This window comes from Schistocerca gregaria, chromosome 1 (genome assembly GCF_023897955.1).
Source record: "Schistocerca gregaria isolate iqSchGreg1 chromosome 1, iqSchGreg1.2, whole genome shotgun sequence".
Lineage (NCBI taxonomy): Eukaryota > Metazoa > Arthropoda > Insecta > Orthoptera > Acrididae > Schistocerca > Schistocerca gregaria.
The window spans coordinates 661815395-661885305 of record NC_064920.1 but is presented as its reverse complement, the minus strand read 5'-3'; the positions used below and the strand labels follow the sequence as shown (position 1 = coordinate 661885305).

The 69911-nt window shown below is 40.0% G+C and overlaps 2 protein-coding genes across 3 annotated transcripts; one reads left to right on the top strand and one right to left on the bottom strand.

The window, feature by feature from the left end:
* Nucleotides 1-13524: 13524 nt before the first annotated feature.
* On the bottom strand, nt 13525-14491 carry LOC126267615 (uncharacterized). The gene is made up of 2 exons (XM_049972949.1): nt 14003-14491; nt 13525-13926 (listed from the first exon to the last, which is right to left on the bottom strand). The coding sequence occupies exons 1-2, from the start codon at nt 14489-14491 to the stop codon at nt 13525-13527; spliced, it is 891 nt and encodes a 296-aa protein (XP_049828906.1).
* A 32850-nt stretch (nt 14492-47341) lies between these two features.
* Nucleotides 47342-69564, top strand: LOC126300741 (uncharacterized). 2 transcript variants are annotated; one of them, XM_049991681.1, is made up of 3 exons: nt 47342-47428; nt 68714-68967; nt 69065-69564. In XM_049991681.1, the coding sequence occupies exons 2-3, from the start codon at nt 68939-68941 to the stop codon at nt 69360-69362; spliced, it is 327 nt and encodes a 108-aa protein (XP_049847638.1). In that variant the 5' UTR covers nt 47342-47428; nt 68714-68938; the 3' UTR covers nt 69363-69564. The 2 variants fall into 2 exon arrangements, with proteins under 2 accessions (XP_049847638.1, XP_049847639.1); XM_049991682.1 differs by lacking the exon at nt 47342-47428 and adding an exon at nt 60494-60576.
* The last annotated feature ends 347 nt before the right edge of the window (nt 69565-69911 follow it).

The following is a 69911-nucleotide window of genomic DNA, read 5'->3' as shown; positions in this document are numbered from 1 at the left end:
GCACTTCACTTGGTAAAAACTGAAAATGGACTGACGATTCTGTTTTGTTTTTATAAATGTGTGGGCTCCATCTTATAGTGCGTTTAAAATAAGTTGCGGCTTTTGACAGTTCAGTACAGAGCCAATGGAGGGAAGGATAGCTGTCAGCTTGTGTTGGGTGCGTCAGCAGGTGACCATGGTCTAATTCCAGGCCTTCTTGGCGTGGAAAATTGCAGGCTCGCTTGACTGTGTGAGCAGTAAGTCACACAAGACGGCCGATCTGCGATCTTTCTCAAACAAATTTAAAGAAGCTTTTCTGTAATATATTTTGATTGTCATTCATCTTATGGTCAGCTTCATAATGAAAACCCTATCATTTCATTAATGGTTATAGTTATTATGATATTTCAATAGTAGGTATACTGCTGCAAGAAATCATTAGTTTGCAGTGAGAAATAGGTGTTGCTATGAATTTGTGTTTCGTGTGTGTTAGGTTGCATGATGCAGCATATTAAGTGTAGACAATATGGGATTATTCTTTAAACTTAGAAGGGTCGCTACCTGTGTACAATCTCGAGAAAATGTAATGTATGTAAGTATCACATAAATGGTCTGAGATATCAAAACAAGTTTTTGGCAAATGATAGTGTATAAGAATGAAAATATTTTGCTGTATGTTTAATATGCGAAACTTCATGTCTACCATAATGAAATAATGTAATTATTGAGGGCCATAGATAGCTGATGAAATGAGAACTGCTGTGGGTTGTGCAACAATGTAAGTAAAGAAGTTACAAATTTATTTTTTATACTGAAAATGGGCTGTTTCATTAACTATCGACCTGACTTGCACTCAGTTGATAGTTTCATAATAAATTATTTCTGGAGTCTGTCACAATTTCAACTGCATTATAAAGTTGGTAAGATGAATATTTCAAAACTCTGCTGTGTTTTGACAAAAGAAGCACATTTTAACAATGCATCAAAAGAAGTTACGTATTCCTCAAAACTTGTCATAGTCACTCATGAATCAATGTCTCCTCAACTACCTTCTTGGTATAGGTGACAACTCAAGACCAGTCCTGTCGTGCAACATTTGCGGTATCTTCTTTTGTCAGCATATCAGTTATTGTAACTTCTTGTTGCATTTTTCCACATTACTTTTCACTTAGGCCCATATACTCTGTCAGATGTAAATGAGTTTGATATGGAGGAAGCTTCATTTAACTAGTCCCTTGACAGCTAACCAGTTTGTCGACTTGGTACCATGAAATTTTGGCTTATACAGCGCTAAAACTTCCGTTGACGTATCTTTTTACATGGTAGATTCAACTTCATTTCATGGAACATTTCTTTGAACCCAGAACAAAACATTCGCTTTTCTCCACTGCATTTTTGGAAATTTATACAACACAGCAGTGTGGTATGGCATTTTCTCCATTACTATCGTCAAAATCTGAGAACTGTTTTGCAGCACAATGTTATCTTATGAGCTGGTGAACAGTAGACCTGGACGACACTACTACTGCAAAACTATGTTTCAGCACAATTTGTTAGTGCAGGTTGCCTACACTCAGGTTGCTAACTTGATTGACAGGTCCTTAACCTATTGTTCTGCTAAGAGGATTATAACACACTGGAGATAATCCACCCTTTTGATTGACAGGTCTTTAAGTGATTGTCTGGTTAAGTCGTTTTCCATGTCACCTCCTCCTCCTCCTCCTGCTCCTCCCCCATCCCACTCCTCCCAACCCACCCTGGGAAATACCCTTGCCAGTACAAGCACACTTTTGTTATCAATTTGATAGACTAATTAATTAAAAAAAAACCTAGTCTTTGAGAAACATCCAAGCTCAACCCCTCCCCTCCTTCAGCTGGAAATTATCGGTAAAAAGACTCAGTTGATTGAACATTTGGAGGAAAATTTGTTGCAGTGAATGGAATATTGTTTAAACAATTTCGACAATATAGTGTATATATTTATTTAAAGAATTTGGTGGGAAATCGATGCAGTGTATGGAATATTATTTAAACAATTTAGACAATGTGAGGAATATTGTTTATTTAAACAATTTATGGAAAACAAGGCCATGTATGTAATATAGTCTACTTATTTACGTAAAGAATTTGGGGGGAAATTGATTGCAGTGTATGGAACACTGCTTAAATAATTTAGACAATGTGTGGAATACTGTTTAGTTAAACAAGTTATGGAATAGGTGACATATGGAATATTTAAACAATTGTGTTCTTTTCTCATTCCAGTCGTGCAAGGAATACTCTCATGAAACACCTTTCACATGTAAATACACTGTTAAAAATGTTTCTATTACTAAGCACGCACTGTCCACCATCCCGCATCCAGTGCTGGTCTGTGCTACCAGCGCAGGCTGCTGGGAGTCAGTGTGCACGGGCGGCTCCGCAAAGCAATGTGTTCATCAGTGGCCACGCCATGAGCTAGTGTCCAAGAGGTGCTCACTTGGGTCCCATGACTGACAGACTGGATGTCATGCTAAGCACCCTAGAAATTCCTATCGAAACATGTGCGCGCTCTCTCTATCTCTCTCTCTCTCTATCTCTCTCTCTCTCTCTCTCTCTCTCTCTCTCTCTCTCTCTCTCTCTCTGTCTCTCTCATACTGTACTCATACTGTAGCATGCCACTGCTGAGCCTGCATGTCCCACATGATCAGACGAAACCACAAATAATGCAGCATTTACCCTGTAAACCACTGTAGAATACTGATGCACACACGAACTCCTTTCAAGGCAAAATGTAAAGTATAGTCCATTTAAAATTCGTTGCGACTTTTGACGCTCGACATACCAGAGTGAGATGTGATACCATTGCCCAGATAATATCAATGGCAAGCGAGCTTTCCGTACCATGCCATCACCAACTCAGCTAGTAAAGTGCCCTTGTGCCTGATCATGAGTAAACAGTACCAAATAGCATAACGCATTAGAAGCGTCAACGCCCGTCAGATACCGTTGTAAAGTCGTATTTTTTGTCAATGAAATGTTCTGTAATCATCAAGTATTGTGAAATAATGTCTCGTGTTTTCATTGAATTAATAACAACAGCACAGTACACCTGAACTGTAATAGGGCAGTCTATGTTTCAGCGGAATTTGTTAGTGTGGGTTGCCTACATTCGTGGGGCAAACCTATTGTGCTATCTGGATTGACAGGTCCTTAACCTATCGTTCTGCTAAGAGTATTATGACCCCCTGGGGATAATCCATCCTTTTGATTGACATGTCCTTAACCTATTGTTCAGTTACTTGGTTTTCCATATATCCTCCCCCACTCCATCCTCCTCCCCACTAGCCCTTCTTCTCTTCCTTTTCCTACTCTCCACCCATCTGGGATCTCCCCTCGCTGTTACAAGGATTTCTTTGATATCAATTTGGGTGATTAATTAAATAAATCTATCAATCAATTAACATCTCCCCCTCTGGAAAACCCCCAGCCCTACCCCTCCCTTCCTCCACCTGACTATTGGTGGGAAAAAGACTTAATTGATTGGCCATTTGGAGGAAACTCGGTTGCACTGTATGGAATATTATTTAAACAATTTTGACAATGTATGGAATATTGTTTATTTAAACAATTTATGGGATATGAGACGGTTTATGGGATATAGTTTATTTGTTTATGTAAAGAATTTGGCAGCAAATCGATTGCAGTGTATGGAATATTGTTCAAATAATTTAGACAATGTGTTTAATATTGTTTATTTAAACAATTTACAGAGTAGAAAGTGACACATGGAATTTTAACAAATGCTATGCATTGTCATTCTGATTGCACAGGGGATATGTCATGAAGCACCTATCACACGCAATTACACTGTTAAAAATCTTTCGATCACGAAGCATGCACCGTCTGCCATCCTGCACCCAGTACCAGCCCATGCCATCTGTGCAGGCTGTCCAAAGTCTGAGCAGAAGTCAGAGAGCACTAATCTAACACCTTCTGCATCCTGTGTAGAGAAAGGTTAAGCTGAATAAATCGGACAGGTCCGCGTCTTGACCATTCGGTGGAAATGGGAACATGTTGCCGAAGCTCCTCCAACAACGTATGATGTGTAAGGTCATTGCCAAACGAAGCTTTCTCCTTCAACACGAGGTAGTAGTAGAAAAGAGAATTCTGGAACTGGAAGAATTACGGGGATTTTGCTACTGCATTGCAACGCGTCTCCAAACTACATATAGGTACTGCAGTCGAAAAGAGATCTGCCTCCCTCAGGGTGCATTCAAGTCTGGCACCCAAACACTCTGTCCATCATCGTTGTTTTGTACCACCCAACAGTGCGGGTGTGAGTATCTCTCTCCCAGTTTGCGCGGACAGTCAGTGAACGGCGCGCTTCATGATCGCGGGTTTGTGTGATTATTAGCATCTTTTTCGTTTTCCCCAGATATGTTCAATGGAAATCTTATGCTGGAGGAGGGTGTTTATGTTCTCAAACATCAGTGTGTACAAGACCTCAGATATATTTAGCACTACGATCCATCAGTGATGAAAATTTCATTAATTGTTTTGCATAATGTTTGCGTGTGATATTTAAACACTGAAAATACGTTTTACTATGTGGAAGGATCATCATAAGGTGGAAGTGAGTGTTTTAAGTGATCTATTCGACTCCTGCAAATTGTTAAACAATTAATTTGACAGGGTAGTGCAATGGATTATTTCACTCTGTTTTTTATGTCAAACCTGCATCAGTTTACCCTTTGTCTCCAGCATTAGCCAATTTGAATACAGTACAGGGTGTCCCACTCAAACCTCCATGATTTCAAGGACCCAGGAGAGAAAAACCACAGTAGATGGGACAGTGAAAACTGCATCACATTGTAGAGCATCCCAAAGAATTGATATTCCCGCGTGAGAAGTGCCAAGTACCATCGCCAGAGTGCAGCATGGTCGCATAAAGTGAAAATGGCGACTTCGCAGCAGTGTGCACAAGCAGTAGTATGGTTTGCAGAAACAAAATCGCTGATTACTGTGCAAAGAAATTATCGTTTGTGTATGAGTGTGATCCACTTGATGTGAAAACAATTAAGGAATGGTATGAGAAGTTTCTGACAGCAGAAAGTGTTCTGAAACATTCTGGTGGTGCACATTACGGAGTTTCAGAAAAGACAGTAGAGGACATCCGAAAAACGTGCCTCAGAAGCCCACGTAAGCCAATTCTTAAGCATTTAGGCAACTTGATGTACCTCGATCAACATTGCAGCATGTAGTTCACCAGCGTTTTCGTATGTGTGCTTACAAAATGCAAATTCTGCAACATCTGACGCCAAACGACAAACCACACTAACAACAATTTGCTGCAGATGTGCTGCAGCATATTGATATGGATGCTAGCTTCCTGTAAAGATGTTTATTCGCAGATGAGGCAATCTCCCATCTATCAGGAAGGGTTAATAGCATAATGTTCGGATTTGGGGTTCGCAAAATCCGCACGTTGTCACTGTACATGTTCCTGATAGCCCTAAACTAAAAGTCTAGTGCGGGCTCATGCTCGACAGGATTCTTGGACCGTTCTTCTTTGTTGAACAAACAGTGAATGGGTCAGTGTATCTGGACATGTTGCAGCAGTTTGTGTACCCTTAGGCACAAGACTTGCAACCCAACATCATTTTTCAACAAGATGAAGCTTCGCCACATTGATGAACAGCTGTTCGCAAGTTCCTGGATAGGAAATTTGCCAACCGTTGGATCAGACGCGGAGGACCCATTGCCTGGCCACCAAATTCACGCGACATTACGCCACTTGATTTCTTCATGTGGGGATTCGTGATGGGCCGTATATATGCGACGAAAGTGGACGATATTATTGTATTGCGACATCGTATTACTAATGCAATTGCAACAATAACAAAGGAAATGATATAAAGAACTTGGCAATAAATTCAGTATGGACTCGATATTCTTCGTGCTACAAATGGTACACATGTATAGGTGTATTGATGATAAATAAATAAATTCTTTGAGATGCTCTACAATAAGCAGTTTTCATTGTCATATCTACTGTGATTTTTTTATTGGGTCTTTGAAATCAGGGAAGTTTGAGTGGGACACCGTGCATTCTGAGTAGAGATAAAAACATCCATCTTCTTGTTTGAAGAATTTGGTTTACACAGACAAGACAGGAGTGGCCTCTTGAGAGCGACAGAGACAGGAAGCGAGTCTGGAATTTGCCGATCAACAGAATGCCGCCACTTGATGCTTTGTTTGGGGACGGCCAGATCAAAGGAGGCTGATACCTCGTCCATGGTCGATGGTATCTAGTAATATGATATGTAATTAGGACACTGGGCTGTTTTGACCCTTGTGGTGGGACCCTGATGATAGACACAATGTGGGAGACCACAAATGGTGGCTACTATATCGCACTTCATTACATTCTCTGGTGATTACAGTTATTATGGCATGGGGAGGTGTATTGAGAATACTAAAAGCGAAATTACCACTCAATATTCGCTAAAATTGGTTTATGTCACGCAATTTAGAAAATTTTTGTTCAGTGTTGGTCGCCATAGATCTTATCCAGGAGGACGCTAAGAGTAAATGTGGCAATGGCAAAACGTAACCAATGTGTTCCAGTGAACCCAGAAAATAATCAAAGGTGGTAAGATGCACTTCGTGGTAACAGCGACGCCAGCTTCTTCTGTACACCAAAACAGTGAACATGACACCCACAGTCCTTCACATTTTCCAAGGCAACAAAGGAGTAACAAAGTTAGGTTCGATCTGAGCTATAACTTAATCATGATGACCATCCTCAGAGCAACTGGCAAACTAAACTACAAACGAGTAGCAGCAAAATCTTACTAATCATCCATCACCCAACATTAATTACACAAACCCAAACATTAGATGGAATTGTAACTTCAGATTACCTCCTGGTTGGCAACAACAAAAACAACAACAACAACAACAAAATTGTGCCGCACGTATTGTATAGGTGAGGGAGCAAAATTCCTCCACTACTACAGGTGCACCAAACTAAAAGCGACCGCATTACGCTCCCCCATACAGGTCATGGGATGGAGTGGGAGTTCTAGCTTAAGCAGATAAATATGTTAAGATATAATAAAGGTGTTGACGTACGAGATGACCTCTGCTACGATCTTGAGTCATGCAAGGAACAGAGAGAAGAGATCGTTCAAGCAACTGCAAACGCAATAGTAGGTGCAATACCCAATATATTGACATTGGATCAATGGTGAATGTCTTAGTGTGCAATTTTTTCAAAAGCGTAATTGAGACGATTAATGTGCCTACCTTCCTGATAAAAAATGTGAGATTTCTGGTGCTACTCGTGATAAATCACAATGTATAAAAATACAGGCACACATTAAGGTAAATTTCTGAAGAGGAGCCACAGAGAGCACATTTCTTATTGCATAAGTTTGTCTGTAAATTTTGTACTTGAGATGGATTTCTTGTGAGAAACAGGTTCAAGAATTCATCTATCTAATGCAATATGTTATTTGGTGATTGATGGCGTTGGAACTGTAGATTTTGCCACTAAAGATTCAAATATTAAGGATCCAGGTGCCATATAGTGATAGTATCCCAACTCGTTCCCCGCAAGAGAACATCTCACACCAATCTGCCGTCCTCTTGGCTATGTTTTCCGAGAAAACGTTAATTGTGAGAATGTCTTAATGACATACAGCACCCTGAACTAGCCAGCTCTTTATTATCTTTGATAAGCGAGGAATTATTAAAGGTTGTCAACAGAACATGGAAGTAGCACCTTTCAAAACATAGCGTCATTCAACGTACTCCACCCTGCAGGGAAAGAGAGAAGCAATAAAACAAGAAACCAATAGAATATTGCATGTAGGACTTGCAGAAGCGTCTCTGTCACTGTATAACAGCATACTTGGTGCCAATAGCTGCAGGAAATGTACGTTTAGTGCTCAATGCTAGAGCCTCAAACAAAATAATGGCCCCACTTAGGACTATGCCTCAGGTGCTTGAGGAACAATTACAAAAATTTTATGGTGTTCAATACTTGACAAGTATTGATCTACAACATTTGTTTTGGCAAGTAGCACTCACTGAAAAGTCCCCTAAAAAAGCAGCATGACTTACCATTTTAAAGTGCTACCATTCAGGCTTCTGGGGTCTTTACAATAGCTCTACATACTGTATTCGGCTCTGAGCAATTCAGCCTGCTGAGATTATAAGTAGATGACTCACTGACAGCCACTCCCATTTGGGAAGACCATTCAGAAATGCTTGAGAAATTACTGAGAAAGTCTCAAGGCTTAGATGTAACAGCAGATCTTGAAAAGTCAGTTTGGCAAAGAAAAAAATCAACTTTTTAGCTCACATCATTTCACGAAAGGGTATTTTATCTGATCCAGAGAAGATGAAGGCAGTTAAGAACTTTCCTTCTCCTACCACCATGAGACAATTAAAAGCATGTCTGGAGGTGGCTTCATCAGCCGTCGAACTTTGATGCACTGATAATTTTACTATGTAAACACATCATGTGGTTCTGGTCTACAGATTGTCAGTGAGCATTTGGTCAGGTTAAACATGCTCGTTACACAAAAACCTTATACCATCCATATTTGCAATGGACCATTTTCCGTTAAATACTTGTATTGTTAAGTGGTAAATAAAACGATTTTACTGAGTTTTACTAGACTGTTTTGCTATGCAGACTGTGAACGATGAATGTGGACGCTTTAACAAGAAGACTATGTGTACATAGAGTTGCAGAACAATGAGTGATGAAGAATAATAATAAAACATGTAATACACAGTGTATAACCAACAGTGTGGTATACTGCATGTTGTTGTTGTTGTTGTTGTTATTGTTGTGGCCTTCAGTTCAAACACTGGTTTGATTGCATAGTCATAAGAAAAAGGAGCTGAGATAAATAATTTTCCTATGGCAGCTTTAGTCCAAGAAAGAATGTACTATAAATCATTTTGGGTTTAAGAATAACTACAGATTCAACTAATTTTTCTGACTATTTAGAGGGTATAAGCAAATACTTTAAGCTCTGTACACTAAAAGATTACCGATTTTCATCATATATGATACAGAATTTGTATTCAAAATTGCTTTACTTATTAAGACAAGTAAATAGCTTGGTACAGTACGATGACAGTATGGGCCATGGGTTGTTTAATGAGTGGCTATCAAATTACGTCAGGCACTTTCTCCTTGTGCTTTTTGGTGCATTGTGTTTTGTTTTTCACGTATGCAGTTTTTTTGTGCTATTCTTCCAAAGTGTATGGCAATTTTGGGATTCGTTATTCTGAAGGTGAGACAATGACGTCCGCAGTTTCTACATGTCTAATTAATGAGATTGGAATAATACTTTTGTGTATAAATGTCAGGCCAATATGTTACATGCACTGGTGAGCCAAAACGTTATGACCACCTGCTACAAAACTACATTAAACCTCTATCCAATTATAAAGCTACTAATTTACTACAGACACTACAGAAGTTGTTCTCTATTTGTTCATTTATTTTGGTGCATTTAGCTTGTAGATATTTGTCTCCACAGCTGGATCCACCCTAATACTACCCCGGTCAAGAACTACTGTCTGTCGGATTCCTTGGGTGTTGGGCAGCACCTCGGCAGTGCTTTCACTATTGCGAGTAATTCCATCCATCCCTGTTACTCCGTAAAGTCCACACTTCCATAATCACTTGCACCAGTGCAATGCAGATTCTTAGGACAGTATTTCACTTGGTGGTCGCTGACCTCAGTTATCTTCTCTCCATCTGCAGAGTAAGTTGTCCAGCCTGGATGGCGGCATGATAACTCCGATTGAATGCCTCATGAGGTGTTCCATGGCCTTCTTGGATACTGTGACTGCAGTATTGTCCAAGATGCACCAGGTCGACTCACTCCTTAGTGCTGCTTTGGGATTCGGCATCCTTAATATCTGATGTACATTAGCAGCTGCAGCTTCATAGAGCATGCAGTCCTACAGTGGGTGTCCTGGTATGCACACACTGCCGTATATACAACTATCATTCATCTGACTTTGTACAGATAAGTGACATAAGGGCATGGGCAGTCAGGTAACGTATCAGTCCACTTGATGAGTTAAGAAATCTCAAATTTAATCTCTCCCTGATGTTACGGAGAAATTTGTATGTTTTCCTGCCTGTGCCCAAAGCGGCCCACTCATTTTCCCACACTTGTAATATGCAATCTTGTATTGCCTTTTTCGAGCTGGCCACAGTTCCAAGCACTCTTCGTACTTCAATTTGATTTCTTTATCCAGTAAAAGGCACCCCTTTTCCTAATTTCCAAGTCCAGTGGGCATACTGCTAGAATCACTGAAAAGCATCACTTGGGGTAATGCAGTAAGCACCCGTTATTCTTAGTAGCTCACATTCTTGAACTCCCCTCACCACTGAGGCTGGCTTCACTATGAGCCCAAATAATCGTACCATATCCTCCAACTTATGCTAATAGAAATTGGTGGTATACACTCATTGTCTTCAAGAGAGGCCGAGATTGTGCATTTGCAATGGTTATAATTTTATTCCTCATGTTTGTACCTTTTCTGCCTTCTTCCTCTACATGATGTGCAAAGCTACGACGTTCATCCAGAAATACCTGTAGATATTTCGTTACTGTGAGAAATTGGAGGAAACTCTCACTTCTGATTCGGTGTAGGGAATTCGATCTACGACGATTTGACTTCAGACATTGTGATGAAATGGTGGGCAGCAGTTTATGGTCCTGTTTGGGTGCTCTATGGAAAGAAATGCGATCAGTTTTACCTGCGTTCAAAGGAACAGGGTGCCAACTTAAACGACTACTGTAAAAATACGGCGTTGGTGGGACGACAGAGCGCGTTTTTTCTGGAGAACGATGAAGAGACATTTCCAGATGGCCCCGTGCCACAGTCGTATTGTGTAGAAACACGTTAAGCTTGGCGCCACGGCAGGGGCAGATGTCCAGGTATATGGCCTAGTGCTGAAAAGTCGCCGACAGCGCATTGTAGGCCTTGTTAGCGAGCAAGCCGCCAAAAGAAATGTAAACTTCTGCAAATGTTCGTGGGATAGGAAAACTGGCACCCAGATGTGCAGACTCTGTTTCAAAACATGTTTTGTCAATGCTAGTTTATGTCCGTTCTTTGCAAACTTTGAAATTGACGCCAGCAGGGGAGATAACAAGCTGTTTATGGAGGGTTGTGCTTCCACCCTGTACTGTGTTAGCAAAAGACACGGCAAACATGTGGGAAAGAGGCCGCAAAACTGAATTTTTTTCCGTTTTCTGCCAATTAACTTTAAGTCTCTGATTGGTCAAATCGGTTTGCAGTGCAAAGACCATTCATTGAGCTTAGAATGCCGGGCTCCAGCTCGTGATTGGCTTGTGCGAAATTGGGGGAAGTCAAAAAAAGAGAAATGTGCTTTTGGAACCGAGCTGAGGAGGCAACACAGAAAAAGGGATATCGTCACTCTTGTACTGGCACTTCACTAGTAAAGAACTGCAGGTCTCTACCTAAACGGTGAGACTTGTGTCCTTTGCTAGGGTGCGACTTAGAGCCTGTGCCGATCACCTTCTGAAGCGTCAGAGGTACTGCTTATATCATCACGGTCACAACGAGTGGCGCGTGGGTATACTTTTTTGTCTTGAGTCAGCCGTCTAAACATTTGACGTATTCCGACATGCACAGTCGTGGCACGGAGTCAAATTAGTTTGGCAGACCAGCAAACGGGTCCACCTGCACAATGGAATCCGTCAGGGTTTCAGAGGCTCTTAGGGAAGTACCTGCATTCTGAATTAACCGAACATGAGACCGCGTACTTGCATTTTTCGGGAGCGCGCATTTAATAACAAATTTTCGCTCTCCATGACTTCAGTCACCCAACTCATCGTAGTGTGGAGCCTTGACCAGTAGGATGGTACAGTATTCGCTGCTGCGACGTAGGGCTATAATATCTATTTCTCAACACCCTATTCTTTCGAACCATATTTTTCCTTTTTTTGTATGGCAGAATATAGATGCTTGGTGGTGGCATAGTTTGATGCCATAATCTGGATTCACGTGTATGAAGAGAGATAAAGCGAGTATTGTTCTGGTTAGTGTAGTGTGTCGATCCCCAGCAGATCACTTTGTCCACCATAGATCCCATTTTAGTAAGGCTTTTGTTAAATAAATAATTTTTTTGTATGTTGATTCTTTAATAATTTTGTTGTCTTGTCTTGTTTAAGATCAATAAATCGATTGTGAATTAGACTACAACTTCTCCCTGAGTTCTGATTAACAGTTCCTTCGCATCTTTATGGCAGTCTAGATCAGAAACATAAGGAGTAGCTTTTTTGTTTGGTGTCCACTGCGTAGAACTTTTACTTCATTAACAGTAATCTTCTGTCAACTGCACTTCTCCTAATCGTTACATAGTTTAATTTTATTTTATTTTAGGGTTTCTTATTAGGTTCCCTTTCAGCATTAGGTACGTTGTTTGGCGAGGTGCCAGTGTCAGTTTAGCACTTCAACACCAGCCCTCAAGTTCGGGGATGGTCGCATTACGTTTGTCTTCTGTAATTCTTCTGGAGCCACCAGCTACAACGAACAGCACGTCATCTGCAATTGCCACCAATCCGCTTGCGTTAACGCTGTCATGTAATTTCTGCTTATTGGCTCCCCTTCGTTATTTTCTTTCCTGGGCAAGTTATGGAAACATGTCACCCTTGGCAACCCCTCAGGCAATTATACAGTGCTTCTGAACACTCCAAATCCTTAAGGCAACCAAAGAAAGACGGCTACCATAGGTTATCGAAAGTGCCAGCAATATCGATCATTATTGCTAGAGAATGCATAGAAATAGAATTTGTCGCTAACGAGAATTGGGTCTTCAGTTGATTTGCCTCTTCTAAACCCGAATTTGTGAGGGCTCATCCTGTACAGCAATCTGTGATCTCGTAATATTCTGCATAATAGTTTTTTTAAATAGCTTGTCAGGAACGTTCAAAAGACAAACTGGTCAGTAGGATTTGAATGTCATTGGATCCTTATTTGCCCTTTACTAATTATTACCACTTCAGCTTTCTTCCACAGTGCAGCGATTCTTCGTTGCAAGAGATACTCATTATACAGATTGCACAATTCACTATCTAATTGGTCACATAAGGCTTGTATTACTTCGGCAGGGATCCCATCCAGCCCTGGAGATTTTACTTTTGCAGTCTTAAAATTATTTGCCTAATTTCTTCTTGTGCAAAGGTGTACTCAAAGTTATTGTTTCTATGTTGTTCCCATAACATTTCCCATAACCTATGCTGATTATATGTCTTGCCTTCTTCTCCATCGTTAGAAAGTAGTGTTTCCATTAGCAGGGCAGCTGACTGATCCCAACTTTCTGTTACTGTCCCATTATTTCTTTTGAGCGTGGATAAGACTGTTGGTCATCGTATTTCCTCACAGACTGTTTTACACGATACTCCACAGAGATCGGTTTCTAAGTTAGCCTCTACGAATTGTTTCCATCGTTCCATTTTTGTTTTTCACAACTCTTCCTCAAAACATTGTTTAACACACCTATGTCTGTGCAATCTTCGGACTCTTTCTTCTTGGGTCATGGTTCTCTGGTGTAGCTCCCTGGCCCCTCTTGTTTCGCTTCTCAGTTTCCGCTGCATCTCGGGTCAGATGCATGGTACCTCTGCTGACATGTACCGATGTCTCCATTGCTCTGTGTACAGACACTGTCAGATCGTGCACTTTAACATCTACTGTATCACTCAGCGATGGACTTCCTGGATACTGAAACACTCTTCTTAGTTCTTCCCAGTTAGATTCCTTGACCTTAGATTTGGGCCTTATGCGCAAGTTTTCTGGCGTGTCTTGGATTTCCCTTCCAATGATGGCATTGTGTACGATACTGTGGTCACTCGATGTTATTCTACTCGCAGTCTTCCAATCTTTGACACGGCGCGCCGCTGGCTTATTTGTTTAAGCGATGTCAGTATTTGACGTTGCTCCGACCCTAAATTGGCGGATTGTGAGGTGCACTCAGTACCTGCAGGTTGAGTTCCACAATGGCTTCTCCTAGCTGTCTTCCACAGTCATCAGTCAGGCGGCTATGCCACAAGACTGACTTCGCATTTGCGTCAGTGGAGTACACAAGAGGCTCAGCTTGTCCTAGGTGGCTAATATACTTTAGTCTCAGTAGATACTCGTCGATCTCATCACTACATTGAAAGAACATAGAGACCAGGATGCAACTCTCCCTTCTGGTTAACACTTCCACACAGATTACATGTTCTGAACAGTATTGTGATGTTTTTGTCACTGTTATGGCCTTCTTAACTACTATTATTGTTGCCATTGGACGTTGCCCTTCTGCGGCTACCTGGGCAGTTATTGGCGTTCTGGGGATCGTTCCTGCTTTCGTATACTGTTCTTGGAGGCACAATACGTCTAGCTGCATCTCTTCTCCCACTCTTCTAGCCTCATGCAATAAGCTGACACATCTCATGGCATTACGCTGTCCCATCTTTGTCTCCATTAAGGGTGACGGGTGTATATTCGACAGTCTTGCCCTCCTCCCTTGTAATCGAATGCTGTATGACCATGCGTCATCCAATGTGCTTGTACGACGTATCTAAGGAGAATGACTCATTTCTTCTTGCAGAGATTTATTTCAACAACTTCTCCAGTTTTTCCACTTCTGTCAGCATGTTGCTTACTCTGAGGCGGATTCTATCTACTAAGTGAGGTACCGGAAAACTGGGCGTATACGCGGACGAGGAAAAAAAATCTCGGATTTTCCCGGATTTCCCGGGTGAAAATATACTTCTCCCGTGTTATTTGACAGTATACTTTTCGTTGGAACTAAAACTTATCAATTCTATGAATGGTTATGATTTTATACAGCAGTGTAGAATTTCCCAGCACTTTAGAAAACGCAACTCATGGGAAAAAACACGTTTTGGAAATATCTTTGATGTGCAGTAACATGTACGCTGCGTATTTTCGTGCTATTTAAATTCGAATTCCTCTCAACACCGCATGTTACTTTCCGAAGCATTGAAATCGAGAATGCAATTAGCTTTTGAAAGCCAGTCATAGCTCAACTCACATGATCTCGCCAGCCGATGACTGCGGATATTCAAGCATAGGACACACGATCTAGTCAGCCAATAGCAAATGGTTCAAATGGCTCTGAGCACTATGGGACTCAACTTCTGAGGTCATCAGTCCCCTAGAACTTAGAACTACTTAAACCTAACTAACCTAAGGACATCACACACATCCATGCCCGAGGCATGATTCGAACCTGCGACTGCAGCGGTCTCTCGGTTCCAGACTGTGGGGCCTAGAACCGCACACTCACTCTGGCCGGCTTAGTGTAAAAGATTGAAAGATCTTATGGTATGTCATAAAAGAAATAAGACATCAGAGGATACTCGAGCAACGGAATTTTGTGAACCAAACTGAAATGCATGAATCGTTTTAAAGTGCACATTCGTATGTCCAGATTCCCAATGAAGTAGGCCTCGACAATGAAGTAGGCTTTTCAGGGTGCTTTTCGGGATGCAAATTTTCCTGGAGTACTGATATTGTGTTATCTCATGTTCGTTTCTTGATTATGGCATATCGCTATATGTATTAGAAGCTGAAAAAGTGCACTTGAAATATTGCAAACAGTTGAAAGTAGCCAATAGTGAAGAATTAAACACTTCGTTTCAAATAAATTGACTGTCTCAGCGGAAAAGATTATTGAAAGCCAAATTTCTGTAGCAAACGGAAAATAAACTTCATTGTTCTGCGAGGTGATTAATGCTAATAACACATTTTGGGCTTCCGTAATTATGTGAATGTATTTTAATTCACTTGATAGCTACGGGCCACATAAATCCGTTCTGTTTTTATTTGACGCGAGAGCACTAAACGAAGAGCAAACAGCAAAATTACCAGACGTAAACACGGGTCAGGTGGAGACTACCCACCTCCCATCTACAACTTACGATTGTTCTGCGCATCAGTCCCGCATACGATATTTCCGAACCGGGGCAATACTGCTCAAATGAATATAAGGTCAACAGTTGTGACGCCACGCTCATCGAAGGCAATTTGTTGTTACGAAGCATTGCATAACCTTTCTAACGCCTCCGACACATTTTGGTGTTGGCAGATGCTTGTATAAGTACTGTTTTGTTGTATATGCGCATTTCCTTTGCAAATAAAGTTTTATATATTTTTTCCTCTCATTCATGTTTTATTGCTGCAGTATTATTCTGTACTAGAGGGATACAGTAATATCGTTTGTTGGAGTATCGGTTCTTATCAGTCACAATTACAAAAATTTAACTGAAAACTAAAACAATGAAAAATTCCCTGACTTCTAAAATAAATCCCGTGTTTCTCCCGGTTTTCTCCCGGATGAAAAAATTCCCGGTTTTTTCCCGGATCTCCCGGTTGTCCCGGGTCGTATACACCCTGGTAAAAGTCTTATACTCCGTTCTGGATGTTTATATCCTACTAGATGTCTTAACGTTGTAGTAAGCGTCATCTGCTCTTCCAGCCTACTAAGTTGCATAGCGTCTCTTATTGTTTTCGTTGTAGACTCGCATACTGCATTGGAGAATCTTCTTTTATTTCTGTATGCAGTGCAGTGTATTCCTCAGGATGTGTGCTGTCGCATTCTACGTACAACTGCCCAGGTTGTGTCACCAACTCCTGACCGCCTACATCATATGTCACTCCTACATCCGTTTCTGACCTTGCTTCTGAATTCTTGCCCAACCTTTCTTTCCTGCTTTTTCGTAGGTGCATGAGGCTCTACTTTGGTCTGTGCCCCATGCTCTGTTCTATGGTACTTGTGCTCACTTTTTGCCAAAAATTTCTCGCTCTTTCGGCGTCGCTCCTCCTCCTCGATAGTGTTTTATGTTTCTTACATAAATGGTACTTGATGGTGTTACTAGATCCCTCATTGCTTGCTAGCGTTATGAGATGCTTACCCATAATCAGATCGTAAGATCTGTTCCCCGGCATCTTTTACCCCTATATTTACATGGCGCGCACGCGCTGCCACTTGTTTGGTTTTATTGCAGTCTTTTCTGATATTGTCTTCTCCCCCACTTTGTCCACAAATTACTACTTGTTTATCGCATTGTCTTGCCAAATGACAAAGATCTTGGCATTACTCAGTACTAGATAGTCTTTCACTAAAACTGAACGAAACCCAAGATAAGCTTTTTATTGATTCATGAAAGCTGTTATAACCTCAGGGCTATCTTCAATAATCTGATGGACCACTTTTCGTCCCTTTGGTCCTGTCCTAAATCTTACCGTAAAGCCGATTTCGAAGCTTTCCTTAGACAGTTCGTCTTCAAGGTTCTACATGTATATTGTGTCTTTGCATCTCTGTCTTCTGGCGTATCGTACAATATCATTAAAAGTCTCTTTTTTGTACACTGTTTACAGATCATTGTCTATTGCAGCTTTTTGTTGTTTGTCATCTTTGGCGTGTTACTTTGTGCAGCAGTTTCCACAATGACTACATTATTGGTTTAATTGATCTTCCTTATTCAAATTTTCTTTTTAATAGGGTTTATTAAGGTCGATAGTTATTTTGCATTATTTTTGCCTCTTTATTTGTTCTTGCCGTACCTCATGAACCATGGACCTTGCCTTTGGTGGGGAGGCTTGCGTGCCTCAGCAATACAGATGGCTGTACTATAGGTGCAACCACAACGGAGGGTATCTGTTGAGAGGCCAGACAAACATGTGGTTCCTGAAGAGAGGCAGCCGCCTCTTCAGTAGTTGCAGGGGCAACAGTCTAGATGATTGACTGATCTGGCCTTGCAATACTAACCAAAACGGCCTTGCTGTGCTGATACTGTGAACCGCTGAAAGCAAGGGGAACTACAGCTGTAATTTTTCCCGAGGGCATGCAGCTTTACTGTATGGTTAAATGATGATGGCGTCCTCTTGGGTAAAATATTCTGGAGGTAAAATAGTCCCCAATTCGGATCTCTGGGTGGGGACTACTCAGGAGGACGTCGTTATCAGGAGATAGAAAACTGGCGTTCATCGGATCGGAGTGTGGAATGTCAGATCCCTTAATCGGGCAGGTAGGTTAGAAAATTTAAAAAGGGAAAAGGATAGGTTGATGTTAGATATAGTGGGAATTAGTGAAGTTCGGTGGCAGAAGGATCAAGACATTTGGTTAGGTGAATACAGGATTATAAATACAAAATCAAATAGGGGTAATGCAGGAGTCGGTTTAATAATGAATAAAAAAAATAGAAGTGTGGGTAAGCAACTACAAACAGCATAGTGAATGCATTATTGTGGGCAAGATAGACACGAAGCCCACACCTATTACAGTAGTACAAGTTTATATGCCAACTAGCTCTGGAGATGACGAAGAAATTGAAGAAATGTATGATGAAATAAAAGAAATTATTCAGGTAGTGAAGGGAGACGAAAATTTAATAGTCATGAGTGATTGGAATTCGAGAGTAGGAAAAGGGAGAGAAGGAAACATAGTGGGTGAATATGGATTGGGGGAGAGAAATGAAAGAGGAAGCCGTCTGGTGGAATTTTTGCACAGAGCATAACTTAATAATAGCTAACACTTGGTTCAAGAATCATAAAAGAAGGTTGTATACATGGAAGAATCCAGGAGATAATAGAACGTATCAGATGGATTATATAATGGTAAGACAGAGATTTAGGAACCAGGTTTTAAATTGTAAGACATTTTCAGAGGCAGATGTGGACTCTGACCACAATCTATTGGTTATGAACTGTAGATTAAAACTGAAGAAACTGCAAAAAGGTGGGAATTTAAGGATATGGGACCTGGATAAACTGACTAAACCAGAGGTTGTGCAGAGTTTCAGGGAGAGCACAAGAGAGCAATTGACAGGAATGGGGGAAATACATACAGTAGAAGAAGAATGGGTAGCTCTGAGGGATGAAATAGTGAAGGCGGCAGAGGATCAAGTAGGTAAAAAGACGAGCGGTAGTAGAAATCCTTGGGTAACAGAAGAAATATAGAATTTAATTGATGAAAGGAGAAAATATAAAGACGCAGTAAATGAAGCAGGCAAAAAGGAATACAAATGTCTCAAAAATAAGATCGACAGGAAGTGCAAAATGCCTAAGCAGGGATGGCTAGAGGACAAATATAAGGATGTAGAGGCTTATCTCACTAGGGGTAAGATAGATACTGCCTACAGGAAAATTAAAGACACTTTTGGAGAAAAGAGAACCACTTGTATGAATATGAAGAGCTCAGATGGAAACCCAGTTCTAAGCAAAGAAGGGAAAGCAGGAAGGTGGAGCGAGTATATAGAGGGTCTATACAAGGGCGATGTACTTGTGGACAATATTATGGAAATGGAAGAGGATGTAGATGAAGATGAAATGGGAAATACGATACTGCGTGAAGAGTTTGACAGAGCACTGAAAGACCTGAGTCAAAACAAGGCCACGGGAGTAGACAACATTGCATTGGAACTACTGATATCTTTGGGAGAGACAGTCCTGACAAAACTATACCATCTGGTGAGCAAGATGTATGAGACTGGCGAAATACCCTCCGACATCAAGAAGAATATAATAATTCCAATCACAAAGAAAGCAGGTGTTGACAGATGTGAAAATTACCGAACTATCAGTTTAATAAGTGACAGCTGACAATACTAACGCGAATTCTTTACAGACGAATGGAAAAACAGGTAGAAGCCGACCTCAAGCGAAGATCAATTTGGATTCTGCAGAAATTTTGGAACACGTGAGGCAAAACTGACCCTACGACTTACCTTAGAAAATAGATTAAGGAAAGGCAGACATAGATTTCTAGCATTTGTAGACTAAGAGAAAGCTTTTGACAATGTTGACTGGAATACTCTCTTTCAAATTCCAAAGGTGGCAGGGGTAAAACACAGTGAGCGAAAGGCTATTTACAATTTGTATAGAAGCCAGATGGCAGTTACAAGAGTCGAGGGACATGAAAGGGAAGCAGTGGTTGGGAAGGGAGTGAGACAGGGTTGTAACCTCTCCCCGATGTTATTCAATCTGTAATTTGAGCGAGCTGTAAAGGAAACAAAAGAAAAATTCAGAGTAGGTATTAAAGTCCATGATGAAGAAATAAAAACATTGAGGTTCGCCGATGGTATTGTAATTCTGTCAGAGACAGCAAAGGACTTGGAAGAGCAGTTGAACAGAATGGATAGTGTCTTGAAATGAGGATATAAGATGAACGTCAATAAAAGCAAAACGAGGATCATGGAATGTAATCGTATTAAGTCGGGTTACGCTGAGGGATTTAGATTAGGGAATGAGTCACTTAAAGTAGTAAAGGAGTTTTGCTATTTGGGGAGCAAAATAACTGACGATGGTCGAAGTAGAGAGGATATAAAATGTAGGCTGGCAATGGCAAGGAAAGCGTTTCTGAAGAATAAAAATTTATTAACATCGAGTATATATTTAAGCGTCAGGAAGTCGTTTCTGAAAGAATATGTATGGAGTGTAGCTATGTATGGAAGTGAAACATGGACAATAAATAGTTTGGACAAGAAAAGAATAGAAGCTTTCGGAATGTAGTGGTATAGAAGAATGCTGAAGTTTAGATGGGTAGATCACATAACTAATGAGGAGGTATTGAATAGAATTGGGGAGAAGCGGAGTTTTTGGCACAATTTGACAAGAAGAAGGGACCAGTTGGCAGGACATGTTCTGAGGCATCAACGGATCACAAATTTAGCATTGAAGGTCAGCGTGGAGGGTAAAAATCGTAGATGGAGACCAAGAGATGAATACACTAAGCAGATTCAGAAGGATGTAGGTTGCGGTAAGTACTGGGAGATGAAGAAGCTTGCACAGGATAGAGTAGCATGGAGAGCTGCATCAAACCAGTCTCAGGACTGAAGACAACAACAATTGTTCTTCACTTTATGAACAATATACAGGGTGATTCAAAAGAATACCACAACTTTAGGAATTTAAAACTCTGCAATGACAAAAGGCAGAGCTAAGCACTATCTGTCGGCGAATTAAGGGAGCGGCAAAGTTTCATTTAGTTGTACAGTTGTTCACTTGAGGCGCTGTTGACTAGGCGTCAGCGTCAGTTGATGCTAAGATGGCGACCGCTCAACAGAAAGCTTTTTGTGTTATTGACTACGACAGAAGTGAATCGACGATAGTTGTTCAACGTGCATTTCGAACGAAGTATGGTGTTAAACCTCCTGATAGGTGGTGTATTAAACTTTGGTATAAACAGTTTACAGAGAATGGGTGTTTGTGCTAAGGGAAAAGTTCTGGACGGCCGAGAGCGAGTGATGAAAATGTAGCATGCATCCAGCAAGCATTTGTTCGCAGCCCAGGAAAATCGACTCGCAGAGCTAGCAGAGAGCTGCAAATTCCACAATCAACTGTATGGAGAGTCCTACGAAAAAGGTTAGTTATGAGACCTTATCGTCTGAAACTGGTTCAAGCACTGTCTGCAGCTGATAAGATTAAAAGAATCGATTTCTGTGATTTTATCCTTGCTGAAATGGAAACAGATGAAGCTTTCGTTTCAAAGATTGTGTTTAGTGATCAAGCAACTTTCCACACTAATGGGAAAGTCAACCGTCACAATGTCTGTATATGGGGCACTGAGAATCCCCGGGAAACAACTCAGTATGAAAATGACTCGCCTAAGGTGAACGTTTTCTGTGCCATTTCAGCCAATAAAGTTTTTGGTCCCTTTTTCTTTGAAGGTGCTACTGTAACTGGACTACAGTATCTGGAGATGTTAGAGAATTGGCTGTTCCCTCAGCTCGAACAAGAAGCACAACAATTCATATTTCAGCAGATGGAGCGCCACCACATTGGCACTTATCTGTCCGTAACTACCTGAACGTCAACTACCCGAGGCGATGGATCGGCCTCCAGGCAGCCCGTGACAGAGCACTTCATCACTGGCCTCCAAAAAGCCCTGATCTTACCCCCTGCGATTTTTTCTTATGGGGGTATGTTAAGGATATGGTGTTTTGGCCACCTCTCCCAGCCATGATTGATGATTTGAAACGAGAAATAACAGCAGCTATCCAAACTGTTACGCCTGATATGCTACAGAGAGTGTGGAACGAGTTGGAGTATCGGGTTGATATTGCTTGAGTGTCTGGAGGGGGCCATCTTGAACATCTCTGAACTTGTTTATGAGTGAAAAAAAAAACCTTTTTAAATACTCTTGGTAATGAAGTATAACAGAAGGTTATATTATGTTTCTTTCATTAAATACACATTTTTAAAGTTGTGGTATTCTTTTTGAATCACCCTGTGTTTTGTTGCACTGTTTAAGCTGGTGCGAGTTTAGCTGCAGGAGCAGTTTTGGTTACATACGTGCTAGGTGGCGTCGTTAGCGCCGCACTTGCATTCGTTTTCGCTGGTTTTTGTGAATTTTCCCTAGAGCTTTCGTTTTATTTTTGTAATTGTTCCAACCTGTCAATTAATAACGCCTGCTCTATCGCTCATTGTTATGTTTTCTCGTTTAATTCCACTTTTAATTCGCTTGCTCTTGCTTGTGTCATCTTTTGCCCAGAAAAATAGTTTTCAATAAATGTCATCAAGCCTTCGTATCACTGTTGTATAATCACTACTTCTCTAATTGCTGCAGTTTTCCCTTCAGCATTATCATTTAAATTAGCAGTGTCAATTGTCACTGTTTCTTTCTGGGTAGCTGTCCTGACTATATCTCTTTGTTCATTTGATGTGGAACTCGCTGCAGTGTACAGCCTCTCCATGTTAAGGTCATGTGCTAGTGAATCTGCTTCAAAAAAACCGAATTTTTTCCGTCTTAAATCAATATTTAGAGTTTTATGAACAAAATTGTAGTTAAATGAATCGATTCAGACATTATGGACATTTTTAAAAACAAAATTAAATATATGTAAGTTTGTGGAAACGTCCGTGTTTTCACTGTGGTCGGATGTCAAATGGCGACATTATTATTTTGCCACTTCGAAGAGATACATTGTTTAATCGTTTTTTCATTTGGCAACCCTGTTAGCACACACACTTTCCGAGACCCCTTTGTTTTCCTTTGTGTATCTATGAATTTCGAGAGTTGTTTGTGTTCAGACTTCTATATGTTGTTGAGTTGATGATGCAGTGTCATTCTCGGAAGTAGTTATGCCTCCAAAAAAGTGTTTTGGAACGGGAAAATGTAAGCTTTATGGTAACAGGTTTACTCCGTTGGAAAGTAGAGACTATGTAATTACATCCACAAACCAACTGGATGTTATGTTGAATGCGCCAAGTGCCTCATGACAGAAGCTAAAATATTTGAATCCCCAGAGTGACATTTCTATAAAATATGATCAAAACACTGTAACAGGATGTGTTTCCATAATTGCTGAATTGAGTGCTTTATGTACGCTTTTAAAGAATGCTGCTGTGTCTGTGTGCTTCTTGGAAAAGGTGGCATTAACATCGTCGAAGATTTTGAAGGCAGGGAAGGTGTGGCTAGTAAGTTACAAGTGTTTTGTGATTTCTGTGGAGTAAGTAAAACTGGGTACCCTTCTGGATCATGCAAAATCAGACTTGCATATGGAATGAGGTGTATTGGGAAGGGTAGAAAGGCAGCTCAAACATTTTGTGTTATCATGAATTTGCCCCTACCTACAAGATTTGAGAAGTAGATACAGTTACTTCTTGAAAGTCTTGGTCAAGTGAGTGCTATGGCAACGAAGAAAGTTGTAGAAGGAACTGTGTTATGCAATGACAGTGACACTGATATAGCTGCAGCCTTTGATGGGACATGGCAGAAGCGTGGTCACCTATCATTGAATGGTGCTGTCACCGCAACATCCCTAGAAAATGGAAAGGTGATTGATATAGAATGTATGACAAATTACTGCCATGGTTGCAAAGGAAATAACCAGGATCATGATTGTGTTCAGAATTTTCCGGGTAAGGTGGTGGAATGGAATCAGAGGGAGTTTCAGAATATTTCGAAAGTCAGAAGAGAATTATGGTGTATGATATGTGAAGTACTTGGAGATGGACATTCCAAACGGTTTGGAAATGTGTTGGAAAATATGCCTTATGGAAGAACTGTAAACATTAAAAAGATAGAGTGTGTTGGTAATGTCCAAAAGAGGATGGCCACCCATATACATAAGCTAATAAAAGATATAAAGAGGAAAAAGCTCATTGATGGCAAACCAATTGGTGGTTGGGGTCGTCTTACTGAGGAAGAGGTGAACAAACTGCAACTCTGTTGTGTTTTAGCCATAAGAAAAAATCGAGATAATATTGAGGCCATGAAGAAAACAATATGGGCTGCCTTTTTCCATAAATCTTCTACAGATGACTATTCACAGCATGCTCTCTGTGACAGTGCTGTAGACACATGGTGTGTATACAAAAAAGCAACAGCAAATGGTGAGACTTATGCACACCATCACTCCCTGTCATTTGAGGTACTGGAAGCAATTAAGCCCATATACAGGGACCTACGTGACTCTAAACTGTTGTCATGGTACTTACATGGAAAGACACAAAATGTTAATGAATGTTTCAACCATGTGATATGGAAACGCCTGCCTAAAACTGTGTTCGTTGGTTTCAGTACCATGGGATTAGGTGTATTAGATGCAGCTATTTGCTTTAATGATGGAGAAGTTAGCAGATGTGATGTTTTAGAGTTTTTGGGACTAACTCCTGGTTTTAATATGAGACAAGCACTGATGGTAATTGATCCCTAGAGTCATCGAAGTCGAAAAATGGGTTCTTGAGGCAAGTAAAGAGGCCAGAATAGCAAAGAGGAGCAAGAAAAGGAAAACAGAAGATGATGATAAAATGTAGCTTTAAACTGAATTTCCCAAGAATAAAAGTTTCTGTCATGTTTATTTTATGCGAAAAAAACTATTTGAGCTAGAGGTCTGAAATGTTTTGTGATATTTCAGGCTACAATTTGGAAAAAAGTAGACTACAGACACCACCTTACTATCACCAGGAGGAAAAATAAAAATATACCCTTATTAATTATAAAAAATTACTTTCATTTTGATTGTCTAATTTATGTATTTATAGTATAAAAACTATTGATTGAAATCATTTTCAGATAACAATATCATAAATGTGTGCACAAAGTTTTAAACATCTAAGAAAACTAGTTAATAAGTCTATAGACTTCAAACAGACTGGCAGGAAACATTTTAAATCACTGACCAACATAAATGTTTATATAATAAAGTTTATATCAAAATTATTCTGATTATTCTTTTACCAAAATCTTAATCCTTAAAACACTTTCATCATCCTAAAATTTCTTTGCATTCAGAGTTCACATTATACAGGTATACTCTCATAAACTTTATGAAAATTCTTACTGTTTTTCCAGCCATTTACTGGCAAACTACCTTAAGCAGCACTGTACATGGCTCACCTCTCCTCGCACCAGTCACTACTCATCAGGATGGCAGAGCATATGGCAGCAGGCGGCTGTTGCTGCACTGGGGTCCGCCTTCGTCTCGTCCACTTATGCAGTGCAAGCACCCAGGTGCACTCTGCAGCAACAGAAGACAGTGACGATCCCTCCATGCTGGCGGTGATCTATCCCCCTCATAATTTAAATTCACTTGCCCTGCCCTGTTTACACTTAACGTCTCTTTGAGAAAACGCACTCTTGAATAATTGGTACTTCCACTACTTGTGAGTACAGGAACCACTTGTCAAAAGCGGCACTTACCACAGAAATACACAATTTCTTGCACCAGATGTCCACACCCGAGTCATGTAACTTCTTTAAATAGCGGGCTGCTATTATGTGTAAGCGGTGTGGCACCTGATAACGTCGAAACTGGGTTCCACTGGAGGGCAAGGTAACAACTGAGGCTGTACCCGTGGTCTAGGGGTAGCGTGTTTGATTCATAATCAAAACGTCTTCGGTCCTGGGTTCGATCCCCACCTCTGCCAAAATTTTGATAAATAATCAGCATTGGCGGCCGAAGACTTCCGGCATAAGAAGTCAGCCTCATTCTGCCAACGGCCTTGTCAAAGAGGGCGGAGGAGCGGATGGAGGTTCATGGCACTCTCTTGTCCTAGGGGTGGGAAATTGCCCCTAAAGGCGGAAGAATCAGCAATGATCAACGACATGAGAATGCAGAAGGCAATGGAAACCACTGCATTAAAGACACGTAACGTGTACCCACAGGACATGTGGCCTGTAGTTGAAAAAGTGTCATGATGATCTCTCCCTTGGCAAAAGATTCTGGAATAGTCCCCCATTCGGATTTGCGGGAGGGGACTGCCAAGTGGGAGGTTACCATGAGAAAAAGATTGAATAATCAAGGAAAGGATAATGTTCTACGAGTCGGGGCGTGGAATGTCAGAAGCTTGAACGTGGTAGGGAAACTAGAAAATCTGAAAAGAGAAATGCAAAGGCTCAATCTAGATATAGTAGGGGTCAGTGAAGTGAAGTGGAAGGAAGACAAGGATTTCTGGTCAGATGAGTATCGGGTAATATCAACAGCAGCAGAAAATGGTATAACAGGTGTAGGATTCGTTATGAATAGGAAGGTAGGGCAGAGGGTCTGTTACTGTGGACAGTTAAGTGACAGTGTTGTTCTAATCAGAATCAAAAGCAGACCAACACTGACAACGATAGTTCAGGTATACATGCGGACGTCGCAAGCTGAAGATGAACAGATAGAGAAAGTGTATGAGGATATTGAAAGGGTAATGCAGTATGTAAAGGGGGACGAAAATCTAATAGTCATGGGCGACTGGAATGCAGTTGCAGGGGAAGGAGCAGAAGAAAAGGTTACAGGAGAATATGGGCTTGGGACAAGGAATGAAAAAGGAGAAAGACTAATTGAGTTCTGTAACAAGTTTCAGCCAGTAATAGCGAATACCCTGTTCAAGAATCACAAGAGGAGGAGGTATACTTGGAAAAGGTCGGGAGATACGGGAAGATTTCAATTAGATTACATCATGGTTAGACAGATAATCCGAACTCAGATACTGGATTGTAAGGCGTACCCAGGAGCAGATATAGACTCAGATCACAATATAGTAGTGATGAAGAGTAGGCTGAAGTTCAAGACATTAGTCAGGAAGAATCAATACGCTAAGAAGTGGGATACGGAAGTTCTAAGGAATGACGAGATACGTTTGAAGTTCTCTAGCGCTATAGATAGAGCAATAAGGAATAGCGCAGTAGACAACACAGTTGAAGAGGAATGGACGTCTCTAAAAAGGGCCATCACAGAAGTTGGGAAGTAAAACATAGGTACAAAGAAGGTGGCTGCGAAGAAACCATGGGTAACAGAAGAAATACTTCAGTTGATTGATGAAAGGAGGAAGTACAAACATGTTCCGGGAAAATCAGGAATACAGAAATACAAGTCGCTGAGGAATGAAATAAATAGGAAGTGCTGGGAAGCTAAGACGAAATGGCTGCAGGAAAAATGTGAAGACATCGAAAAAGATATGATTGTCGGAAGGACAGACTCAGCATACAGGAAAGTCAAAACAACCTTTGGTCACATTAAAAGCAACGGTGGTAACATTAAGAGTGCAACGGGAATTCCACTGTTAAATGCAGAGGAGAGAGCAGATAGGTGGAAAGAATACATTGAAAGCCTCTATGAGGGTGAAGATTTGTCTGATGTGATAGAAGAAGAAACAAGAGTCGATTTAGAAGAGATAGGGGATCCAGTATTAGAATCGGAATTTAAAAGAGCTTTGGAGGACTTACGGTCAAATAAGGCAGAAGGGATAGATAACATTCCATCAGAATTTCTAACATCATTAGGGAAAGTGGCAACAAAACGACTATTCACGTTGGTGTGTAGAATGTATGAGTCTGGCGACATACCATCTGACTTTCGGAAAAGCGTCATCCACACAATTCCGAAGACGGCAAGAGCTGACAAGTGCGAGAATTATCGCACAATCAGCTTAACAGCTCATGCATCGAAGCTGCTTACAAGAATAATATACGGAAGAATGGAAAAGAAAAGTGAGAATGCGCTAGGTGACGATCAGTTTAGCTTTAGGAAAAAGCACGAGAGAGGCAATTCTGACGTTACGGCTAATAATGGAAGCAAGGATAAAGAAAAATCAAGACACGTTCATAGGATTTGTCAACCTGGAAAAAGCGTTCGACAATATAAAATGGTGCAAGCTGTTGGAGATTCTGAAAAAAGTAGGGGTAAGCTATAGGGAGAGACGGGTCATATACAATATGTACAACAACCAAGAGGGAATAATAAGAGTGGACGATCAAGAACGAAGTGCTCGTATTAAGAAGGGAGTAAGACAAGGCTGTAGCCTTTCGCCCCTACTCTTCAATCTGTACGTCGAGGAAGCAATGATGGAAATAAAAGAAAGGTTCAGGAGTGGAATTAAAATACAAGGTGAAAGGATATCAATGATACGATTCGCTGGTTACATTGCTATCCTGAGTGAAAGTGAAGAAGAATTAAATGATCTGCTGAACGGAATGAACAGTCTAATGAGTACACAGTATGGTTTGAGAATAAATCGGAGAAAGACGAAAGTAATGAGAAGTAGTATAAATGAGAACAGCGAGAAACATCAGGATTGATGGTCAAGAAGTCAATGAAGTTAAGGAATTCTGCTACCTAGGCAGTAAAATAACCAATGACGGACAGAGCAAGGAGGACATCAAAAGCAGACTCGCTATGGCAAAAAAGGCATTTCTGGCCAAGAGAAGTCTACTAATATCAAATACCGGCCTTAATTTGAGAAAGAAATTTCTGAGGATGTACGTCTGGAGTACAGCATTGTAGTGAAACATGGACTGTGGGAAAACTGGAACAGAAGAGAATCGAAGCATTTGAGATGTGGTGCTATAGACAAATGTTGAAACTTAGGTGGACTGATAAGGAAAGGAATGAGGAGGTTCTACGCAGAATCGGAGAGAAAAGGAATATGTGGAAAACACTGATAAGGAGAAGGGACAGGATGATAGGACATCTGCTAAGACATGAGGGAATGACTTCCATGGTACTAGAGGGAGCTGTAGAGGGCAAAAACTGTAGAGGAAGACAGAGATTGGAATACGTCAAGCAAATAATTGAGGATGTAGGTTGCAAGTGCTACTCTGAGATGAAGAGGTTAGCACAGGAAAGGAATTCGTGGCGGGCCGCATCAAACCAGTCAGTAGACTGATGACCAAAAAAAAAAAAAACAGCTGAAGTACACTATTATGCTCCTCAAACCACTGGCTCTGAGAAATGGATAGTTATCTTCCTGGCAGATGACACTGCTGGCGGCGAAGACATCAAGTATGAAGGGGCGCAGATGGTCTACAGCTGTCAGTATATCTTCGATTTCTACCACAGTTCCCATGCAAGAGCAGCAGATTATCTCCTTTAGTACACACATAAAAAAAAGTTTTGCATCACCCCAGTTCCCAGAACTCCTGAAGATAGTTGTTGACTGTGGATACTGTATCACAGGCACAGCCCTTTGACTGTTCATAGATGTCACTAAATCCGCCCAAAGATGTAACCAACTATGCATGAGCAGCGCCAGTTAGACAGAGGGCGTCCGACAGCCGATCAGTTCCAGTCATTCCACCAGGAAGGAGGTATACGGCTCGTGTTGTCTGTAGTTCAACCATGCCTAGATGATCAATACTGGGGATCGATCGTGTCTGCATTGTTACTTTCTGTCAGGTAGGGCTTTCAACAAGGGAAGTGTCCTGGCATCTGTGACCGCTACCTATGGATTATGGCTCGCAGGAACCCTGACAACAACGCCACCATGTTGAATCATGCTTTTTGTGCAGCCACAGGACATCGTGTTATGACTCAAACTGTGCGCAGCAGGCTGCATGATGCGCAACTTCACTCCCGACGTCAATGGTGAGGTCCATCTTTGCAATCACAACACCATGCAGTGAGGTACAGATGGGCTCAACAAAATGCCAAATGAAGCAATCATCACTGGCATCAAGTTCTCTTCACTGATGAGTGTCGCTTATGCCTTCAACCACACAATCGTTGGAGACGTATTTGGAGGCAACCCGGTCAGGCTGAATGCCTTAGACACACTTTCCCGTGAGTGCAGCAAGGTAGAGGTACCCTGCTGTTTTGGAGTGGCGTTATGTGGGACCGATGTACGCCGATAGTGGTCATGGAAGGCGCCATAACAGCTGTACGATACATAAATGCCATCCTCCAACCGATAGTGCAACCATATCGGCAGCATATTGGTGAAGCATTCGGCTTCACGGACGACAATTCGGGCCCCCATCGTACACATCTTGTGAATGACTTCCTTCAGGATAACGACATCGCTTGACCAGAGTGGCCAGCATGTTCTCCAGACATGAACACTATCGAACACGCCTGGGATAGATTGAAAAGGGCCCGTTCATGGACGGCGTGACGCACCAGTCACTCTGAGGGGTCTACGCCGAATCGCCGTTGAGGAGTGGGACAGCGTCTTGATGAACTTGTGGATAGTATGCCACAACGATTACAGGCATGCATCAATGCAAGAGGACATACTACTGGGTATTAGAGGTACTGGTGTGTACAGTAATTTGGACTGCCACCTCTGAAAGTCTCGCTGTATGGTGGTACATCATGCAATGTGTGGTTTTCTTGAGCAATAAAAAGGGCGAAAATGATACATATGTTGATCTCTATTCCAATTTTCTGTACAGGTTTCGGAACTCTCGGAACGGGGGGGGGGGGGACGTAAAACTTCTTTTGATGTGTGTATAATACTGCTCCCACTAGCCTGCGACATTTTTGCAGCGCACATTTCGAACCGCCATTCACGTGGATGATGGAGTTTGTGGAGACGACCATCAACCTGGTATAGCAAAAACGTGATTCCTCCGATGAGGCAACACTTTTCCACTGATCCACAATCCAATCTTGACGATTCCTTGCCCACTGCAATTGTAATTGACCATATTGTTGGGACAACATGTGAACACTTATAACTCGTCTGCTGCAGAGCCCATTGTTTAACAATGTGCTCCGATACAATTATGCGTGCATCAGATTTGTACCCTTTTGTTATAGATGTCTCAGATCGCCACCTATCCTGCTGTACAGGGTAGACAAGTCTCCAAATCCCACGTTCTGTGAAGAGTCTTGGACATTTAATCACTTATCACCCAGAGGTAGTTTCCCTTCAAATAAATGCCAAGCGACTAGGGCCTCCCATCGGGTAGACCGTCCGCCGGGTGCAAGTCTTTCGATTTGATGTCACTTCGGCGACTTGCGTGTCGATGGGGATGAAATGATGATGATTAGGACAACACAACACCCAGTATATGAGCGGGGAAGATATCTGACCCAGCTGGGAATCGAACCTAGGCCCTTAGAATTGACATTCTGTCGCGCTGACCACTCAGCTACTGGCGGCTGACAGCTTCACTGTCATTCTATCACTTTCCATAGATATTCACTACAGTAGCACGTGAACGTTTGATCAACTAGGCCAGTTTCGAGATACTTGTTCACAGGTTCTGGGTATTAATATTATAACCTCTGTCAAAGTCGCTTGTGTCAGTAGATTTCCCCATTTTTGGACAGTGTCGTGGTTAAAATGATTCGCCATAAATCATCAATCCACTTATTTACTTTCCTTGCTATGTAACGACCCTGCAGTGCCACCAGGCGACATCCAAACTCGCTGTGGTCAAAACGTTTTGGCTTCTAGTCTATTAATTCAACACAGTCATTCAAATGAATAAATTAAAAAAGAAATGAAAATATACATGAGTTAGAACATGGGGTACGTATTGTAAATAGACGAAACTACTTGTTAAGAGGAGTCTATGATTCATGCAGATAAAAGTGAAATAAATGTATTCCTATGTGGGAATGAATGTTAAAATGTGAAAGTAAGTTTCCATAGGTAAATGTGCTTGAATTGCTTAATTGAAATTAGTGTTGTTAAATATATGGATATTGACTAAAGCTTGCAATATAGGACACTCAGAGGAGCGACTTCTAAAGTCAAACTGAACAACAAAAGACTTCCTGAACATAAGAGAGAGTGCAGTGAAATTCACTTATCTGTGCCCAACTGGAAGTATGGTGATGTCATGAGGTAAATCAATGGGTGATCACTGCCTGGTGAAAATTCTTTATGGACTGAAGCACACTAGCTTTTCTAAACACTATGGTGAACACACGAATGCAGCAGTTACAAGTCAGCAGCTGTCATGGCAGTCCATGTCAACAATCAGAGGAATTTTTTTGACTGTCATGTAATTTTTTATGCTCAACTACAAATGTTTTAAACAATAGTGTGTCCTATAGAACTAGTGCTTGTGGAGGACAAGTAAATAGAATTATGTCAGGCAACTGTATTATGGGTTGCAAACCCTCAGGAACAATTAAACATGTTAAAAATGCAATGGATCTTTGCTAGTATGCAGTCTGACCATCCAAAAACTAGTAAGAACTGAAAGTCTCCAGCACACTGATCGTTTAAAAGTTCTGTAAGTAACAATTTTTTTGTTAATGTAGCTGTGTTAATGAAATTTTTCTTCTACCACAGTTTAGAATAGAAATGTTATTATCTATCACAACACGCACGGGTCATGGGATCAGTGACTGCCATCCTATCCCATGGGTAGCCCTTTGGACCTCTCCACACCACACAAAACCCATTTACAGCTGTATATGAAGAAATTACGATACTGTTCACTCTGAATGCGATGTGAAAGGGACAAAGTGTTTACAAAGCATGCAATCAAAATTGTTTGAAGAAAATAAAAAGCTTTTAAAACAGACTTAGAATTCAAGCTACATTTGTAATTGTAAAATCACATTTTATTTCTCATATGGAAAAAAGTTTATATATTAAAAGAAAAGTAATATAATGTATTTTGAAAACCTCAACTCAGTTTTAAGCGCAGTTTTCCGTGACTCAGGCCCAAATGGTGTGGCAAGAGAAACATAATGAACCTGTGCCAAGTTAACCAATTCCAAATCTTGCCAGGTGCTACAATACTCCAACTGTAACTGAGAAATAAGTCACTTATGACGTTTTAAAGCCAAACATCCTAATCAATTTTGTAAACAAATGCTCGAAGTAGGTGTGCTCTCTTTCTGTGCACAACTGCTAGCATTCAAGGGGGCAATATAACACTACCTTTTTCTTTATTTAAAAAATCGTAATAATTATATACAGATCTCGCCATATAGCACTCAATTTCATAGTACTGAAAAAATATACTGCAGAGATTACTTTGTGCATTCTAAGAAGCTGCTTGCATATCATTATCATTTCTCTTTTAAAATAAGGTGGAATGGGGTAAGTGCAACCTACAATTTGATTAGTTTAAATTCAAGATGTGTTTAAAGGAAAAGGGCTCCAATAATTTACTTAAACTATGGGACACTTAAATATGCTCCTTATTTAGTAAATTGCTTGAGTGATTCAGTAAAGCTGCAATGGCACAATAATTTTAATTTCTATGTGATCCTCAACATCATTATCTACACGTGGGGTAAGTATACATTGTGGCTAATACATCTACTCAGTTGACAGTATTAGGAATGCACACAAAATGTTTCTCTGTTTCAGAATATGTTTATTTCATTCATATACATTAATTACAGTCCAAGCTATGAAATGTCTAGAGTAGTAGAGTGCAATTTTTGATGATTTCAGTTCATGTTGAACTTCGAAAAAGACACACCACACAATTCTCCTCTCCCCTCCTCCCTAAACTGGTTCTGGCACAACCATCTGAATGTCATATCTGATATCTCACAGATATCTTTTACCTGTGGCGAGATGATAGTAAGCCTAGATGCCACTTCTCTTGTAAATTTAATGACTGAACAATACTTTCCATTCTTCAAGATAACGCTCCCAATGTAATGGTTGAAGATCATCTTCATTGCAAAGTTTACTGACACTCATTTCTCTACATCTAAAGTGAAGGAACAGAGTTAAGAATTCCTCCTTTCTTTTTCTTCTTCTTCTTCCTCCTCCTCTTCCTCCTCCCCTTCCTCCAGAATGATCTCATTCTGTAAATCAGTGATGTCTGGAGTTGGGTTTCTACTACTGGGAATACTGAGAGTACTTTCTCTCAAATCACAATCTATTCGTTCCTTCTTGCTGGGCGCTGGTTTGCTTTTCTGTTTTGTCTTTGCTTTACACTTCTCCTCAATCAAGATTTGACTTCGAAGAGAAACCTCCACATGTGTTACAACTTCTGCACCAGGAGCAACACGTCTCCTCCATTTGCCTACCTCTTCTGGAATCTGCTTCACTGTTTGAAGAAGCAGCTCCCCAAAAGAAGCACCACCGTTCACAGTTTGGTTAGATGTTTAGAGAACATGTCTTCCACATTCACTTGAGCCAGCACCTGTTTCTCTGTTGTAGGGAACAGCTTCAGCTCCTTTGGTTACCTTCCCATCGGTTCAGTACCATTATGTCATATTTGTCCCTAGGCACTATTAATTCCCGGTTTCCTGAAGCCATTGATGATTAGGTCAGGCTGAAGATTTAACCACGTTTATACCACGAGTTCCGAAAACACACTTTTAAAAATTTTCGCGTCTTTGTGATTATTTTGCCACTGAACAAGTTTTGCATCCCAAGTGTTCAAGGAACGAAGAACGCGATGATCAGTGGCTGAAGATATCTAGTATGAGATGGAAGTTTGAAAGCGGTGACATTGGCTTCCACAGAAACTTCCACTGATCTATTGTCAATATGGCTTTTGTGACCAACATAGAGCAAAAGCGCTAGTCTGTTTTCACCAAATACTAGCAAAAGATAATTTTTAAAATGTAAAAGGAAGATGTCGCTGTCCATCCATAAACTGTTACTAGCAGCACTGACTATCCCAGGATATCCATTAGGAGTAAGCATTGGTCCCAAACGTACTTGCCCTTAAATATAATAAGTGGAGGGGCTTTTCCTCCAGCACCATTGCAGGCTGCTAAGATGGTAGTGTTCTCCTTTTCTGGTCCACTTGTTGTCTACTAGAAAGCGAATTCTTTTGTCCAACAGCTTTCGTTTGGGATGGATCTTTACAGATACTAGTTTCATTTAGACTCCATATATTCTGTAGTTCATCCAAGCTTGTTAACAACGAATCTAATTATGAAACAATCCTTTGCCACATAATCTTCCACAATGTCAATAACCTCTTTTTTGGCTTAAGCCAAATCCCCACAGTTCCATTATTTTTAAGCATGAGGCTAGCCTTGTCTCATGCTCTTCAGGAGTTGCTATGCTGCCCCTCGAGTTTTGCTTTTAGCTCCACTCATATAGCTATACAGAGTAATTTTCCGAATTCCATATTGCTTGTAAGCCCTATACACTGTAAGAGATTCTTGTCTGATGTTGTTTCATGCTTCATTCAAGGTCTCCTTGCGATAGTAACTGTCCTTGTTGTATGTTCTCCTGTACTCCCTAACCATGATGTAAATAACCTGCAAATAAAGGAAACAAAATCAGCTGGCAAGTGTATACTACAGTACACACTTGCCCCCCCCCCCCCGCCCCTCAACAATCATGGGTCTCACTTTCCCCACATGATAAATGAGTTGGACAAGTACGCACTACTGCTAAAATTCCTAATTATTATTATAAATATTCAGAATAACATAACAGTATGAGAGTTCATTTAAAAACAGTATAGTTACATGTAAAATGTCCTTCGTTTAACCAAAAATTAGATAAGTACCCAAGATCTGAAAACACTAATTAATCATGACTTGCAGCCATCTTATCATAGATTAAATAATATTTTCTAGAGGACTTGGAGGTCGCTACTATATTTGCTGGAATTTATCAACCTTGTAGTAGTACAACTACAACAATTGATGGCAGCACTAGGTGTTGTCACAGAGAATAAATGTAGTTTACACTTCGCAAGTTAAACACTTACCCCATCCACCTTAATGAAAGACTACTGTTATTCTGCCATGAACAGATTTGTGTCACTTGGTTTTCTGACTTCATCTTGGTAGTAATATATTGTAAGTGTCACTCATGTAAAAGCATTTTCTGAATAATTACTTAATTGTGTGGTTGTGTTTCATTTAGTGGACACAGTTAATTCACATATTTGTATACATTCTCAACTAATTAATCTGAAAATTATTAATTCACATGAGGCCATTTTCAACAGGATTACAACAGCCATTGTTCAAAGATGAAACAATTTCAGTTTCATGTTGGCTCTTTCACTGAATGTTTTGCATTAGATAAACAACCTGTCTTTGTAGAGATGAAGTCCAATAATTTAGTTTCTTTTTTCTTACACTTCCATGGTGTGAGAATTGCACAGGAATTTTACGATCAAAAAGTTAATGAACATTGACAGAAGCCATTGTCAAACACATTGGCCTGAACATCCAGTGATGAGACAAAAGGAATGAAGTTATTTAAGATAGTATCAATAAAAAATTTATTTTCTTTTGTCAGCAACTATGCAGATCATGAAAATCCCATCACTGTTGAAATGTAGTTTCATGATACAGCAAAATTCATATACGAAACTTTTGAATTATTTGCACATTCAAATTTCACATAACTAGAGGATCTAACCTGTGAAGTCACGGTTCAAGATGCCGTACTAACATGTGGTTCCTGAAGAGGGGCAATTGCCTTTTCATTAGTTGCAGAGGCACCAGTGTGGTTGATTGCTTAATCTGACCTCAAAGGTCAATAAGTGTGTGTGTGTGGTGGTGGTGCTGTGGTTGGGGAGGGGGCAGGCAGTGTAGCAGCAATATGGTTCTGTAAGTTGGAGGGTGGAATTTTAGATCTCTTAACTGGATAGGACGAGTTAGAAAATTTAGAAGTGGATAGACTGTAGTTAGATATGTTGGGAACTATGGGTAGCGTAGTAGAAGAGAGAACAGGACTTTTGATTAGTACAGGGTATTCAAAATAAAGGTAAATGGGAGTAAGTCAAATAACACAACAGGAATGCAGATGTGGTACTATGAACAGTGCAATTAACCCATTAATAAAGCCAAAATAGATACAAAGCTTCCACCCAGTACAATCATTCAAATTTATATGCTTAATAGCTACACAGAAAAAGAGACTTAAAACATGTATGATGAGAACATACTGTATTTACCCGAGTTTAAGAGAACCCTAAATATAAGATACCCCCTTTCCTTAAGAGTCTCCTTAGAAAAATTGATTTCTTAACACGTTCTGACTAATCTAAATTATAAACTTTCATTGACTTAAGATACATCCATAAAAAGTTAGCAATTCGCCTTTTCTAAACTTAGCCATTTATTGGTTGTCTGTATGTTAGAAACATAAGGAGAAATAAAATAAACGAAAAGAAACTGTTTACGCTAAATTTTACCTTCTATGCCTCTTTTGTTTAGCCTGTCATCTGTCATAAAACCATTTTTAATCGTCATCGTCAACATCCTGGCAGTGCAGCTGTGCAATGTATACCTTAGCTGTCACAAAAGAATTGGCTGTTTCTTCAGATTTATTTATTTATTAATTTTTTTTGCACATGTCGGGTTTCGCTTCTATACTGATGTGAGAATGCAACACTATTTTGCTACAAAAACATAATATCTGCCCGCCACTCTCCCACTGCATATGTAGAACCTGTTGGGATATTTAGGAATGACAATTTTTTGTAGAAAAAAGACACACTGATATATTAGTAGAAGTCTACAGAATAATGCTTAACAACAATAATAATATTTCGATTGCAGCAAAGAACTGAAAAACAGTTCCTGTCTAGGAAGACTGAGATATCTGAATGTCAGTGAAGTTATTAAATAAAACTGTTCACGACACAAAACTTGAATATCTCCCTTATTTAATAACTTATATACACTGATATTTTTGCACAACTCTCTTAGTCAGCAACTAATGTTTTTGTTAATAAAGCCACAAGCTGATTTTCTGTATCTACTATTGAAATGGTAATTTCAACAGCTATAACTAAATCTCAAACAAATATGTATCCAAGACAAATATTCTCCGTCAGTAAAATTCAGGTTTATGAGCAAGTCAAACAGCAGCCTTATTGTGTACTCCTAGGCACAGTTTTGAATCCCTTAAGTGGCAAAGTTCAAATAAAAGTCTCTTCATCCAGACAAGTTCTCGTGCTGCTTCACAAGCCACTACAACTACAGTTTCTGTGGTAAAGATAGCAATTAAAGTTTGTCACTGACTCATCCGACTGACATGTGCACCGAAATACAGGCAGAGAACACCTGAGATATATCGTCCAGTCCCTAAGTCACCTCCATGATCGACATCAGTATAACATTCAAGAACGCATTTGTCTTCACTCCCTTTGTGAATAAGTCCATAGCCAGATACTCCTCTCAAATAGTGAAAAATTCCTTTTACCCTTATTATATAACGCTCTGTTGGATTTTCAATGACATCTAGATACTTTCCAACAGTGTATGCTATGTTTAGTGTTCTCTACACATCAGGTACATCAAGGATCCAATTACTTGTCGATAAGGATATTCAGTGTTGATAAGGTTCTCTTCCAGTGATTGGTTGATTTGGGGGAAGGGACCAGCCGGTAAGGTAATCGGTCCCATCGGATTAAGGAAGGGTGGGGAAGGAAGTCGGTCATGCTCTTTCAAAGGTACGACTCCGGCATTTGCCTGAAGCGATTTAGGGAAATCTGGCAAACCTAAATCAGAATGGCCAGACGTGGGTTTGAACTGTGATCCTGCTGAATGTGAGTCCAGTGTGCTACCCACTGCGCCACGCCGCTCGGTTTCTCTTCCATGCCTCCATCCTTGATAACTGGAGTTCTTACAACTCTACAGTCACTCATGTCAAGGCGCTCCAAAACCTTCTTGGTGTAGTGAGTGACTAACTTGAATGGACCCGTTTTCTTTTCTATCAGTGATGCTGGCTTTGTTTTATTTTTAATTCTCTTTCAAGATCTTCAATAAATTCTTTAAGTTAAGTGTCATTGTTTGCTGCAATCAATCTGTCATCAATGTAGCGCACAAAAAAAATATTGTAACAACCCTTCTGTCTCATGAAAAGACAAGGATCAGCTTCACTTCTCTTAAATACTAATTCCGTCACATACTTAGTGAATCTCTCATACCAGTAGTGGGGTGCCTGATTCAGGCCATATAAGCTTTTCATTCATTGACAAACTTTTCTAGAACCATCATTATAACCTTCAGGTTGTGTCATAAATATCGTTTCCCTCAGATCACCACAAAGAATGGCAGTAGTCACATCTATCCGTGCAATGTTAGTCTTCTGAGTACTGCTCGAATAGTCGACATATTTTCCAAAGGCCTGAAAGTTTGTTCATGATCCATCCCTTTCTGTTGAGAAACTCCTTTGGTAACAATCTTGCTTTGAATCTGTCAACTGATCCATCAGCAGTTTATAAATCCACTTACATGGAATTGCCCTCCTTCCAGGAGGTAAATCTTCTGAAGTCCAAGTTACATTTCCTTGATGTGCTGCCATTTCTTGAGTCATTGCTGTTTTCCAGTCATCTCACTGACTCGAATTTATGCCGTCACAGTAAGATTCTGGTTCCTCACAGATCATTAACCACATTACACAGTCCTGAAGTCTTTGTGGTCGTTTTGGCATTAAACGTTCATGCAGTTGTGGCCTAATTCTTCCATCATCAGACTCTTCCAATCTCTCTTCAGTTTCATCCTGTAAATCATCATAATTATCAAACTCATTTTGTTCTAATTTCTTTCCTGATGTCTCTTGAGAATTCCGATGAGGGAGATCAAGATCCACAGCAACTACTGGACTTTCCTTTTGCATAATTTTCTCTCCAGAAACAGCATCCCATGATCTTGTTAACTGATAATTTTCTTCACACCAGATCCAATAGCCATCATCATGCTCATAGACAACCAGAATCCCTTATTTGGATTTTCGATCCATTTTCACCCTTAACTGGTTTGGAACGTGAACATAACATTTAGCCCCTATTACACGTAGGTGCTTCATGCAAGGCTTCTTTTGACACCATATGTCACAGGGAGATGTCCCTAAAATACTGGAAGGTCCGATTCAGTCCAGGATGTATGCAGAGAATTTATCATTTCAGCTCAAAACAACTGAGGAATTTTTCCATGAGCATGCATAATAGTCCTGGCTGTTTCAACAAGAGTACTACTCATTTTCACTTCATCCGTTTTGTTGTGGAGTGTATGGCATAATAAAACGTTGGATTATGCCCTCCTTCTTCAAAATCTCCCTTGTCTGGTTATTGTTGAACTCTCCTCCATTATCGCTTAAGAGGTTTTTAACTGTAGGCCCAGCAGTCCTTTGATTTAGTTATAAACTGTCTAAGTTTATTAGCAACTTCTGATTTTTCCTTGACGAAGTAAACAGCTCGAAATTTACTGTAATCGTCTTTAAACAACACAAAGTAGCGATACCCAAAATTGGACTTTTCCAAAGGACCACAGACATCCTTATGATTCAGCTCTCCCAGTTCAGAAGCTCTCTTACGGGTGCCAAGTGGAAGCTGATGTGGTTTATCATAAATACGGCCTTCCAAATTTTTCATGGTTCAATTGTAGTAAATTTTCTCGACTGATTTCATTTCCTTCAACAAGAATCCTTGTCATTATTAATTTAAACAGTCCCCCATAACGATTATGATAGCCAACTAGTTTTGTGAGTTCAACAATTTTAAAGTAACACTTTTCTGTTGTGGATATAAATGTACTTTTTCTTTTTAATTGTTGGTACACATCATATATTACTCAAAGTGATTTTGTGCCACTTTCCATTCCCAAGAGCCTCAGTAGTGTCACCATTTGCAGACGCAACTATATGCATCGCAGAAAATGGTTTAAATGTCTTGAAAAAATTGTCAGTATTGGTGATATGACTTGTTGCACCTAAATTTACAAACCAGTTACCAGTATCACACTCAGATGACATAACAGACATTTCAGTGAAGAAAACCATGTTCGTATTTGAAGTTTCAGAAGCTTCTGTCACATAGGTTTTCTGAAGCTTTTGTGGTCGACGATCTGCAATCGACTTTTGGCGTACCTTGATCACATAATTTGGCTTCTTACAGTAATAACAGACAACTTTCTTTTTCCACTGTGGTTGTTTAGAAGACTGTTTCAATGAGTTACTTATAAGAGCTTCTTGATATGTGGAATATTCTCCTTTGCTCGACAAAGGTTTCTCATATGCACAAAGTTGAGTTGTCAAGTTATCAACAGTCCTGTCGTTTTTTTACCTAAGAAGCCAAAGTATGTTAGTCCCCTCCACCCTCCGCTCATTATTGTTCTCAATTGTAACAACAGCAACTAATACAGAAATAAAAGATGACAATCACAATTTAGTCCAATTTTAGAACTTCCACTCGTTCCGCGATCTAGTGCCGTCTGTTGGTACCATCACCACAACGAGTCTTTCTGCTATAATTTATTCTTGCGATATGTAATACACCTAAACTTGGATACCTGAATTACTACTTTTTGTTTGTCTCTTTCTCATTATTTGTACGAAGATAGACCTAATAAGACTATATAGCAAGAGTTTTAGAATCAACATTATCTCAGTTCATTTGAATTTTTTAATGTTCATTTCTTAACAGTATTCTTTTATTAATCGGTTTTCTTGTTCCGGACACCTCCACGGTGGGATGTTTTATGGAGACACTCCAGCTTTTCTGTAAAGAAAAAAGTACAAACATGTCTCAGAAAGTATTAAATACAGTGTTTATTAGAAGTTTGGAGTTGGGTTTTATTTAGTAGAAGGAAAGCCTGCATCTATTAAGATTCCTACTACGAAAATTTTATATTACGAAGACGATGCCTTATCGTTGTGACATGGTCAGAAGAAATTTATTTATCTAGTAAGAGGAAGGTGGCAGAAGAAATTTCTGGAGTCAACTTTACAAGACAATGAGAATTAGTAGCATTACAGATTTACGTAACAACAGCTGCTGTTCAGTCTGCCGGACTCCACATATATCTTCAAAGACTTAGCATTATTTACACAAATTAAAAGATATATATATCACATTGTCCCCAGCTTCAACTCGATACCGCTGGCAGCACAGTGCTGACTGAACATTAAGTAAGTATTATTTTGCATACATTGTAAATGTGCTAATCGTACTTTATTTCTGTGTTACACATTTGCAATTACTGTAAAAGAATGAGACGTGCAGAAAAATCCAGGATGTAAAATTGCTTCAGAGGAAAATTATCCAAATTATTTACTAGAGGTAAACTGGAAAAAAATATGCAGACAATCATATTGCAGCAAAGGTACGAACTATCCAGTTATTATGCTGACGTAATTACACTTAGTAGCATCTCTTTCAGTACTACACCCCAGATCCTATCTTGACCTAAATATTGTGGAACTGTGGTTGGTTTTGCTATCAGCAATGGTATTATTCTAAAAAATTGCTTCGATATTACATACACCATCACACAGGTACATTTACACGCCATTTGGACACAGTGTAAATTACACGAAGTTTTTAAAAGTCTCGTTATATATTGCAACGAAGCATACTGTTTTAATTTTCCACAGAATTTTTTTTAATTTGGCAGTATGGAACCAGTCAACGAAGTTGTTGATGTGATTAGTGAAGGAAATGTAGATGTAGAAAATATCACTGTGCATAGCCAGACGAGAAATGCTTGTGAAGCACAAGTTGTCACATATCAATGGGATAGTCAAGAATTTTATTCTAACTCAACTGATACCTGGGAGAAAAAAGTACTGATGGGTGATGAAACGCTATTCATAGCAGATGAAAACAGATCACATGCAACGCCAGGGAGCATTTTTTCCCAAGATAATTGCGGAAGATGCACTGGTGTGGATTCCAAAAAGAGCCGTTTGTTCAGCATGATGGGAACAGAATCCGATCACGAGAGAACAAAAAAGGAAAGTTACACATGGCGCTAGCGCATCATCAATGTCCGAAATGGCAGTAATATTAAAAGCTATTTGTGACCTAAACACCAACATGTGCAATTTCTGCATGGACTTCTGTATAGACTTAACAGAGAAATTTGATGGTCTGAGAACAAAGTTATGCGTAGATCTGCGCAGAGATATGACGAAAAATTTATGCACAGACGTGTCCATTGACTTAAATAATCTAGATCAGAAGTTATAGTCCATAATTAAAGATCAAAAGGAAATCGTGGACAGGCTTTTCAGAATAACTGAAGTTCAGAATAATTTACAAACCACACAGACCGAAATTACAGAAACCGAGAATTTTGAGCAAGGTAATGTCAAGGAATTGCCGTCAACTTGCAAGGACTTACCAGATGGAGTACAAAAACTAATACCAGGAAGGTTGGAGAAGGGTATGAAGAAACTAATTGAAATAGCCGGAATTGGATTATTGGATAGCGACACTACCCTTGCACGAAAGTTGGTGCAAGAGCAACAAACATACGTAAGTGTGTAAGAAGTAGCGACACAGATGCAAAATAATAACTACAATCGACTCATATTGAAGCAGCAGAAGAGCGAATATGTACAGAGCTCGTGAATTGTAGTGGTAGCTCGAAGGACGGAACCGCAACCAACAATCAAAGGCGAATAGAAATGTCAGGAATCGAGAATGCTTAAGCTGGAATCACAGAGGCTCTGATATCAATGGATTCCGCTGACGGCTAATCTTTTAAAATAAGTACATAACTACATCTACGTCAGTAATGGAACAAAGTGGGTACAGCCTCACATTCAATTGTTGCCTCATGTAGCCTAGATGGCAGCGATGACATTATCCAAAATAGCGGCGTGTAGACTTGGCAACAGTGCATGACGTCATCCAATATGGCGGCAATAACGTAAGCTGATGACGCAAGCGTCACGCCACCCACACACAGAAAAATGGCAGGAAGTTCAAATTCCAAAAGAATTATGCCTCCCATCACAGTTATCTCTACTAACCTAAGAAAATCGCGGGAAGATATGTCACTTGGACTACCTACACTAACCTAAGTCACCCGACCACCACTTCTTCCTATGAACTGGCGCCAAGTTTCAATTTTGGTGGTAAACAAATATCAATTCGCGTATCTCTACTAAGATAAGAAAATGGCGTGAAAGAAAGGACACTTGGACTAACCTCAGTCATCTGACTGCTACCTTCTTCTAAGGATTCGTGTGAAAAGGACTTGGACATGTCTTTATTTAAACGATTTCATGGTACCTAAATAGACATACAGTATAATGCTGCCTCAACGTAAAAAAAAAAGACTGCCTCTCTGATTCCCTGTCGACGTTTTTCCGATTCCTCTTGTTACCACACGCTTGTTTCCATTTACAAATTGTTCAGCGTGATCCAGAAGATACGCAAGTACTTCCTCAATGTCCCCACATTTCAATGTATATTTGGTCAATTTATATGTACTTCCTAGTCATTTTTCGCAATTCTATCGATTTTATGTCAGATCTGTCAATGCGATCGTAACATAACCTCTCATTCTGTGTTCTAAAATTTCCTGTAAATGTAGCACAGCTGCCAACACCTAGCCAAATGCACTGATCAGGAGGCGTAATATAGCACTGTACTCGACTGTATCCAGTCACCCATATATTAGGAGAGCGTTTGCTCTGTTTTCTGTATGTCTGTGTATATGCATGCCTCGTGGAATGATGTACCTCGATTTGTAATGGTGGTATAGCTTTTAACATAGATACTTGCGTGCAGCTGTAGATCCAAGACCACTTGTGACGGTAACATACAGTAGTTGTTGCGATCGGGGAATTTTTGTAACATCTGACCGATTACGGCTCTCTTTCTAAGACACAGTGGTATCAATCGCAAGAAATATCTAAGAAACCTGCCCACCCATCGTTTATTTTCGGTCAGTATTATTTTGCATCATGTGGAATGGTTTATTAGTCAAGTATTATTACACTTAGTAGTAGTGGGAGGGGCGTGATATGTTTGCATTTGAGCATCAGGCTTATAATGTATGTGTTTGTGTTCTGATAAGTTAGAGGAGATGACTATGTCCAGTTGTAAGGAAGATACAGATATTTCCATTTCCAGAGCCACAGCCTTCAGCAGGGTGTATTTTCGATACTTCGCTCGTTGTCGACTGCCGTTCAATTGAGACCACGATCGTAACATTTAATTGTGAGTATAATGATAAAACATACATATGACCTATTTTCCGGAACGATTCCGTGTATGCATGGTCTCTGATGTGAATTATTCACAATTTCTGTTAACGGCAGCAGGCGTCTGAATGCAGAGGACTGTTGGAATGTAGGATTGTATCTGAGTTAACTTTTCCGTCGTCTAGACGATCGAATCGTGAACTAATACTTACTATGTTTTGGGCAGCTTTCGTGATCAAGTGGAAATTTTAGAAGATTGTGTATGGGGGTGCGTTTGCGCTGGACCGTTATTCCCTCCCATGTAAATTGTTCAGTTGACTGCTTCTGCACATTGCGCGCCTTTATTTAGTTGAGAGAAGATCGACTGTGGTGTGTGCATCCAGCATGTGGAAGACACGTTTGCCTGTTCTCTAGAGATGGGAAAGACTTTAGTTGGCTTGTAAATTATAGGGATGATTTGGAATCTGTTACATCACCAACATTGGTATTCGAGAGTGGAAATATCAATTTCCTCTATTTGTTTCTAGTTACTCAGTGGTTTACAGCACGCTTCACCTCGCTAAAGTTTGGGGTTTGTACAGAAATAATATCCAGACTATATCTTGGGAACTATGTTGCGCTAGCGATCAGAAGGGTGCTGTCTACTGCTTGATATCGAAACTGTTCTAATATTATGGCGAACCATGTGAAAATACGTGTGTTCCTCTAAACCCGCCTCTGGAGATGTGCGTAGAAAAGAGAGAAAGCAAGGAAGCAGCTTGGGGGCAGAAACAGGAGCGCGTTTGTACCGAGGGGATACGATCCCGAATTTGTAGAACAGTTCTGAGAGTAACTTCGGTCCGCTGAAGGTGCTCTGATGTATGGCAGAGGATATGAATTGTGTGTTTACTGCATGGACACGGTATGGCGTGACATATTGCTGCGGTGGATATCGCTTTCACGTTCTGATATTCAAGCTCCTGTCCTCAGTGGGAAAGCAGTGTAATTGAGTAACAGTCTTGCCGTATTTGACGATATGTATGGCACTTTTGCGAGGTTTAGTTGTCAGTGCAATATGGTGGTCAGTGTAAAATAGTTTATTGCCGTTGAATGTCACATTTGTAGAAAGAAAGAAAAGGCTGAAGTTGCTTCACTAGGACTGAGGAGCATCACAACATATAGCCAGTGTGGGTGTAGGCATAAGATAATTTTTTTTGGTGCCGAACAGATATAAAAGATAACTGCACTGTTTGTGTAAAATATGTATATATTGTATTGTAAAGTTACTGTGGATTATGTTGTGTAATATGTGTATATATTGCATTTAAAGGTCCTATGCTTTATGCTGTGGCATGACTAGAGAGGATGACTGTGTGTCCTATTGTGAGGGACATATACATTCAGCACATCGATAACTGGGAGGGTATGAGAGAGATTTTTTACATCGAAAATTATGTGCACTATAGATATTGAGATTCATTCCAGAAGCACAACCGTAAAGAGCAGAAATTACTTGTACATCGATCGGTGTTAGAATGTTGTGGCAATATTAATAATATTTAATTGTCGTTACACTTATAAATAAGTTTCTGGCTTCCAATATTCTTGTGAGTCTCGTATGTATTTGGTGAACTGTAGACAACTTTGCGGGTTTAACTGTAAGTGCAATTTAGCGATGTGTGCAAAATAATTATACAACTGAAGGTCCCGTCTGCAGAAAGAAAGAAAAGGTGGATGGTGCTTCGATACCGGCGGCATCAGTAATTCGGAGGTTAAATTCGATAAGAGCCCAACATAATGCTCTATTCATTCACATCCTTTGTGCTGGGATATAGGAGCCTCCACATAGCGGAGGGAATGTTTGTGTGTGTTGAAAGCAGGAAGGGTAACACGTGATGGAGTGGATCCACGAGGAAGCCTGCATTGTACGTTATTCTACGCTATTTTCGTAAACAGGTTCTGTTAGGGCAGGAATTTTCGTGCATACAAACTGAGACATGAAGAGAGCGAGTGTTAACTATTTCTAGGACACTATACAATTTCCACGATGTCGACTCGGTTCTTATTTTTTACGTAGTCACGTGACATGAGTATAAGATTGAGAACGTTGCTAACTGCGTTTGCGAAGGTTTGTAGCTGCTCTGTCATCAACAGTAAAGACACATACTGCCCGGACAGGCCTTGCATATGGGGGCTGCATGAGCGCGCCTTGGAGTTCTGTGATGTGTCTATAACAGTGACTGTATACTCGAAAATAGAGGCAACTTTCACCTGCATCCGGCGGCAGCTCGCGGCTGTGACTGCGCGCACTTCCGGTCGCATCACTTCTTGTCGGCTGCCCGTAGCCTCCTGTGTGGCCTAGTGGACAGGGGGTGGCAGAGGGAGCTTGCGCACGACTGTTGGACTATTTTGCAAGCAGGTCTGTAGGCTGTGCTATGCGTTATTTGGACAGTTTACGATTTTGTGTGTGCACATCGCTGTGGTGCATAATTTAGCAGGAGTTTGCAGGTCTGTACTGAAATTATTTCGATGTAGTAGTTTGTATTTGTGTAGGCTGCGGAATGCATTACTTTGACTGTCTACAATTAGCAAGCGTGTATGTTGCGTTATTTATGAGTAGTTTGCATGTCTGCACACTGTGTATTGTGACCCCAAGCACATCACAGCGAGTGTTTTGTGTCAGTGTGATAACTATACTCCATCTGTAAATAATTTTTTTCCGGCAGCAGAGTGGAGGCTGAGTCATTTTCCCACCAAACCCTAGGAAGAACTGGCGGTCGGGTGACTTAGGTTAGTGGGGGTAGCCCAAGTGACATATTTTCCCGCGATTTTTTAGGTTAGAGATAACCATGGTGTGATGCATTATTGTGTTGGAATTTGAACTTCCTGCCGTTTTTCTGGGGGAGGAGGGTTAGGTTAGTGGATGGAGCCTAATTGACCTATCTTCCGCCAAAATTCAAACTTCCAACCAGGGGATGTGGCACTTGCATCATCAACTGAAGTCAAGGCCGCCATCTTGGATGACGTCATGCACTGTGCACATTAGCCCACCAACATAGGGACGTGGCGGTCGGTTGAGTATTGTGGTGGAGACTAACGATTTCCTTCCAAAGATAGGTGGGCGTGGCACTCTCGAAAATTCATTCCAAGTCCACGGTAGTGTTCTCTGGTGGTGGCAATATGTACTAGGCCTCCTGGTGAACACACTTTTTGCCGCTATCTTGGATAACGGTGCTTGCGTCATCACCTGACGTCTTGGACGACAGCGCCCTCTGGTGGTGGTGCTGTGTTCTAAATCAGTTGGTGTCTGGTCCTCCTGGTGAACACTCCGGATGGCCATACTAAATGAAATTGTTTAAATAAAGACGTGTGTCCAAGTCTTTTTGACACAAATCCTTAGGAGGAGGTGGCAGTCAGATGACTGAGGTTAGTCCAAGTGTCCTTTCTTTCGCGCCATTTTCTTAGCTTAGTAGAGGTACGCGAATTGACCTTTGTTTACCACCAAAATTCAATCTTGGCGCCTGTCCATAGGAAGAAGTGGCAGTCGGGTAATTTAGGTTAGTGTGGGTAGCCCAACTGACACATATTCCCGTGATTTTCTTAGGTTAGTAGAGATAACTGTGGTGAGAGGTATTATCCTTTTCGAATTTGAACTTCCTGCTATTGTTCTGTGGGAAAGGGGTGTGGTACTTTCCCGCCAAAAGGCGCCATCTTGGATAACGGTACTTGGCTCATCCGCTGACGTTATTGCCGCCACCTTCGATGACGTCATGCGTTGTTACCAAGTCTACACAACGCCACCTTGGATACATCTTGCAAGAATGGGATGTGGAGCTGTAACTGCTTTGTTCCATTACTTACATCTACATCTACATCTACATGGATACTCTGCAAATCACATTTAAGTGCCTGGCAGAGGGTTCTTCAAACCACCTTCACAATTCTCTATTATTCCAATCTCTTTTAGTGTGCGGAAATAACGAACACTTGTATTTTCCCATATGAGCTCTGGTTTCAATTATTTTATCGTCGTGATTGTTTTTCCTATGTAGGTTGGTGACAACAAAATATTTTCGCATTCGTAGGAGAAAGTTGGTGATTGGACTTTCGTCAGAAGATTCTGTCGCAACGAAAAACGGCTTTCCTTTAACCTTTAATTGGGGAGATGTGCATTCATAACATTACTGGAGACTTTGTGTGTTCTCAGCACCCTACATAAATATTATACTGTCTTTTCGATTTTTTCTTAAATTGTTTATTATACAATAAACATAGCATTTAGTCTTTTATTAATTTATTTAAGTACAATTTTAATCACTAATATACTTGAATAATAATCTGTAACTGACAAATCAATAACATGCGTGAAATGGTTTCAAATGTTCATACACATACTATTTTTCCAATTAATCAAATAAGAAAAGCTTTAACCATTTTAAAATTCTAGAGAGATGTTAACAGACAAAGCAACAGACATATTTATATAACTTAAAACTATCATTTATATCGAAAATCTAGAGAAAAAATACATTGCAACACTGAACATTTTCATCATCAGCGGAAGAAGATTCTGAATTGGTACATTTATTGCAGACGTTTTTCATATGATTTAAACACAGAAATTGGTTACACTTGCAACAGAAGAGCTTGGTTTTTTTGTTAGCATTTCTTGGATAGACTGTACATTTTCTTGATGTGCATTCATTGCTTTGAACTCCTGGAGTAAACTGTTCTGTATTTGAGATCTTTGCTGCTTTCAGTCAGGTGGATCTTGGTAAGCCGAGATTGAAACTCTTTTTAAAACCTGAGGATGCACAAGTTCCTGTCCCACCTGTCTTTTAAATTCCCTTCTTTTCACAGCAAAACTGGGGCTATTGCTCTTCATTATAACTTTACCATCCGATAGATCACCGCTAATGGCCATCGTTTTGTTCTTCTTGCTACAGTGTATATTGCACAGAGCTTGCCAATTTGTCAACTCCGTCTTTTGTAAGGTTGTAGAAGATAATGATCTCAGGTTTCTGTCTGTCGCCTGTTGGAATGTCAATACTCTTGGAATCTGGATGCATTGTAGAGAGCAGTATAACATTTATACCTTTTTTAGGTACATATGAAAGGCAAGTGACGTCCTCTTTGTAAGCAAAAATTATTCTTGCAGCTTCTCTCCCTTTCATGACAGTCAATTCAGTAGGAAGCTAAGGCTTATTTTTTTCTCATTGTGCCAAGACGTGTTAGCCTCTTTTTCAGTGATTTTCCGCAAGCAAGATACTGTCGTACCAGTTATCTGTTGTTATATTTCGTCCAGTTCCATGAATCCCATCAGTAAGTCTTAAAAGGACGTCTTTTCCTGAATGAGAAACTTGGAAAAGCCCTTCAGGCCGTTCTTCCGAATACAAATTCATTTGAGATGTATACCAAGTCCTTGCATCACATAATGTCTATATTTTTATTCCATATTCAGCAGGTTTGCTGGGAATAGCACTAAAGAGGTACATTTTCCTCTGGAGGGAACCAGTTGTTAAACAATTGTGGTATAACTTCCAAGGCTGTAAGCATTTCTGCAGTTTTCATTGAAGAAGGTGAATACTTCCCGTATTGCTGCCATTTTTTCCACTTCCTTACACTGCCCCTATCATGAATATTATCAAATCTCAAACACCTCATAAGGAACAAAAATCTGTCCAATGACATAGAAATGTGAAATATTTCACTCGTAGTCCCTGTGAAGAAAGTAGATCTTGTAAATTCATTTTAGTTGCTCTATGTTGTTGTTGTGGTCTTGAGTCCTGAGACTGGTTTGATGCAGCTCTCCATGCCACTCTATCCTATGCAAGCCTCTTCATCTCCCAGTACGTGCTGCAACCTACATCCTTCTGAATCTGCTTAGTGTATTCATCTCTTGGTCTCCCTCTACGATTTTTACCCTCCAAGCTGCCCTCCAATACTAAATTGGTGATCCCTTGATGCCTCAGAACATGTCCTACCAACCGATCCCTTCTTCTGGTCAAGTTGTGCCACAAACTTCTCTTCTCCCCAATCCTATTCAATACCTCCTCGTTAGTTATGCAATCTACCCATCTAATCTTCAGCATTCTTCTGTAACACCACATTTCGAAAGCTTCTATTCTCTTCTTGTCCAAACTATTTATTGTCCATGTTTCACTTCCATACATGGCTACACTCCATACAAATACTTTCAGAAATGACTTCCTGACACTTAAATCTATACTCGATGTTAACAAATTTCTCTTCTTCAGAAATGCTTTCCTTGCCATTGCCAGTCTACATTTTATATCCTCTCTACTTCGACCATCATCAGTTATTTTGCTCGCCAAATAGCAAAACTCCTTTACTACTTTAAGTGTCTCATTTCCTAATGTAATTCTCTCAGCATCAGCCGACTTAATTCGACTACATTCCATTATCCTCGTTTTGCTTTTGTTGGTGTTCATCTTATTTCCTCCTTTCAAGACACTATCCATTCCATTCAACTGCTCTTCCAAGTCCTTTGCTGTCTCTGACAGAATTACGATGTCATCGGCGAACCTCAACATTTTGATTTCTTCTCCCTGGATTTTAATACCTACTCCGAATTTTTCATTTGTTTCCTTTACTGCTTGCTCAATATACAGATTGAATAACATTGGGGAGAGGCTACAACCCTGTCTCACTCCCTTCCCAACCACTGCTTCCCTTTCTTGCCCCTCGACTTTTGGAACTGCCATCTGGTTTCTGTAGAAATTGTAAATAGCCTTTCTCTCCCTGAATTTTACCCCTGCCAACTTTAGAATTTGAAAGAGAGTATTCCAATCTACATTGTCAAAAGCTTTCTTTAAGTCTACAAATGCTAGAAAAGTAGGTTTGCCTTTCCTTAATCTTTCTTCTAAGATAAGTTGTAAGGTCAGTATTGCCTCACGTGTTCCAGTATTTCTACGGAATCCAAACTGATCTTCCCCGAGGTCTGCTTCTACTAGTTTTTCCATTCGTCTGTAAAGAATTTGTGTTAATATTTTGCAGCTGTGGCTTATTAGACTGATAGTTCGGTAATTTTCACATCTGTCAACACCTGCTTTCTTTGGGATTGGAATTATTATGTTCTTCTTGAAGTCTGAGGGTATTTCGCCTGTTTCATACATCTTGCTCACCAAATGGTAGAGTTTCGTCAGGACTGGCTCTCCCAAGGCCGTCAGTAGTTCCAATGGAATGTTGTCTACTCCGGGGACCTTGTTTCGACTCAGTTCTTTCAATGTTCTGTAAAAACTCTTCACGCAGTATCACATCTCCCATCTCATCCTCATCCACATCCTCCTCCATTTCCATAATATTGTCCTCAAGTACATCGCCCTTGTATAGACCCACTAATACTCCTTCTACCTTTCTGCTTTCCCTTCTTTGCTTAGAACTGGGTTTCCATCTGAGCTCTTGATTTTCATACAAGTGGTTTTCTTATCTCCAAAGGTCTCTTTAATTTTCCTGTAGGCAGTATCTATCTTACCCCTAGTGAGATAAGCCTCTTTATGCTTACATTTGTCCTCTGGCCATCCCTGCTTAGCCATTTTGCACTTCCTGTCGATCTCATTTTTGAGACGTTTGTTTTCCTTTTTGCCTGCTTCATTTACTGCATTTTTATATTTTCTCCTTTCATCAATTAAATTTAATATTCCTTCTGTTACCCAAGGATTTCTACTAGCCCTCGTCTTTTTACCTACTTGATCCTCTGCTGCCTTCACTACTTCATCCCTCAAAGCTACCCATTCTTCTTCTACTGTATTTCTTTCCCCCATTCCTGTCAATTGTTCCCTTATGCTCTCCCTGAAACTCTGTACAACCTCTGGTTCTTTCAGTTTATCCAGGTCCCATCTCCTTAAATTCCCACCTTTTTGCAGTTTCTTCAGTTTTAATCTACAGGTCATAACCAATAGATTGTGGTCAGAGTCCACATCTGCTCCTGGAAATGCCTTACAATTTAAAACCTGGTTCCTAAATCTCTGTCTTACCATTATATAATCCATCTGATACCTTTCAGTATCTCCCGGGTTCTTCTATATATACAGCCTTCTTTCATGGTTCTTAAACCAAGTGTTAGCTATGATTAAGTTGTGCTCTGTGCAAAATTCTACCAGGCGGCTTCCTCTTTCATTTCTCTCCCCCAATCCATATTCACCTACTACCTTTCCTTCTTTCCCTTTTCCTACTACCGAATTCCATTCACCCATGACTATTAAATTTTCGTCACCCTTCACTATCTGAAAAATTTCTTTTATTTCATCATACATTTCTTCAATTTCTTCGTCATCTGCAGAGCTAGTTGGCATATAAACATGTACTACTATAGTAGGTGTGGGCTTCGTATCTATCTTGGCCACAATAATGCGTTCACTATGCTGTTTGTAGTAGCTTACCCGCATTCCTATTTTCCTATTCATTATTAAACCTACTCCTGCATTACCCCTATTTGATTTTGTGTTTATAAACCTGAAGTCACCTGACCAGAAGTCTTGTTCCTCCTGCCACCGAACTTCACTAATTCCCACTATATCTGACTTTAACCTATCCATTTCCCCTTTTAAATTTTCTAACCTACCTGCCCGATTAAGGGATCTGATATTCCACGCTCCGATCCGTAGAACGCCTGTTTTCTTTCTCCTGATAACGACATCCTCTTGAGTAGTCCCCGCCCAGAAATCCGAATGGGGGACTATTTTACCTCCGGAATATTTTACCCAAGAGGACGCCATCATCATTTAATCATACAGTAAAGCTGCATGCCCTCGGGAAAAATTACGGCCGTAGTTTCCCCTTGCTTTCAGCCGTTCGCAGTACCAGCACAGCAAGGCCGTTTTGGTTATTGTTACAAGGCCAGATCTGTTAATCATCCAGACTGTTGCCCTTGCAACTACTGAAAAGGCTGCTGCGCCTCTTCAGGAATCACACGTTTGTCTGGCCTCTCAACAGATACTCCTCCGTTGTGGTTGCACCTACGGTACGGCTATCTGTATCGCTGAGGCACGCAAGCCTCCCCAACAACGGCAAGGTTCATGGGGGGAGGAGTTGCTCTATAAGAACCAGCAATTATAAGTAGTCCAATGAAATATTATATTGCTGTTACATATGTTTTCTGGCATCTATTTTTGTTCTTGTAGAAGGCCTCAATACGATCAATAGGATCACTCTACTATTGAGTGAATTACTTGCTCATTTATGAACACATCAAAGCATTCTACAGCAGTCTTGCAGTCTTTAGCAATTAGTTTGATACCAGGAAGCTGAGTAAACTATATTGTGCCTCCTTGTTCTTAGGTGTAGTCATCCATTTAGTTGCTTTATCCTTACCAAGCATTACCCCCTCCAGTGTTGTTGGAAAGGAGGAAGCCGTATCTTCACTAGCATCATCATCAGATTGATCGCTTGCAGTTGCATGATCGCTTTCTTTGCACTTTTCTTCTCCATTGTCATCCGAATCTTCAAACTCTGGAATCTCACAGTCTTCATCTTCATTAAAAACTTCCTCTAACAGCCTTCTAAGACCTTTTTTCTCCTTCTCATGTGACATCATGATGTACACTGCTCAATACAGAACGTCGTACTGCCAGGTAGGTGGGGTGTTATCAGCACCCCAAGGTTTAAACTTGTTATGTACTTTTCAAAACATTAACTTTGGTTTTGCATCAATGTGCATCCCTTTGAACAAAGGTAAAAACGCGCAACAGTGTAACCAACATGCTTCACTAAATACCAGTAAACTTTTACACCTGGGGTGCTGTTGACACCCCACTTCTCCAGTTAAAGGGTGATGTCCAGCCCAAATCCTGTATTATTTCTTCTACAGTCTCTACCATATTTCGCGATAATACAAAACGTGCTGCCCTTCTTTTAACTTTTTCGATATACTCCATCAGTCCTATTAGGTAAGGTTCCCACACCGCACAGCAGTACTCTAAAAGAGGATGGGCAAGTGTAGTGTAGGCAGTCTCCTTAGTATATTTGTCACGTTTTCTAAGTGTCCTGCGAACAAAACGCAATCTTTGGTTAGCCTTCCTCACAACATTTTCTAAATTATCCTTCCAATTTAAGTGGTTCGTAATTGTAATGCTACGTATTTAGTTGAATTTACGGCCTTTAGATTTGACTGATTTATCGTGTAACCGAGGTTTCACGAATTCCTTTTAGCACACATATGGACGACCTCACATTTCTCGTTATTTATGGTCAACTGCCAATTTTCGTATAATTCAGATATCTTTTCTAAATCGTTTTGAAATTTGTTCGTTTTGATCTTCTGATAACTGTTACTCGACAAACGGCAGCGTCATCTGCAAACGCAGGCCGCTGTGGCCGAGCGGTTATAGGTACTTCAGTCTGGAACCGCGCGATCGATACGGTTGCAGGTTCGAATCCTGCCTTGGGCATGGATGCGTGTGATGTCCTTAGGTTAGTTAGGTTTAACTAGTCTAAGTTCTAGGGGACTGAGGACCTCAGATGTTAAGCCCTATAGTGCTCAGAGCCATTTGAACCATACGCAAACAACCTAAGACGGCTGCTCACATTGCCTCCCAAACGTTTATATAGATAAGGAACAGCAAACGGCCTATAACAATACCTTCGGGAACGCCAGAAATCACTTCTGCTTTACTTTTCCCCTCAATTACTGCGAACTGTGACCTCTCTGACAGGAAATCACAAATCCAGTCACATAACTGAGACGATATTCCATAAGCACGCGATTTCACTACAAGCCATTTGTGTAGAACAATGTCAAAAACCTTCCGGAAATCCAGAAATACGGAATCTATCCGAAATCCCTTGTCAATAGCACTCAACACTCTATGCGAGTAAAGAGCTAGATGAGTTTCACAAGAACGATATTTTCTAAACCCATGTTACTGTGTGTCAATAGACCGTTTTCTTCGAGGTAATTCTTAATGGCAAACTGCCTATTGGCTTGTCTCTGGTTCTTCGGCCGACGTTCATCTAATGATTTTTCTGACGTTTCGCCAGCACGAGCTTCACCCTCCATTGCCGGTGGTGAAGCTTTGACAATGCCAGCCACTCCACTTCCAAATTGACACGGAGATGCATCCGAAGTTGTCGCAAACACCAGTAAGGACAACAAAATTCATCCTCTTTTCGAACGCGGTTCTATGTGCTATTGGCTTTGCAATTAAACGCTCAATGCTTTTTATAGAGATAGCCAATGTGGAAAGACGAGAGTACGCTGTCTGCTTTAGAAGGTTTATCTTCGAAGCAAACTAAATTACATCAGTCTACCAACACAGAGGCAGTTCTTGACCTAGATGTTTCTGCTAAACACGAAATAGATTAAAAACTAAGATAAAACTGCTAAGGAGAGAAAACAAGTAACAGGGTCCTACAAGCCAAGTATTTGAAGTATGTTGTAGTACACAAATGCGCTTCTAGATCCACACTACAACTCTTCATATCTCAGTTAAGTACCTGGCAGAGGGTTCATCGAACCACCACTCAAACAGTGCACAGGAACATAGAAATCTTTCCGTGCGAGCTCCGATTTCTCTTATTACGACGATCATTTCCCTCTGTGTAGGTCGGCACGAAAAAATATACCTTCGCAATTGGAGGATACAATTGGTGACTGAAATTTCATAAGAAGATTCTACTGCCACGAGAAAGTCTTTTTTTAAATGATTGCCAACCCAATTCGCTTATCATATTCGTAGTACTCTCTGCCCTATTTCGTGATAATACGGAAGGAGCCGCCCTTCTTTGAACTTTTCCGATGTCCTACTCCGTCAGTTGCATCTGATGTGGCTCCCACACAACACAGCAATACTACGTAAGGGGGCGGACAAGCGTAGTGCAAGCAGTCTCTTTAGAAGTCATGTTGCATTTTCTAAGTGCTCTGCCAATAAAGCGTAGTATTTGGTTTGCATTACCCACAACATTATCTTTGTGACCACCCAACTTCAGTTATTTAGTAATTAGTTGATTTCACAGCTTTTAGATTTGTGTGCTTTTCGTGTAACGGAAATTTTGCGGATCCCTTTTAGTATACATGTGATAACTTCACATTCTCATTATTTACAGTTAGTTGCCAGTTTTCTTCTGCAATAAGACAACAAATTAGACAGTATTTCGCACTAGGCCAGATTCAATCTTGCACTGACAGTTCTTTGGATTCAGTCTCAGAGAAACTACTTTTGGATTCAGATTACATTGCCAGTAATCACTAGAACTCCGTGATATCCAGAAGTGAGCTTACTTCTCCTTAAATTGAGTAGTTCAATAAAATAAACGAGTCTGACGTGACTTTTGCAGTTTTCATCGCGACATGTTGCTAAGTATGACGGAGTGATGCGAAAGATAATTTCTACAATGTAACGTCATATTTTCCCCAAAATGCACCACAAAGTGGTTTCTCTCTAATTAAGGTCAAAAGCCTACATTCGCTGAACATACAATCTAAACCAGATAACATAAAAAAAACGTGCCACATAGAAAAATCTTCAGTTGGTTTCTTCGTGGTCTTGATAAGCTACAGTGTATACTTTTGAATGCTGTACGATGTTCTAGCTTTTAAGCGGCTATGGAAAGGTTCAAAATCATGAAATGTTCAATTTTTACTTTTCTGAATTTTAGAAATGTATAGACTTTCTCCTTTCAATTGATATATAATTTATTCAGTTCAGAAAACAACAACTATTTTTAAAAATATATTCTGCGTTAGTGTGACCCACTGTGGGCGCTGGAAAACTGCTGTGAAATATTGTGCTCCTGACTACTTGCTCATGTATATTTTAGTGACGTGAGGGAGCAAAATAAATGGTGTGGCTAACCTGTGGTAGTTCGATATATATCTTTCCCTCGATTGTCGTGAGATTCAAGTGGTGGTGGTTGTTTTCTTCTTCTTCTTCTTCTTCTTCTTCTTCTTTTTTTAGTTTTGAAAATATTGGTTGTGAATGTTGTTCATTTAAGTCTGTTTATTGAAGTATAATCATGGGTGACCGTAGAGCTGTTAGAAATTCTCTTAAGGCTTTTAAGTAAATGAGAAATGTTGGAAAGCCACAGGTAGGTGTCAATACTGTAAGCAATAAAGACAATCAAATGTGTTAACACAACCTTGCTGGTACACCAGCCCACTGCATTGAAAGTGAGAAGTACTTTGCAGAGGTAGCTTGGTTCAGTTAGTGAAAAGCATTAATGTTTTATGGGTGACTAGGATGTAAATGAAATATTTGATATATCATTTCTCAGCGGAATTTCTACGTATGTTCGATCTGGAACATACTATAAAAATAGGACTTGTCAGTGAAATGGAACTGATGTGTGGTAAGTGCCCATACGCGATCAGTCTTTAGGAACAGTGCTGACATAATTCCAAATTAAGTAAATGGTAGCAAAAGCTATGAAGACATGAGATTTGTTTAATCCTTGCATACAATCGGTAAAGATGCTACTGCAGGTGCAGTTTTCTGTGGCATGATGAATCTTCCAAATCTCCCAGTCATGTTTACAAACTATATAAGATTTATAGGTTCTAAAGTACAAGGTGTTTGCATAGAATCTGTGAAGAAAGCCCTGGAAGGGGCAGTAACAGAAAACGTCAGTTTCCAGGAATGCTCTGTCTATCGAAGCCGCTGGTTTCAAACGACAGAACGTGTGATTCTAAATCGATCCCGTGACTGTGGTGGCAGGCTTTACTGGCAGTGTTTACAGCAACGACAAAAGAAGGGGGTTGACTGAAATACAGAGGTTCGTGTGAGCAGTTGCCACCGGGTTCGTGCGCATGCGCAGAGCTGAATTCGCGTATGAGCTGTGCCAACCTACCGCTTCTGGCTACTTTAAGCGTGGCTGTTTGCTGTATGAGCACTGAGCGGTAGCAGCAAGTAGCCAGATGCTACCCGGAAAATTTTTTCCGGCTCGCCCAAGCTGCCAGATTCGCGCATGCGCTGAACAAGCTAAGTTATAGTGGGGGATCCTTTCCCACGTGACTCGTGTGTGTGTTTCGTGTCTTCGTAATATTGCTGGTCTACGTTTACAGCTCCCAAGCCAAATGAAATCAAAACATATCTGTGGCAGGGCGCCATCATGTTAATTAATATACATTCTCATAACCATGAAAGACCAAAATAAGTTAATAGTTTGTTTTCTGATTTTATATTATTTCCACGTTGTTATCAACCAACCATTAATGTCTTAATGAAGCTATTTCTGTCTGTTTTGTAGAGAAATTTGCTTCTATTATTTTTTTTACGCTGAGGCAATTAGTTTATTTGAAAGTAAGTGCTTCATTCCGCTCTATTGGCTACGTTCAACTTCGTTCAATTTCAAGTGCATATTTTAAGTGCATATTTTAAGTGCATATTTTAAGTGCATATTTTAAGTGCATATTTTAAGTGCATATTTTAAGTGCATATTTTAAGTGCATATTTTAAGTGCATATTTTAATTTTCTGGGGCGAACGACATTATACCATAATAAAGACCCAAACATGAGAATACGGAACTTGACCTCCGAGAAAGTTGGTGTCACTAAAGCTACATAAAAAGCTGAATATCAGGTACTTCAGACTGCATCTGAACAAAGAAATGTGCAATTAGAGCGGAATGAAGCGTTTTAGTATGGCTTATGAAATTCCGACGATGGCTGGAGTAATCTCTGCTGTCCTGTTCCTTTTATGACCCTGATCTTTTAATGCTATATACGTACGAACATACGTAAACATTTACTTGAAGCTGACTAAGTAGGCAAATTTGGTCAGTAGTTTTGAACCAAATATTTTGGTTCAAATATAATGACAGCTTTAGCATAATTTTACAAATCTGCCTTCTGAGAAAGTGTTTTTCGATCACAAGGCACTTGTCTAGTACTTCCTCTAGTCCTGAAGTTATTTCTTATTTTGTGTTTACGTCTTAAATTTATAGAATGCCATTCTATGGTAAATTGTAGACTGGCAGCATACAGTGTTTTATCGTTTTAACTCCGCACATGGCTTCATATTTAATCCTATTGTAGAACATCAACTGTCAATTGTACGGTATCTTTGCCTCACAAACCACCTTGTTTATTTTTTGCACATTATGAAATAGTCATGAAATTTATTGTCCTTTATATTCAGGGTGTAGATGTAAACCTGTTGGAAATGCTACATAATATTGCAGAGTACGAATTAAAAAAGAATCTGTCCAATTAACACCATAGCAAAATGTTACGTTATGGTACTTCGAGCTGTGGAGTCTTAATTTTGGAATGATATTTTGCCAAGAACTGCTTCCTTATTTGCATCCTTTATCTGGGTAGGATATGATAAAACAATTGCTTTAAGTACAACTCTTTATGTCCTCTCAACAACATGTCGCAGGGCTGCACATGGTCACGTGATCCCCACCACGCAAGAAATTCCACCAGAAGTGTGACGAAAAGCGTACGAGCAGAGCAAGCACCAAGCACGGGCTGCCTACGTCATCGTAGCTGCGTACGCGCAGTACAGCCTGCTGTCTGGCAACTGCTCAAACGAACCTGTAATTACGAAGGAAATGACGTACCTCACTCGTCTTTGACCGTGTCGTCATGAGAAAGTCCATTTGATGTGTATGTTATGGGAAGCATTACTTTTTTGCCGTAACCTTGGTTAGACTGCCTATGTGACGCTTAAATACGCGTAGCGTGTCACATACATCAACTTTCCCTTGCAGCCGCAAGTTATCGAAATATAGATACTGAAACAAGTGGACTTGGATTCGTCCTCCTGGACGCCCTTCTCTTCTAATGGGCGATTTCACAGATTCCTCAGCCACTCGATGTTCTAGGTGTGCACACTGTGATTATCGGAAGACATGAACTCCACACACTGCTTCAAGAACTCTTAGTTGAATCCTTCTGCTTCCGGTGCCTTGTAGAATTGATAGCCGTCTATAATCACTTTGCTACCGGGCAGTATAAAGAGCTTTATCAAACCGGCTACAGTCACCTGCCTGTGGAGAACACACTTACCAAAAGGCACATTGAATACCCAAATATGCTCGATTTCATTATTTAAAGGTCTTCCTCTCTGGGTTTTTCTTCTTGCTATGTTTGACTGGTCCAACAACTTTATGGTCTACCAATTGGTACACTGTTGTTCGTCAGTATTACACAACAAATTTCTCTGCAAAATCTGAAATAGTTGCACACGGTATTGGTAGCGAAGTCATTTTCTGATGATGTTGCTCGCAAGATGTAGTCCCTAATCCAGCAAGATACAAGACTTGTCCTATTCTTGACTGATAGTTTTGAGTAGTCAAACCATGCATTCTTCCTGATAGTCGTTCATTTACCACAGTTTCTACAATGAAATTATAAAAGTATTTCACTCAGAACTCTTCTTACAAACTTTTATAGAATTCACCCCACTGCAGTCTTCACAGCCCATCCTTTCGTCAACTGGTATTAGTCCATATTTCCAACAAAGATTACAATTTTCTACATTACATGGAATTAGATTCTTCGACGCGAGGCAATTGGCCAAAGAAACATCTACTACCGCAAACCTCCCAACTCACTAGTGACATAAATCATGTAGGTTTCCCAAGCAACTCAAGTAATTTATCGTAACGCCCGCCACCACGGTCGAATGATCGATTTAGAACCACACATTCAATATCTATAGTTTGGAGCCCGTGGGTTCGATAGCAAACATTCTTTGAAATTACATACAAAACAGTGGTAATAGAGGCTTGATTGCAGCACATAATGGTACTGGACATAAACAGGGACACACATCTCTTCATGGTGTAGTATCTGCCACCAGTATGTATATGGGGAAGTTTCAGATGTAGCAGTAGTATCAATATTGCAGGTGTCGGAAAAAAAAAAAGTACACATGAAAATAATTGCACAGCCAACTATAGTGGCAGTAGTGGGGGAATGGAAGTGGCTGTTGTTGCTAGCATATTTCAAGGTTCTGTTGCATGTGATAAAACTTGATATGTGAATTACCTTGGTGATGGTGATTCTAAAAGTTTCAAGCATATTCAAGAACAAAAGTTCTGTGGTGATGTAGTGCAGAAAGCTGAGTGTATTAGACACACACAGAAATGAATTGGATCAAGACTACAGAGACAAAGCTTCATACCAAAAAAGCAAAATCTCTGAGTTGTGAAGGGTTGGATGGGAAGGCAATGTTAACTGACAGTGTAACTGAAAATACAAAACTACCATGGAATGGCTATTAGGTAACATACACAGTGTTGATGAAATGAAGAGGGCTGTTTCAGCTCTTTTTTCATGCATTTTCAACCTATGAAAGTCCCATCATTACTTGTGTCCCAAAGGAGAAAACAAATAGTGTAAATACAACAATGGATTGCTAACTGGTGAAGTGTACACCCATTACACAGTCTGCCTGAGGCGGTAATGGAGGTGAGAAACTATTTTCAGGGACTTAGCAGCAGCACCTGAACTGCTGAAAAAACTCAAAACACCAATGAAAGTTTAAATGGTCAAGAATACCCACAACTTTCTTTGGTTGTAATAGAAACATTTCACTCTGGTGTGTACAATACTGTTGCTACTTTCAATGATGGACATGTTTAAAGTGTGAAGTATTTCGAAATATTGGAATGAAGATAGGTTTTAACATGGTATTAACGATGTTTGTTTTGGACAAGAAGTGTCTTTGAGCTACTGACAGGCCTGTAAAAAGCCTAGAAATACGAGCCAGAGGAAAACAGGTGTAGGATAAAGAGAAAACTAGAGGAGTAGTTCGCAGAAGATGATGATAATCCAGCTTATGGATCTGGAATGCACTAAAAAGATAATCCAAACCTGTTGCTGGATTCCCAAAAATCCTGTTTTTCATACAAATTACGCGTTTTCTCAGGCTCTACCAAAACTAATTTGATTCGATTGTTCAGGAAATGTTACAGTGTCTTTTCTGTCTAACTTAACACAGCCTTTTTTCCAAAAACATGTATACTGTTGAATTTATAAACGAAAAATGATACAAAAGAGAAATTAATGTTCATTACAATAGAAAAAATTAATCTCTAACAACCAGATTCAAATTTTTAGAAAGCCCTGTGTTAAGTTGCAGACAGTACTCCAGTAAATTACCTGTAAAAGTTTCAACTTCCTAGCTCAAATACTTTCTGAGAAAACATGTAGTTTGTAACTGTTTTAGCACTGGAAAGATAGGGCATTCCATAGTCCCTTGATAGTAAATCGTTGAAAGTGGCTCTTATTATGACAAGTGTTTGTTTAATAGTTCTAGGTTCAAGCAATACTTCATGGTGTGCATCAGCACTTTAGAACATATATTTCATGACGCCAGTGTTAAAACTATCGTGGACCATGGTAGACAGCATTACATGGCTCACGAGTGCGAGTCCCGAACAGTATTCCCGTTGACATCATACGCAGTAGCCAATAGCAGCTCGACCCCCCGCAATGGCCTACATGATTGTTTCTAGTTACCCTGATGCTTAAATTGACAGACGTTCTTGCACATGAAATATGGAGCCGTGGAAACTTATGTTTAGTCCACAAGTGAGTTTCTGGCATACTTAGACTGATAAAGCTGGGACATCATTTGGAATAGTGCAGGTTTATTTGAAACCTCAAATAGGCAAAGTCTTTACTGGAAATTTTAGTCACAGATTATAACCTCAAAAATAATTTGTTCCAGTAAAAGGGTGGCATATCTTGTATCTTTATAGTTAGTTACTGATCTTTATGTGATAGGTTGTCTAAAAATTGTTATTACCGCTTACTGGTGTTTTATGCCAGCAGGGCAGAGATTCTATGTATGAAGTGGTTTGCAAAATGTGGTATGTATTTCTACTTTTAAGTGCTGTGGGTTATCAGAGTATCTTATGCTACACTTTATGCTTGTCTTTCATTCGTGTGCTAAATAACAGTCATTGAAGGTTAATTGATGTATGTCTGCACAACTTTAAACAAATATAGCGAAAAAGAGTGTTTATAAATTGCTTTTCAAGGTCACCACAAATTACCTTGAGTGTAACAGTGCTTCTCCTATCATTCCGTCTATTTGTAAAAATTGTCTGGTTATTCTGGTAACGGAGGACAGAGAGTATATTACTCACCACTTTCTTTAGGAGACAGGGAAGGTCATTCACGTGCAGTTGGCATCTCTCTAATAGCAAAGCTGTTACACAGCATTCATATCCAAGAACAGAGATGTTGTGTTATCCACCCCATCCTGAGAGGTTAAAATCTAACCACCTCCTTACATAGAATAGATTCTAACCTAATCAAACTAACCTCCTTTGACCCTACCAAAACTGACGAAGATCTGACACACTACGACCACGTTGTCGGCCGAACTCTGGCAATGGTGTCCGATGACTTGTCGATGTCACTGTGAATGCAGCTCTAAGCGCATTCATCTGCAACTATACCTGGTGGTGCAGAAAGGGAATACAATTTGCAAGAAGCAATACTAGTGATAGCACCATCATATGTTGCGTACAATCACATGCAGCCGCAGACACTGCTGCAGTCTATGAGCACAGCACTGTGTTTGTCCTCTATTTCAGCTGATGAAGCCCTAGTAACACCTAGACAATTTCTTCTATACACCACTGAAAACAAGAAAACAACACTGTCGTATTCATAAGGGCATTCCAAAATGAGCTGCCACGTAACAGGATAGAAGCACAAAGAATCAAGATTCTTAGTAGGCTTTACTTTGGGCTAACATCACTGAGCACTGCCACATGTACAAACAATTTGAGTAAGTGTTTTTTGACAAATTCTGGTCAATCATTGTACAAGAGAGGTTAGATAGTGAGGTGTTTAACCCTCAGCCCTTTAACAGTAAACGGGGGAGGATTGTGTCAATATTTTGAAAAATGTCTTAATAAGACATGCTACTGTATGAATTCAATCTCGTATGTTGACATCTTACAGATACTCAGAGTCATTACCACCACATACCATGTAAAAATTAGTGACAATACCAGAGAATGATCTCAAGCATTGCTTCTCTGTCTCATCTATGAAAAGGGGGCAACCTCCAGCTGAGAACAGGAATATGCAGCTTGATACATCATGTTATGGAAACCACTATACCAATAACAGTGGAAACAACCAGGATGGTTGCCACTCTTAGTGCCTCAGCAAAGTAACAAAAATAAGAACTATAGTAACAGAGGAAATTACTAGTTCCAAAAAAAGGGATACGAGAGAACATGATCTAGATTACCATGACCCCATGGAACAAAGGAGCCCTGATAACAGATTTCAACGTGCACTGTCAGTAGACAATAAAAATTGATATGGCAATTGGCTAGGACATACTGACAACAGGAGGCACCCTAAGGTAAATAACAACAGTTACAGAAAAGGAAACAGGAGAAGTTTTACAGGAGAGAGGACAAGGGCAAAGGGAAACTGATTCACAATCTGGGCATGATACAAACTGAAGAAACACTGATCATACTGTGGATACAGAGATGATATGCAAAGCAATGAAATTACTGTGACCCCCACAGGAAAACAACAGCCAGTCACAATATGCCTGCACTCGCAGACCAAGGAGAGGAGCGGGGCACACACTCATTTCCGAAGTATTTTCTATGCTGTGATCAGGAGAGTGATATTTGAGGAATTGTGTATGGAAGATGTAAATGATGATAAAGTAGAAAAATTAATACAGGTCATTTTTAACAGCTAAAATAGGCACTTATTGTACTAGATACATGGGCATTGACTAAAATTCACAAAATTTAATCAGTAAAATTAGGAAGGATAGACACATACCAACTTCACCAGTACAAAACTGCCGTATCTTGGATGTACTTGGAAACAGATCAAAAGGGACTAAGAATATTGGCTTGTATACACATAACATTCAAAGATATCACTGTAAAATGTAGCTTTTTGGTAGTGGGAAAACTGATTGTCAATTGTTTAATGGGATAGAAGCTTTTGAATTATTCAAAGAACAGATTGAAAGAGGTAAGGGTAAGTTATTTCAGAATGGATGAGCAAGAGGTATCAGTAAGTTTGGTGAGGGTAGGAACAACTCTGAACAGCTACAGAGAAGATACTAAAGTTAAAATACAATTGCTATATCCTGAGATATTATTACTTGATGAACAAAAGCACTAAAACTTCAACCAAGAGAACACAGATGTTCTGCAGTGCAGGCAAAGGTCAACATATCTGAGGCACAAAGGGAGGAGTTAAGTGTACTCACCCAACAATATGCTCAGGTGTTTGTGAGATGACCGGTAGTAATAAAAGATTGTGTGTACAATGTGGATGTCTACCACCATGAAACATTTTGTTATTAATCATCTCATACCATGGTCAAAAAAGGAAGCGATAAATAAGGAAATAGAACACATTAACTGGGAGATTATAGAACATTCTCACTCATCCTATAGTAGTACTATTTTAGCAATTGCAAAGGCAGATGGCAGTGAGAGGTTCCTTTTATAGAAGAGGCATAAAGTTATCATTCCAGTGAGGACATTTCTAGAAAATTTAGAACAGTAGCTGCTGAAATTTCATGGAGTTCTTTCTTACGATACGTTCACACAGAGATTTATTGTCGAGATTTATGTCCAGCACACGCCACGGAGGAAATCATCTCAGCACATGTATATCTTGACTATAGATCAATTCTTTAATCTTGGCGGTTTCCGCATGCCCACCCAGACGCGGGAGACTGCTGCGTTGCCAGTTGCACGCGCCAATAGAAGCAGCGCCATAGTATAGTTCGCAAACTTATGTTTAGGGGGGAGGGCACAGTTTATGAAGTAAAGCCACCACAGCCGCAGCATTAACCCTTTCGCTGCTACAGAGATGTGCTCCCCGCATTCTACGTGCGCACTGCACTGCTCGCCTGTGCAGACAAATGGTGTTTTGACTGCTTTGACACACTATCATTCGATTTCACAGAAACTATTTGGCCCAAAAAATTTGACTTTTACACACCTTGACTGATAACCTTCCACCCATAAATGAATTAATTTTGTTTTGATGTTCAATTCAGTTATTGTGCAGCATTAGATGAAGTAAACCATTGCTCGAAATTTTGAAGAGTTTGCAGAGGTAAAAGTCCATAGCGTATACTTTCTGTATAGTCAATTTTAGTTGCCACTAAAAATTTCAAAAAATTACATTCAAACTAATAAAACTCACGAAGTAAGACACTTCAATATTGTTTTTAAATAAAGAAAATTTAAGCACCGAACACGGTTTGAACTCAGAACCTTTCACTTAACAGTCAAAACACTTTTTTGCATTTTGTCCGTTATTGACCGTTGTGGACGTTGCAAGACATCCTGTTCAAATTCGGTGGTTGATCCTTCCACTCAGTTTTTTTTTTTTTTATTTATTTATTACAGAGGCCAACTGGCTCTCTGACCGAACACACTGAGCTACCGTGCCGGCTAACACTAATGATTACGCTAACACAGCTTGTCATTCAAAATGCCTCCTGGAGGACTTGGAAATATTATGCAAAAATACCGACAAAACTGTTGGTATGACTATGAATTACTCACGTTTCACTGAAGTACAATAGGAAATAAATAATTACCGCTGTTCTTTATTGTGAAAAAGCAGTTAGTGAGAATGATACAAACACCTTTCCTTGCTATTGCCTGAATTAGGAGGATTATTGCTTGTTTGGTTTAATTAATTAATAGAATATGAAACAATTGGCATAAAGAATGTTTTTTACAAACTTTCTATAAAAGGAAATCTGCTATCAAGACATTGCTTTTGTTCAATTATTTATTTATGACTGAACTTTTCTAAAACTGAAGACACTCGTCCGTGCTCTGCACTGCAGTCGAGCTCTGGCAACGTCATTCTCTGTTCATTGGCAGACAGTGTTTTGTGACGTGAGATGCGCAAAACAAACCTAAACTCATCCGCCGTCATAAATGATGCGCACTTTAGTGTGCCCAGCACTAGCAGCCAATGTGAGCATTCTCACTTGCGACATGTAGCCATCCAGTTTCACACAACATGGCATCCAATGCAGAGTTTGTTTCATTGCGCTAGCGCTGTGAATATAATTGTAAAAAGGGAGAATAATCTAAGAAAGGAACTTAGACGGCAAGTATGTAACTTTCTCAGTAAACAGTGTAGTCATGAAGCTTACAGTTTACTGATGATTAACTTTGAAGTTCAAGACAGAGTTTCAATAATTTTGTGTGTTTACGATAGTGTTTGAAGTATTACTAAATATGACAGCTCAATACTAAACATTGTAGGATACAAATTTTCAAGAAGCTGTAATCCCTGCTGAACAACTAGCCATTAAATTACATGTTTTAACTGCTGGAGGTTCATATTGCCCCTTAATGTACATGCATAGGATTTCCAAATTCGAAATCAGCAGCATAATACAAGAAGAGTGCCAGCCTATAATAAAGGCACTTCAAGGAGAAACTGAGGTACAAACTTGATATGCTTCTCTTTTTTTTTCAAATTTAAAACTAAATGACATTATCTGCAGTTATTAAAAAGTTGAGTTGGACAGTAAAACATTTAGTAGTCCTTAGTTAAAATATAAACATTATCTACCTCAATTTGCGCAGTTTATTTCTGTTATTGCACTCAATTCATTCTGAAATTCGGCTAGTTTTTCGAGCGTTGACTGAAAAATTAAGTCCTGTGTCCTCTTCTGCAGGATTGTAAGACATCTTTTGTTTCTAAGTTCATATTTCACATATTTTACCAATGACATAAATGTGTCTTTTTCCAGGATACGGCACGAGTCATGTTTGGATAGCTCAGATGGTAGAGCACTTGCCTGCGAAAGGCAAAGGTCCAGAGTTTGAGTCTCAGTCCAGAACACAGTTTTAATGTGCCTCGAAGTTGTGTGTCTCTTTCATTAGGAAGTGTTCACTTGTTCTCCGCAGTAGTTCCAAAGCATCACCTGTTGAATTTTGTTGCATAAGTTTGGCCTTCTTGCGCAGTGGATTTTGAGATGGCTCCGAATGAGTACTCTAAGTACTGGTACTGTTTTCCTCTTCCAATTTTATTTCCTCTTTGACACTTATCTCTTCTGACTTATCCTTAAAAAAGCCTTCAGATTCTTTTTTTATTTTTTCAGGTTCCAAATACTGAAGCACAATGGAAGGATTGCTCGAGAATCTGAGGTTCACTGGAACTTTCCTCGTTGCATAGGGTCTTTAGATGGAAAATATGCAATTGTTAATCCTGCTCATGCTGGAAGCACTTACTACAACTATAAAGACACTTGCAGCATAATGTTAATGGCATTAGTGGGTGCTGATTACCAGGTTCTTCATGCAGATAGAGGAGTGCAGGGACATATTTCAGATGGAGGTGTATTTGACAGTACAACCTTTAACAAAGCTCTTCAGGCAGGTGAGCTGCACATACCATGACCGGAATCTCTGCCTGTAAGAGCAGTGTCCACTTCCTTAGTAATTGTTGCTGATGCTTTTGCACTACAAGATCATGTCATGAAACCCTTTCCAGGAAATCTTAACACAGGCAGGAGAGGAAGATTTTTTAACTACAAATTTTTAGGCTGACAAGTTGTTGAAAATGCATTTAGAAAACTATCCTCTGTTTTTATGTTTTAGAAAAACCTGTTCATCTTGATCCCCATAAAGCAACTATAATGATTTTGTGCTGTGTTTATCTTCGTGACTTTCTAAGAAGAAATTGAAATGCTTGCTTACTTCACCACCAGGCATTTTCGATTCTGAAAACTTAGAAAGAGGGACTGTAGAATCCGAGAGAGAGACCACCCCTAGAAGGATAGCTCAGTGGCAAGTATTTAGTTTTGGAACATTATATATTAAGGATGAGCAAAACATAATAGCTAATTTGCTATTGATACCACCACATTGTTTTAATGAATTTTTGAAATTTACTGGACAGAACTCACATATTGGAGTCTTACTAAGGCATTACATAATAACGTATTG

Coding starts and splice junctions, on each gene's coding strand:
- LOC126267615 (XM_049972949.1), bottom strand. CDS start 14,491: ATGGAGACAAAGATGGGACAGCGTAATGCCATGAGATGTGTCAGCTTA. Junction 13,927..14,002: donor TTGTGGAACTCAACCTGCAG/GTACTGAGTGCA, acceptor TAAACAAATAAG/CCAGCGGCGCGCCGTGTCAA.
- LOC126300741 (XM_049991681.1), top strand. CDS start 68,939: ATGGCTCCGAATGAGTACTCTAAGTACTG. Junction 68,968..69,064: donor AATGAGTACTCTAAGTACTG/GTACTGTTTTCC, acceptor TTATTTTTTCAG/GTTCCAAATACTGAAGCACA.